The sequence below is a fragment of the Nestor notabilis genome, unplaced genomic scaffold (assembly GCF_000696875.1).
Source record: "Nestor notabilis isolate BGI_N333 unplaced genomic scaffold, ASM69687v1 scaffold15805, whole genome shotgun sequence".
NCBI classification, from domain to species: Eukaryota; Metazoa; Chordata; class Aves; order Psittaciformes; family Psittacidae; genus Nestor; species Nestor notabilis.
This window is the reverse complement of record NW_009930767.1, coordinates 1-58,232: the sequence shown is the minus strand read 5'-3', so window position 1 is coordinate 58,232 and position 58,232 is coordinate 1. Positions and strand designations below refer to the sequence as shown.

At 36.3% G+C, this 58,232-nt stretch overlaps 1 protein-coding gene across 1 annotated transcript; it reads left to right on the top strand.

Moving 5' to 3' along the window:
- Positions 1-18,350: 18,350 nt before the first annotated feature.
- On the top strand, positions 18,351-53,945 carry TDRD3 (tudor domain containing 3). The gene is made up of 12 exons (XM_010015575.1): positions 18,351-18,399; positions 22,314-22,398; positions 23,940-24,005; positions 31,693-31,853; positions 33,964-34,105; positions 38,770-38,841; positions 39,318-39,467; positions 40,164-40,304; positions 42,582-42,738; positions 43,085-43,210; positions 50,918-51,756; positions 53,696-53,945. The coding sequence occupies exons 4-12, from the start codon at positions 31,780-31,782 to the stop codon at positions 53,843-53,845; spliced, it is 1,851 nt and encodes a 616-aa protein (XP_010013877.1). The 5' UTR covers positions 18,351-18,399; positions 22,314-22,398; positions 23,940-24,005; positions 31,693-31,779; the 3' UTR covers positions 53,846-53,945.
- Positions 53,946-58,232: the final 4,287 nt, after the last annotated feature.

Genomic DNA, 58,232 nt, shown 5'->3' with positions numbered 1-58,232 from the left:
CCTTTTTAAGTTGGCCCTTATTGTGTGCCTTTGAGGCTCTGGAGGTTTGGATGAGTTACTGGTGTGTGCTTCATCTTTTGGTTCTGGAGGCCCAGGTCAGGGCATCTGTGATGGTTCATGAAATGCCCCTTTTCACCTGAGTCTTTTTAAAGAAGTATTTGTTTTCTGGATTATTTAACCATAGTAAGACAGATGTATAACACAGTCCAGTGATTTTTATTTTTTTTATTTTTTATACCATGGTAGACCATATTAATTGGTTTTGCTTTTTAATTATGTTTTTAATTATAGCAACAGATGTAATAAATCACTGTGTATAAAATAAATGTGCTTTTTCATGTGCTTTTTCCTTGGAGGACATGGAAGAAGATAACAGAGGAAGAAGTGTGGTTTTGTGTGTGTGATCTTTGCAGTATTTCTGAACATGAGGTGTAACAACTGTGTTGCTTCAAATGTTTAATTGTTGATTAAAAAGACTCTAAATTTGCTCATAGAAATATCCACTTTTTGTCTGTGAATGCATCCTACCTCAAATTCAATTTTCCCTTCAGTACTTTTGCGAGGTAGAGGAATGTTGTTAGCCTTTTTTTATGGATGGCAGCTGTGGCAGAGGCTTTACTTTCTCATTATAATCAGAGAGGGCAGTGTGCCCATGTGAGCTGAGTGCCAAGTCCTGTAGGCACGAGGGCTCTCATTACCTGACAGGCAGGTGTCTAGTGCTGGCTGAGCCCAAGGGCTGGCAGGTAGGACACACAACTCATATGAGAGTGTGGTCTGCATCTGAGCTGGAATCTGATGGTGTCTCAGTACTAGGTACCTTAATAGAGAGCTCTTTAAGTTAGCCACATGGAGATTTCAAGATCTGTGTTACTGCAGTACCTTAATTTTTGGTGTATTCTTGTAGTATTCTGATGCTACGGTTTCCTGGGGAATATAAAATTTTCAGTCTGAACTGAAATATTTTACATCAATTCTTCATTACCTGGTAAATGAATTTATTTTCAACATAGGCTTTTTAATTTGATAAATTTTTTTTTAATTTTAATTTGATTTTTGATTTTAATTTGATAAAAACCATGCAGCATGCCCTGTTAAAATTCTTGTGTGTTTGACTTAAAGTATGACAACTTGTGTGTTAGGTTTCCATGACAGGTTTTGGTAGCTGGCAGGCTACAGGGGTAGCTTCTGTGAGAAGATGACAGAAGCTTCTCCTGTGTCTGAATAGAGCCAATGCCAGATGTCTCCAAGAGGGACCCACTGCTGGCCAAGGCTGAGCCCATCAGCAATGGTCATAACACTTCTGGGATAACATAGTTAAGAACGGGGGAAAAACCCCCTACAAATGGTAACTCAACTGCAGCTTGAGAGATGAGTGAAAACATGTGATAGGAACAACTCTACAGACACCAAAGTCAGTGAAGGAGAAGATGCTTCAGGCACAGGAGCAGAGATTTCCCTGCAGCCTGTGGTGCAGACTATGGCGAGTATGGAGGTCCATGTGGAGCAGATATCCACCTGCAGCCAAGGGAGGACCCCACACCAGTGCAGAGGGATGCCTGAAAGAGGCTGTGACCCTATGGGAAGCCTGTGCTGGAGTAGGCTCCACGTGGGACCTGTGGCCCCATGGCGAGAGGAGCCCATGCTGGAGCAATTTTGCTGCAGACTTTTGACCCCAGAGGGGACCCACACTGGAGCAGTCTGTTCCTAAAGGGCTGCACCCCATGGAAGGGACCTACAGTGGAGCAGTCTGTTCCTGAAGGGCTGCACCCATGGAAGGGACCCACGCTGGACCAGTTTGAAGAACTGCAGTCTGTGGGCAAGACTCACACTTGAGAGTTCATGGAGAACTGTCTGGCATGGGGGGGACCTCATAGTGGAGCAGTTTTTTAAGAGTGAGGCATTCTCCCCCTGAGGAGGAAGGAGCAGTGAAGTGTGATGAACTGACCGCAACCTCCCTGCACTGCTGGGGTGGGGAGGAGGTAAAAACATTTGGGAGTAAAGGTAATCCCAGGAAGAAGGGAGGGGTGGGGGAAGGTGTTTTAAAATTTAGTTTTTATTTTCTGATTATCCCACTCTGATTTGATTGGTAGTAAATTAAACTGATTTCTCTGAGTCTGGTTTGCCCATGATGGTAACTGGTGAGTGATCTCTCCCTGTCCTTATCTCAACCCGTGAGCCTTTTGTTACATTTTCTCTCCCCTGTCCATCTGACGAGGGCAGTGCTAGAGCAGCTTTGGTGATACCCATGACAGCTTAGTGCCAAAGTTTTTTGTAGCTCTCGGAGTTGTGCTCACTCTGCTGTGAGTTGTTGTGAGTGATGTTACACTGTTAACGTAGTAGCAGATATGTAGGAATATTTAATTGGAAATTGAATACATACTTATGTTTGTGTATTGCAGTTCATTCTTACTGCTTAGATTTTGATAGTTTTTGTTTCTCTCCTGTAGTTATAGAAAAGAATATAGGACTAAACTAAATATGAAAGTTTCAGTCCTAATTAAGCAGGCATAATTTTAGAGGTAAACTTTCTGGATGTTTACACTGTCAAAGTTCATAGAGAAAAGGTATGCTGTGTTTGTGACTACCTTCGACACAAATCCTTAAACTCATAATTCCTGAGAAATTATAAGTTGTCTGAATTATATTGTGGCAAATACTTTGATGGTGTAGTTCTTATTTTAACCTCTATATAGGGAAACCTAAAACTCAGGATTTTGTACCTGCATTAGGGTCATGACAGGTGGAAGCAGGGTCACAACAATGAGGAAAAATCTTTTTTTGTTAATTCTGTAATAGTTTTCAACCAGTGCTCTGAATTCTCAGTTCTAATTATGTATAAATGAATTGGATTTCATATTGAATGCTGGATGTGAAGCTGAAAGTTACAGTTAGCAGTATCAAAATGTCAGAGAAGCATTAAAGGCTGAGAAACGTAGTTCAGAGCTTTTGAAAGCTGCTCTGCTCTTCCCCATACCGCAGAATATTTGCAAGGGAACTCAGGTGAAGATAAGTGTTGACTTAAAATTAAAATTTTTTGTTTTCTTGCTAAAATATATCTATGGTTTTGCAGTCTCTACATTTTGAGGCATCAGATTTGTTGTACACTGTACATCCCTCCCTAAAGAGGGGATTGATTCTTACTGTCACTGAAGACTCTTCATCCTGGCTGGCAGTAACAGTAAGGGCCTTTTGTTTAGTGTGTGGTGTCCCTGCTCATGGCACGGGGGTTGGAACTAGATGATCTTAAGGTCCTTTCCAACCCTAACTATTCTATGATCTGATCATTTCTCCTGGTTTTGGATCCATCTCAGTGTATGTTCTGAGTAGAAAGGAGCTATGTTTGTTTTTCTTCATCCTTTATGATTTTTAATGCTCTGAAACCTTATTTTCTTATCATCCGTATATATATATGTGTGTGTGTGTGTGAGTCTAAATTACTGTTTTTTTAACCTGTAGTAATGGTAATCATCATAGGTGTGTTTTCACATCAGGAGAGATAAATGTCTTCAACAACAGTTACAGTAACCTGTAAGTGGTTGGAGGGGATAATGGAATATAGGAATTAAAGGAAGAGGTAATGAATTTGGCAAAAGTGAAAAAACTTTTGGGCTCAGAATCCTTTCAGTTTTTAACGATGAGCAAAATGTAAGGTAAACACAGACCAATACAGTTTAGCAGCTAAGCTTGTATACTTCATATCTCTTGGGTGGGGGCAGAAGGGATTTAGCACCAAGTATACAAAGAAAGGAAAGGTAGCAGCAGGGGCACTTTTTCCTTGAAATTGTGCCTGAGACTTAGAGGCGTGTTACTGGATTTATGAAAAAGGTTTTTTTTGGTGAATGGGAGTTTTATTTATTGATTATTTGAATTGCTTCTGTGGTATAGGAGCTTATTTTTGTCTGGGAATTTTTTCTCTATATGTCAAGCCTCTCAAATGTGAATACTCCTCTGCTTAGTGTGTTCTGGCTTTAGGAATCTGGTAAATCTTCATGAATACTACATCTGTGTGTCAAATTGGGAAATTATGTTCTGAAATGTTTTACTATGGCATGATGTTATCTTGTACTGAGCAGAGGGAGGTAAGCATCAGTATACAGGTGCATATCCAGCAATGCAAAGCTGTTGCAGTATGCTGAAAATTAACTTGCTTTTAGTTTATTCCCTTCTAGTTTTAGTAGGATGAGAATAGGAATAGCCCTTTCCTCTTACTTAGCTTGGGCTAACAAGTGAGCGTTTTTCTTTGTGGGCTGTAAGAGGGCAAGTTAGAACCAGCACATTTCACATGTCTTGATTAAAAAGCTTGACAAATGTACCTTAAGAAGGTTGTCAAACCCCGGTACTTCCAGAAAAAAAACAGTCACCTCTTGGGAACTTGTAGGAACTGGGATTGGGGGAATGTGCTGATTTGCTGAACAAGTTTAAAAAGTGTTTACAAACTAATGTATTTTATAGCACAAATATAGCACTTCGTTAAATGAGGGAAGGGAGCAGATTTACCCTTTGTAGTTAAAGGTAGCTGTAGCTGCTTGAACTACCTGCAAGCTGGTCTTTTGATGGCAAAGCATACCATATCTCCATATAAAGGATTTGGACTGCCACTGAGAGGTTCCAGATAATCTGTGCCCTGAATTTCACTGCTATGGATAGGCATCATTTCTTTTCCCCCTTCCTCTTGCCCCCGGGAAAGGTATATTTGTTCTTTCCTATTGTACTAGTGCAGCCACCTGAATTCGTCATAGCAAAAACTTTGCTGTAAGATGCTGCCAGCAACCACTTGGCTGCCATCCTGCAACAAGAATAGCCTGCGTGCAAGTTCTGATGCCAAATCATGTGTAGTTAACCTTTGTAACCCATCTCAAATCAGTGTACGCTGTCTCTGGGGAACAAATCTGGCCTATTTATAGGAATAACTCTTGTCTGTATTAGATAGCTTGCATGCAAACTACGTAATTAATGCCTCCAGCAGTTGTTGCTGAGAAGCTTCTCTACTGTGAGGCAATGTCTGTGATAAACTGCCCTTGTACAAAGTAAATCTCTTTTCCACCTTAAGATTCCGCATGACTGAGTCATTGTATATGGAAGTACCAGTAAGATGTCTATCACTGAAATAGTGTTATGTGCAGGAACAAGTTACAGTTCATGTTCACTTTCATCTGACATATGACATGAGTGGTAACTAGCAACATTTAAATGAAAGATATTGTGACCTGTGATCCAAGATGTCATGTGAGGACTGTAAGTACCTCAAGACATACTATAATCTGACATCAAGTTACATTTCAGGTGCCATACTTGAATGCTAGCACTTAACGTAGTATAGTAGTCCAGCCACTAGCGATTAGCATAGAGGAAAGTTTAGATGACCAGATGTTCTCCAAAATTTGATCAGTGGGACAAATCTTTAGAGAGAAAAGGTAGTAAATGTTTAGTGGTTTTGTTTTTTTTTTTTTCATTATCTTCCTTCCCCTCTCCTCCAACTCGCTTTAATTATGTCAAAATAGGCTTTTCTTCCCTGAAGAAGAAAATTTGTTGTTTCCCCTTATAATAACTAAGTGTGCAAGGAACAGGTTAAGGTATTATTGAAAGAAGTACTCCTCCTTTCTCACTTTGTCTTTGATCTATTCATCTGGTTTGTCTCCATCCAGGATTAGGTTAAAATTGTTGGCCTATAGTTGGGTAACAAGATGACCTCCAAAATGCCTGCTTTTCTCTGTATGTAAAATTGAATGATTCACACTTCTGTAATGGAGCAGTAGTAGAAAAACACTGGTAGAAAGGATTCATGAGCTTTAGCCATTGTTACTGCTCCCTTAGATACTTTTTTTATCTGCAAAAATGAGAATCTTAAAACACTCAGGCTAACACTGTGCTCTGTAAACAGTTTAACAGTTTTCCAGTGTTTTTTTAAACAAACATAATAGGATGGCAAAGTACCACAAACAGATTTAAGAAACAAGGCATGACAAGTTTAGACAAGGAAAGAGCAGTACTGTCTTGTATCTTTAATGAAGCTTTTGGGGTTTTTAGGTACTTAAGAGAAAATGTAGTTTATATACAGCAGACACAGTGGCTTGTAAAATGGGGGATTACTTAAAGTATGAGACAATATCTAACTTGAAGAGTTGCAAGTGCTTTAGCAAGTCTTCAGAATTTAAAATGAACTTGGAAAAGGGTGTGGAATGGAAGGAAATAAAGGCAATGTATTTAAGTAGGTTAAACGCAGATTATTTTGTGGGTGTAGGTAAGACTAGTAACCTGCATATCATAGGGTTCACAAGAAGCAGTTCTGCAGGAAAATACTTTGAGCTTTTTCTCTGTTTTTTTATACACCGCTCAGAGTATGATGCAGTATCGTGCAGTTGATTGGGGTATAGAAAGCAACTGTTCAGTTATTAGTTAAGCATAGTAATTGAAAGATTTCTGATCCTTCACTTTGGTCAGCACTGAAAGGCATTAGCTGGAGGCAGTGTGAGGTCTGGGTGCAGCAGCGTATAAAGGTGGGTGGGTGGGGAGATGGGAAGAGAGAAAAAGAAGTCTAGGTAGAAAACTAGAACACAACGTGACCTTTTAGGGAAGGGCTAAAAGAGTTGGGGTAGTTTAGTTTAACAAGAGAAGCCTGGCAAAGTCAAATCCTTAAAGATTTAAAAACTATGCTCTCTTCTTCTCATAGCTGTCTATAATACTTTAAGGACTGTAATGGTCAAGGCGTGGTCAAGGAACGTACACTTGACTGCTACACCTGCTTCTGGACCTTCCTCTACGAAGTATGTTTGAGTAAATTTATTTTGCCTGTAGGATTATTGTGTGACCAATACTGAAAAGAAAAAGGGTGTTGTGTAGATAAATTACTATAGGATTTATAGGCTAGCTCGTAAATCCTATATATGTGAGTGTAATAATACTGCAGTAAGATGGAGAATGGTGTACTTTCAAAGAAGTGTATCTGTATCATGGTTCTTTTCTCTGAGAATACTGTGAACTGTCCATTTGAACGCTGTCTTGTCATATCTCTGTCATAAAGCCCTGGTACCTTACATGCCTTCTTGTATATAATTACATGAGATCAGCTTACTTTTTTTCTGCAGTCCTTCAGTTTGAGAGTAAAAACTGCTTAGATATTTGGGGAGAAGGAAGACAGGGAAGGACAAGAAATAGAAAAAAACCCTTTTGCTATTAAAAGTGCTATGCATGCTTATCTTATGGCTTCAGTTATTTTAGATAAATGAGGAAACACATCACCCCGGTGGGTTAATTAAAAATGTCGACAAATAATGGCTATACCTACAGTGTTGCTACTTGAAGACAAAATGAACAAAAAGGAGGCAGGAACATTTACAGAGAATCTTGCCTTTGTAGCTGTCATTGATAAGGTGGAATCTCAAAGCATATAGAAAGTTTTGCAGAAGGTTTTAGTTAGTGTTAATGATAAACTCAGTTACTTTCCCAGTATTAGCTTTGAGGTTCAGAAGACTGAAAGAAAAATGTTTATTTTGATGATTAGGAAGTATATCTAAGAACAAGTCATGGACTTCAGCCAGAACAAATACTACAGTGATTATTTTATGAGGTTAAAAATTGGTGATTAACTCATGTTTGTGTTGTTGTTGGAGCTGCTTTTTCTTTTTCTAAATTGTGGTATGGTTAATGCAATACACTTTTTGCTGCCATGCTTCACGTTTCAAGCTTTTAAATATTTCTTTTTTTTTGGCAGAGAACTAGTTGTCTGATGGTAGAGTTGGCTTTTCTATGCACTGGAATGCCAGAGGCATCACAGCCTCACTTTGTACCTTGCAATAATAATTTAGCATAAACACTATAATTGCTGTATTTACCTTCATTTTACAAGCTGGAAAAACATAGTTATAAATTACATGAATTTAGAAGGCAGTAACATCAGTTTGAGTGCAGGAGGAATAGAGAAACAGTACTAAATTGATTTAAAAATGAAATAACCAAGGTGGTTCTGGAACTACATACTGACAAATACATGCTTATAAAGATGCAACCCAGAATTTGACAGCAAGATAATGACTTAATTCATGCTGTTTTACACCCAAAGTGTTGTTTTGTTGTGGATTTTTTTTGTGGGTTTTTTTTTGTGTGTGTGTGTGTGTGTTTTTTACATTTTTATGTCATCAGGTTATTGCTGGTAATTCTTAATTACTCAATACCCTTATTGTCATTTTTCTCCACATCCTAATTTTAATCCTTCCTTTCCTTTGTGCCTCTCTTGAATAAGAGAATGGTTTCTGTGGCTGAAGAGCTTATATCTGGTCAAGTTCTTCAGTGCTGAAGTCCAATTAGAGCCATCAAAGATGGTGGTTTTAGGAGTGCTCTGTGTCATCAAACTGCAGACTTCTATCATTTAGTCAACTAAGTGGTGGTGTCTTGTCTTTGGGTGACTGGTGGTGTTGGCAGATTGGAATGAATTGCTGTGTTCCTGCCAGGTATTGAGCAAAGCAACCTTAAAAAAAAATCCAGCCAAATAAATTCTCTAAATACCAATTGCAAAACTGCATTCAGATTCTTAAGAGTGGTTATATAACACTTAGAACTTGTAGTTGTGACTGTTTGGGGGGGACAACAAATCAATAAGTAACACGAAGATTCAATTGCCTACATTTATCTATGTGATAGTTTCTTGCAGATCTGTTTCAGCATAGGGAGCGTTATTGATTCTCAACTCCTTCTCAAGTCATCAGTTGATGAAAATACATCCTGAGTTCCTGTACAGTAAATTACTGCTTCATTAGTTGTGTTGTATATTCTCAGAGCTCGTCGTGGTTAATTCTTGTCTGGCTTTTTATAGCTGAGCTCTGTAATCTGTTACGTAATCAGCTTGGTTACACAGAGGCCACATATGCATCAACTGTTTAGTGCATGTCTTACAAATTTTAGTAAATTATGGTATTAAATTATCAAAGAATTTTAACACTTGAAGGCATACTTTTTTGAACCTATGCTGATGCAGCAGTACAAACTGCAACAATTTATACTCTCAGAAAGGTGAAAAACCTACCACATACAGTACTAGATGTGTTCTGAACTGAGATTTGGTAACTTTGTCTCTCTTTACCAATATTAGCAACTTACCTGAAATTTCTTTTGTACTTAAGTGTGAAATGTATGTGTTAATTATTTACTAAAGGATTACAAAATCCATTTATAGAAGCTAAATAGCTTTTAATCCATGATATGAAAGAAAACAAACAGAACTTACCTGAAGGGCCAACAGCAACATAAGTGAAATTGTGTCGTAATTCCAGTTAAGAATTTAAAGCCCTGGAAGCAAAAGTAAATATATATTTATATGTATATAAACCCAATATGGAAATATAAGTAAAATGCATTAACTGAAGGCAGCATAACTTTAGGTTATTTAAAACTAAGTCTATATGTTTGCATTTTAAAATGTGATGTTCAGGTACAGTTGCAAATTGTATTGAGTTTTGAAATAATAGAAAGGTTGATTGGAAGACATATCTGAAAGTCATCTTAATTAAAGCTTTTGCTCCAAAAAGGACTCTAGATCAGGTCAGCTGTAGCTTTGCCTAGCTGTGTCATGCCGAAGTCCAAGGATAGAGGTTCTCCAGCCACTCTGGGGAACCTGTTTCTGTGCTTCACTGTGTGACCTGTGGTGGAAGTGTACATTAAAAATTAAACAACTCATAATTTTCAGCTTTTTTAACTAAAAGTTATGTACAGGAGCACTGTTGCTTAGTAAGTCTGATTTGATTTGCATTGTTCTATAAGGTTGTGTCTTACATTGTTTAGAAAATTGATCTTAGTATTCTTTGTGTATTTTGGACTGCTACTGGGCCACGTGTTAGTGTCCACAAAATAACCATGTGACTGCATACTTCTCATGAATGATAACTGAGCTGGAGCTCAGGACTGTGCATGTTGCCTTGCAGTTGTTTTCCTTGAACAGTAGTTTGTGTTTATTGATGTTGAAATTCACCTGATGTCTTATCCTGTGGTCACAGGGCACAGTGATTTTTGGTGTCATCTAGAACCATGGATAATCATCATCAGTTGACACCTTGCTATCCAGTCTTTTGTCTTAAGATTTCTGGTACGGAATGCAAACCAGTGGGATATATCCACTGTTAACTAAACCTCTAGTAGAGGAACCACTATATTCATATCCCTCCTTACTGTGTTTTAATATGTGAGAAAAAGGATTCTTCTTTTTGTGCCTTAACAGTTCAGTTTCTTTAAGAACCTTTGGTGAAGGATCTTACCAAAACTATTTCAACATCATTATTTCCACCCCCTACTCACTGCCTCCTTCCCTCTTTCACACACTTTCTTCATGTTTCAGAGAAGTATAATAGCTGTGGGTGGGACATCTTCTATCTGCCAGAAGTATCGTCTTCACCTGAAAGCTCACAGGGTTCTCACAAGCCTACAATTTCTAGTCTTTCTTATAGTTTACATGATTTTTTCATATGAGCCTATAGAACTCCTAGGATTTCATGTAATTGCTCCTTTTAAAAATACTGTGTGATGTTTTACTGTTTTCCATTCTTCTGGAAGAGGTGTTCATTTAAAGCACATCAGTTTTGTATTTTGGCTTTTGTAGAGCTCTTGGGTGAATACTTGCTGTTCCCAGTGGGTTTTGTTGTTATTGTTGTATTTATTCTAAGACTTTTTATGTTTTGATACCAGCTCAAGAACCTTGCTTAGATACTTACTTCAACAATAACTGTAGTTTGGAAACCTTCCAGATCTCTGTTGCAGAGATTTAGTATTTAGAATAAATGTTTAAAAAAAAGAAAAGGGGGGGGGGCAAAAAAAAAAAAAAAGGGGGGGGGGGGCAAAAGAAAAAAAAAAAGCTTGCGTATTACAGCTTTTTCTTATCAATCCTTTTTCATCTCAGTCATTTATTAGCTTTGTCATCTGTCAGGTTTCTTGCATATGCTTTGAAATGGCTTCATTATTAGCTTTTATCAAATTAATCCTCCAGAATACTTTTGCTCAGTCTTTCCTTTAACTTTTGTTTGTTTGTTTGTTTGTGTGGTCAGTATAATTAGCCTAATTTTTCCTTTGAAGCATGTCCATAAATTTTTGGCTTTTAAATATAAAATTCAGTACCCCTTTATCCTTTTAAGTCATCAGTAATAGTAGCCTTGTGACTTCCTAGGAACTTTATTTCAGAGTCATGAAACATGTTTTTTTTATCATGAAATAATAATTCCTCACAGCTTAAAAAGATTTTTTTTTATAGTATATTAAGTATTAATTTTTTCCTGAGCTTTTGGCTGTTTTCTTGAATTTAATAGCAACCCATTCTTCTCTCCCTGTAAGATTCTCTGTGTGTAACTATCTAAATGGTGAATGAGAGCTATATACAACTTTAATCTCCACAATAAAAAGATGGTATGTGGCCACTGAAGCAAAGTAGAGTTCTCTGCTTGACTCGGACACTCCTGGTCACACAAACATGGCGATGAAATAAGTGATTTCTGTGTCTGCATTTTGATGTATTGATGATTACCTTTGGGTTATGGAACTTGGTTGGTTACTTCCAGTAGAGAAAATTACCCTCTCTGTCTCCCTGTGTTCATGCAGGACTAAAAAATACACTCATGGGTGAAATAGGCAAAACTTCCTTACAGACTGATGTTAAGCGGCTGGTGATTGAGGTCTTTTATTTGGTGAAAATTCTGTTCTTTTTCATTCTTTTAATCCACTTCATTTTGTACTTCCTAACAAGTACTTCAGATTCTGACATCTTTCATACAAAAAATTTATACTTTGTTAGATAATTTTTGAATGTAAACCACCTTGTCAAAGTATTTATCAGTAGCTTTTGGAATTGTTTTAAAGTTGAAGATATGTAAGCCTTGCAGGTAGTTATCTTTGCATATGCTCACAGGGCTGCTAATGCAATTTAAAAGTATATCACAAACAATACCCTTAAAGTGCAGCTGTATAATTTATTAAAAAGTGCCACATGCACATCTGACAACTTAATTTGCAGCTTTTATCCTGTCCTTCAGTGATTTCTTACCTTGTTTACAGCTGCCAGTGAAGAGAGATGAGCATTACAGCATTCAGTGAAGGCCATCTAATTTGAGCTTTTTGAAAGCATAAGGAAGTAAATTCAACAGATGTGCAGCCCTTTCAGAGAGTACCCTGCTTGGTAGTTCGTTTTCTATTCAAGTGAGGCTTCTCCACGTGCATTTCTCCCTTTTGCAGTCTCTTGCTTGGAGAAGAACAGTGGGTGTCCTGAAACCAGCCTCTTGGAGACCTGTGTGATGAGACAGTCTCTAATTTATAGGATTTCTGACTCTGATTCAGGGTTTTACAAGTGATTATTTTCTGTTCTTCTGTTGAGAACTTAGATTAAAAACCAAGGTTTTATTCTGGTTTTTAGTATTACTTACATAGTTTAGATAAAGTATTTGGCGAGTGAATTACATTTGGGAAAGAGGAAGCATAGAGTCTGAGGTTTTTGATGTTTGCATTATTGGAGAAGGATAATGTGGCCATAAAGGTGCTACAAGTTTTATGTTTGGTTCAAGCACAAAGTTTATCTTATTTTTTCTGCTGTGAAATGCTTGTGAAAGATGTGCTGCCAGCCTCATGATACAGTTTTAAACTTTTTAGTGTTAAAAAATAAGTAAATAATTGCATTCCCAGCAGTAGGAATTTTTTAGAAGAAAATAGACTTGCAAAAAACCCTGTCACACTACATATCGCACTATGGGAGGTACTACTATAAACACCTCCCTAACAAAAGTGTTAAAATATCTTAAAATGCATGTTCTCTGTGTAAGAACTTGATGAAGAATATGTTGAAAACTTGCTTTTGATACTTAATTTTTGGAACAGAGTAATTTCAGGGAGGCTGGAGGGGAAAAAAAAAACCCAGCAATACATTGTGCCAGTAATGAAAAAAGAGTGGTGTGTGGGTCTAGGGAGGTGTGAGAGAGAATGATGGACTGTCAGGCTCACCTAATAATAGACTTATACTGCTGTTTGCATGTCAAACGTGTTAAAGAATAATTCTAAAACTATCACTGGTTACTCAAGCTTTTGTATAAAAGTAGTTCCTGTCTTTTGAAAATGGATAAGAAGCTGGGTTTAGTAAAGGTGACTGGAGAATCATGACACTAATACAGACTTTGAAGCACTTGTACTGCAGGGAGTGCTGGGGTGCCCTCTTACTCTGACCCCTAGCAGAAGCCTTCTCACCACAAATCCTGCCTCCGGACCCTCCTGACCTAGCTGTAAGGCAGCTCTCCTCTCCTGTATTACTGCAGAGAGGGGAAAACTACTGCTGATTGGGGACAGCAGTTACTTCCAGACCCTTCACCTCTCCAGTGTTGGTAGGAGGTGAAGGACCTGGCTCTGCAGCAAGGTGGGGTGGGCTGAGTGCAGAGCAGGAGGTTCTGGAAGGAGAAGCACAGTGGGTGTTTGTGTTGGGCCTTGCTGTCAGACGCTATAATAGTATTGCTACACAATGAAATAATATTTGTAGTGTTTGGTATTGCATATGCTTAGGACTGTAATGCTGCTAAGTTACTGGTCTTTATCCCATTCCTACGGAAAGTTTCAGGTAGAAGTAACCTATGAAGAAGCTAAGGTTTTGTTGAAAGCACTGCATTTATATTTTTCTTTTCTTCCCCTTGACTGTTTACTGTGCTTTCTTTAGGTTACGATTTCACTGACAAAATAGATTTTACTGCTAGATAATTAACTTCCTCACATTTAAAAAAGGAGGAGGGGCACTAGTGTCACACATTCTGCTTTTACTGTATAATGTACAACCCTACTGTTTGTTTTGTTCTAAAATACATTGGCTTTCTTAGCTGGTGTTTTTAATGAAAGTCAAGTGTCATAGGCATCTGGGAGAGGTTTAGGCCTTAGATTTGTCAGCTAAACATGTGAGAATGTGAGCTTGGAAATGCCCATTTTATGAATTCCATTCTGGAGTTTCAGCTTAATCTGGGTTGGAGATTGCATTTAAGGAAGGCATGTATCCCCAGCAGTGAAAATTCAGGTAGCTGGGATGTAAGTTTAACTGCCCAGGTAACTGAGGTGCTGTAGTGGCTGTGCACCAGTTTTAAGAGTGTCGGTAACATTTTAAAGATAGATTAAAGTACCTTCATGTGTGTTCACCTAAATGCTTAACTAGTTACAACCAAAATTCTGTAATTCTCAGTGTGCTTTCTGAATGGTGCAAGCAGGTTTCTGCTAGCATAATGTTCCAGTATTTAAAGGGTAGCTGCAAAGAAGATGGAGACTCCCTTTTTACAAGGAGACACGTGAAAAAGAAAGATGGGGAGCGGTAATGGGTACAAGAGACTCCTGATGAGATTCCAGTTGGACACTAAGAGGAGAATTTTTTTACAGTGAGAAGAATCAACCCTAAAGGGGGCCTACAAGAAAGCTGAGGAGGTATTTGTTACAAGGGCATGTAGTGACAAGACAAGGGGAATGGATTTAAGATGAAAGAGGGGAGATTTAGATTAGACATTAGGAAGAAGTTCTTTACTGTGAGGGTGGTGAGGTGCTGGCACAGTTGCCCAGAGAAGTTGTGGATGCCCCATCCCTGGCAGTGTTCAAGGCCAGGTTGGATGGGGCTTGGTGCAACCTGGTCTAGTGGAAGGTGCTCCTGCCCATAGCAGAGGGGTTGGTACTAGATGATCTTAAGGTCCTTTCCAACCCAAACAAAACCATTTAATGATTCATTGGAATAATCCTCCCAAGGAAGTGGTGGATTCCCCAGTGTTGGACACTTTTAAGATTCAGCTGGACAGGATACTGGGAATGATCTAGGTCATGCCTTGCCTAGAAAGGTTGGACCAGATGATCCTTGAGGTCCTTTCTAACCTGGTATTCTATGATAATTCCACTTAAAACATAGTGAGTTTTTAATAGTGATACAATACAGTGCATTCTCTTATTTTAACGTTTTGGGTTTCCATCTTTAGGAGTTGAAATACTGAAAAAGTTTAGATTAAGTTCCTGTGAGGCAATTGTGAAACTGGTTTGACTGTACTAGAAAGAATGGCTACGCGTGGTTCACTGTCAAAATCTGAGACTCTGTAAAGGCATCTTGTAGGTCAAATTTTATTTGATGCTGTCATTAAACACCTGGGTGATGGAGGATGAAGTACCCAGCTGAAACACAAGGCAAAGCTCCTTAGGAATGCAAAGCTGTGAGTGCTCAGAGTCTGAGTTCAAAGTGTTGTTAACAAGTTGGAAAAGTGATAGGAGAACAAGAATACACTTGGATAGCAATAATCATTGGTATAAGTACAAGATACAGAGGAATATACACCTAATGTACAAGATACAGAGCAAGACATGCAAGATGTAGGAATTACATCTTTAAATGTGATTGCAAAAAGAAAAGGCACTGTCTCCTCTCCATGGATGTGCAGAAAACAAGAGGCAAGAGAAGACAATGCAGTGAGGTTGGATGTTAAGAAAAAGATTACTTTTCTGGGTGTGAGAATATTAATAGTAAAATTGCCAAGAATGTCACTGAATCTGTATTTATGATTCCTTACAGACATTTGCATTGTGGATAAAGGAACAGTTGGCCCTAATTTTGGCAGGGCTCTTGGATCTATCTTAAATCTTCTCTATTCTTTTTCACCCTTCAGATCCATCCATATTTTATTTGTCAGGTAGTCTGCATAATAGTACATTATTCTTTAATCTTAGAATTCATTGAAGGGATGAACAATGTCAGTTGCCTTCCCAGTATTGTTATGCAGTTTATAGAGTATCAAGAAACTTTAAAAATCTGATTCTCATGTTTAGCATAATAATGTTTTAAAATGAGGGGGGTTTCTTGGTTGATTGGTTGTTGGGTTTTTTAACAGCTTTAATGATAACCCTTCAGTAACATTTATAACATTGCAGTGTAATTCCTTTATACAACTGAAATTCAGTGGAACATTTTGAAACCCTTGTAAGAGAACTCCCGAGGTTTTAAACTTACACAGGAGATAGAGTGGTTCTGCTATGGAACAATACTGACATCCAGTGGTGGTCTCCTACTAGTGCGTTCTTTGAAGTTGCACTTTGCTTTGTTGTTAAAATTGTTCTCTTCTTTTGTGGAGTTACCAAGTATGATAAATTTGAAAGCTCTCTGCGATTTCCTCCCCCCCTTCCATTTTGTTCGGCATGATTGTATGAATGTGCTTTCTTAGCGAAGTAATAGAAGGAACATTCCTATCTGTATATTGAAATACATTGAAAATAGCTATGTAAAATCTACTGTAAGATGTAGGCTGACACTGAATTACAAGAAGTCCTGTTAGAGCAGTTTGTGTTTTCTGCTAATATCACTGATTCTGTGAAGAGCTGTGAATCTGAAATGTGTAAATTTTACAGAGCATGCTTATTAATACTAATTTCTTTTATTCTTTCCTTAAAGCTTCTCCTTAATAAAATGTGAATTGTGGAGATGATAGGAGAAAATTACAGAGGACTGCTAGAAAAATGTAAGATGAGATAATAAAGGCTGGAAGATTGAACATTTGTGTTTGTGCGTGAACTGTTAATTACAAATAGAGGAAAATACACTTTTCAAGAAAGCGGCTTCTGACAAATAAACATTATTAGGAAAGCTGTTTACCTAGTGGATTTGATTCTGGAGTAAAACTCTTATTTTAAACCTATTAAAGTGTATGTGTGTGTACCTGTGCATGTTTGTCTGCAGATCAAGTATTTGATCCAGCAGTATAGAGCAGACAAGTAAAAATGTATGTACTCTTGATATCACCAGTTTTCATCAGTGTTTCAGACATAGATGGTAATGATGTAGCAGTACAGAAATCTGTCTGTACAGATTTAGGCCATGTCAGGTATAGTCTGTTCTTGATGAAGTAGAGCAGAAGATAAAATGAGGTAAGTAGAAGTGCAGCTGAGATTGGTACTACAGAGTTACAGCCCTTAGCAATGGGAAATACTGAAAAGGAGAATGTGTACACCTATAATGTGCAAAAGTGGGTTATTAAATTGATAACATACTTTATCTGAAGGAGCAGTGGGAAAACAGCTCTGCAAAACATCTCTGCCTGTCACTGATGGAATATGTGTATTACAAAGGAAGAATTACTGAAATCTGTTTTTCACAGAAGCTTATTGAGAACATTTTGACAGAGAAATTGCAGATTTGGATTTTTATGTGAATGGTTCACATAGAAAATGCTGATTCATTACTAATGGCTTTGTTTTAATGTTTCATTTGAAGGTAAGGTAAGAATCTGGGTACTTTGTAGATGTTCTTCTGGCAAAAGCTGTTGCTAAGAGGATTGTACCACTACAAGTCTCAGATGAGCAGATCTGGAGGTGGGGAGGAATAGGGGAGATATAGCCCTCAGGTTTCAGCAAACATAATGTGGAAGAACTGCAGTAGAGGCATTTGTTTTCCTCTCCCTACTGGTCTCTCTCAGGAGGATGCACTACAAATAACTATCTTAACCATTTGCAGCAGTTTTGTGCCCATTTGGTTGTTAACTGACTTTGTCTTTTTTTTTTTTTTTTGTGTTAATATTCTAACGCCACAAATTCCTTATGTGACTCATGCAGCATATCTTGCTGTAATTCCTTTAGAATCAATTGAGTTGTCTACATTACTTTGATTTATAACTTTTGAGATTGTTTTAAAACCTGTGCAAGAAACAAGTCTAGTGAATATTTTTTCCTTGGAAACCAAAGGTGCTTGCAATGCATGTTATTCTAGTTATCAGTCCTCCTATAAGGAATTTCAGTGTGGGTTTGTGTGTGGATTGGTGGTTTGCTTTTTTGTTGTTGTTGTTGTTTTTGGGGTTTTTTGTGGGTTTTTGTGGTTTTGTTTTTTTTATTTGTTTGAATTTGGAGGTTTTTTTGGGTTTTTGGTGTTGTTTTTGGGGTTTTTTTTGGTGGTGGTTTTAACTTTTTTTTGTTTTTGTTATATTTTTTAGGAAAATAAAAAATATCTTTTATGGATGCTTAAGATATTGGTGGGTAAAGCCAAAAATCAAGTGGCCCATTGGAACATAGTTGCCTCCTTTTAAGTCTTTCAGGTTCATATTCCAGGGTAGTAGTATCTTCATTGTATGTTAAGGAAGTAATTTCTCATCGATGTCAGTGGTCACCTACTGGCAAGCCTTTGACTTCTTAGCTTTGTGGAGCTTGGCTGCTTCTCACTCTATGCTTCTCACCCATTTATTTTACCATTTATTTATTGGCTACTTCACCTTAAGCAAAAGTGTGTAATTCTGAAATGTTTGTTTATGGGAAGCACAAAGGGAAATTTGAGAGTTGTGGCCTCTGCATTTCTGTGCCAGATTATTCCCCGTGCCCCTGGCTTTTAGAGAGGAGCACAGCTTGGGATCGAGGTCTGGAGAGCAAGAATTGATGAGGACACTGCTTGTACAGCACTGTGAGGTAGCTTTTGGGGATGGGGAGCTTGTGAGCTGCTTCCAGCAGTGTGCTCTGGTTCATGGGTGGTTTAGGATTGCTTCCTGCCTCTTGGCAGTAGGAAATGTATTGGATTAACATATCAGAATCACATTGTAGTTCACCTTTTATTATCTGAGCTTGTGATATTTTGCAAAATGGGCAGAAGAGGTAATTTAGATGTTGTGAGGTGCTTGAATGAATAGAATAGACACTCAGCTGCAGGACTGTTCTCTTTGACTCCAGAGGAGGTTTTTGCTGTCTTCTATTTTTATTTTTTTTTTTCAGAGTCAGATTTTTTCTTTCCTTCATCTAATACAGAGAACAAAAATACTGAGTGGCTTTATGCTGTAAAGTTCCCATCTTCAGCATACTATATACCATTATTAAAAGTGGATGGATAAGGGGCCTCTGTTACCTTCAGAGCCGGGAAAAAGAATTTCAGACTTAATCTGTGTGTTGTAGGGGAAAGGATTATGTCATCTGAAGAATTAATTTTGCCTGTTGCAACTCCCTTTATCATACTTGAGTGATATAGATTTTTTTTTTTTTGTCTATATAAGCACATCTATTTTAAAATACTGTTGTGTTTTAGTGGTTTTGTTTGGTTTGTGGTTTTGTTTGGGTTTTTTTTGTGGGGGGGGGGGGTTCCTCTTAAATAATATGTGAACCTGTAGCAAAAAATATACAAAACTAAAGCTTAGGTAGTTTTAATAAGAGACTATACAGACAGTGGAAGGAAAAAACAAAAGAACTTTCTGTAAGGTTGTAAAGAAAATCTAAACATGTATTTGGAGTACTTGTTGCTGTATGAAATAGTCTAAGACAGTTATTAGGGCAAAATGGAAAGAGGGACTGGATATACACTGCTTCCAAGCTTTTAAAGAAGGAGAAATCTGAGCTTTGGCTAATTCTGGAGTGCAGTGTTTCTTGGTTTTGATTTGTTCTATGACCAATTTCTGACCATTTCTGATGGAATCTGCACTTTTACATCCTGTTGCACAAAAGTAACACCTGAGCTATTGCTGGAAAGCTCTGCTAGTTTTGCTTTTTTTCCTCTGTTGAAGTTGTTTAGCATAATTTTGCTGACACAGTTGTTGATTTGATCTTTTTTCTTGAAAGTAATTTTGATCCTGCTCTTATGAATTTAAGTAATTTATGCTTTCATGTAATAAATATCTATAAAACCCAAACCAACCAACCCCAAGCTATAAAATATCCCTCCCACTTTGTTCACAGATTTTGCTTTTTTGAAGACTGTTTTAACAACCATGTTAATCAGTCTTCTGCTGAAAAGCTTTAGTGTTTGCTTAAATCAAAGTAATAGATGTCCCCAGTGGCATTTCATGATTGGTGCCTCTGTTACGTTGGCAGAGATCTCAGTCAGCAATGTTTCTGCTAAGTGCTGTTGCTTATATTAGCACAAGTAAAAAATGAATAGTCTTTTCCGGTGGATTTCTCTTTATCCTTCTGTCTCAAAAAAAATCCAAAGTAGTGAGACGAACTAAAATGAAAATTTATGTATAAATTTATACATATAAAGTTATAAACTGAAATCTTTTACTAAAGCAGAGTGGAATTTTGGCAGCTGTGACTGCATCTTCACTTCGCAGTGATAAAGTAAAACATGACTGGTCTACTGGAACATGTCCCTGCCTGTGGCAGAGGGGTTGGGGCGAGGTGATCTTTATTGTCCCTTCAAACCCAAACCATTCTATGGTTCTGTGACTTAGCAGCAAATTTTGTGATAGCAGAATTAATCTTATCTTATATAAGGAAAATTTAATTCTAGGGCTGATTGTTGTTTATTCAGTCTTTAAAAACATTCTTTTTTTCTTGCTGGAAAGTGGTAGTGCTTACATCTAAATCCTAGGCTGAGTAATTCTTCAGGAGAGCTGCAGTCCTGTTAGCTTCAGTAGAGTTGAAGAATGACTTCTTTTACATTAGGCGCAGAAGAGGAGGGATCTTCCCATGACTTGCCTGACAGTCTGAAACTCAGCTTATGGATTTTTGTAGTCTCCCTAACCCCTGCTGTTGAATTTATATTCCGTTTTATGCTGAAGATGGCAGAAGGTAAACCTGTAGAGTTTACAGTATTGCTCTTTCTACGAAGTCTTCTGGTGTAATTAAACCACAGTTGAAGCCATGAGAGCAGGATAGTACGTGTGGGATGTATCTGTTCTAGTTTCCTCTGGCACAGAGTGGGAACGCTGTCCTACTTTACCTTCTGACTCCAGCTAAGCAGATCTGCTAATTTACACTAGTTATCTGAACTACTACTTTGTAGTACTCGAGCTCAGAATCACTCATCTGGGAAATCCTGCATTCCCATGCAAGCCACCAAATCTCACCCTCTTACTCTTAAGCATCTGCCTTTTATATAAAAAATAGAATTATTTCTTCTTACGTTTTTATATGTGCTTTTTTTCCCCATTCAGTGTATCTGGGTTTTGGGTTGTTTTGGGTTTGGTTTTCTGGGGTTTTTTTTGGTGATGGTGGTCTGTTCCCTCAGGATTTGCTAGATGTCAGTGTTTGTCTTAAACAGATCTCATCAAGTGTCAGGTTAGAGCACAGCTGGGATCATTCATTAGTCTGGGAACACTGGCAGGGCTGGAGAGGGTGATGTTCGGCATTTAAAAGGCCTGTTGAATATTTTTCTTCAAATCGTTTGCCTTGTTTATATGTTGCATGGTGGATATTATTGTCTTTAACAAGAAGTTTTTCTTGAAGCACTCAGGAATATTTTGTTTTAATGTTCATTAATGTGTATTAAGCTTTCTTAAATCATTCTTCCTTGGGGAATGGTGATTTCTTGGTACGTAGTCATTTAAATGTTATTTGGGCAAGTACTGTGTTTCAGACTGAATATTTAGCAAATATCAATTATTTAATGATTGCTGTCATGTATTTAAATAAAATGAAGAGCTGTGCAGAGAAGGCAGATTGCCAGCTACATAAAAATTAAAACTGGGGCTTCAAATCGAAAATATTAGGCAAAATGAATAACAAAACCCACGCTTTCCGACCACTTAAGTGAAAATTATTATTATTTTTAAAAATTGTTTTGGAGGTTAGAATATGTCAACCCTTTTGAATTGATTAGCTGAATCCATTTAAAACTAACTTCTTATTCAGATGAACAGATTTATTGTATGCTCACAGAATTTTTGCAAGAAGAAACTGATCCCAGGCTACCACCATGAGGGTCACAAATGCCATTTCCAAATGTGATGGTGGAGGAGATTTTCTAATCTTATTTAAACTTTTTCACCATATTTAACTGTTGATGCTCTGTAATATGCTTCCATTTTTATCATGTTCTTTGTAGCCCAGGCAAGCAAGAATACATTGTATAGGATGTATTCCTTTTAAAGAGTACTTTATATAGCATGACAGTGTTATATGTTACGTGCCCCAGCCCTTTAAAGCTTAACCATACATCCTTGCTCTTTAGAAACAGATGTTGTGTTCTGTGTTCCATGTGGGATGGGTGTTTTTCAGTTTGGTTTGGTTTGTTTTTAACTCACAAGTGACATGAAAAAGTATGCTACATAATCAAGTAAAGGCCAAATGGTTGATCTTCAAACCAAGTTCTCTTAATTCCGGGGAGCGGGCATGAGGAGTATAGGTCAAAATAATTGGTATGAAGGGGGTTGTTACTTTGTAAGTAGAGCTTTGGATTGGTTTGGTTTTCTTTGTTTAGATATTATGGAAGAATAAATCTTAGTCTTATCTCAGTATAAGGAAACTGATTACATGAAGCCATTTCCCACGTATTTTTAAATCTATGCTTCACCAGCACAAAAGATACAAACTAAAACCAGTAACTTATACACAGGAAAAAAGTTTGCCTAATAGATACATCATGTGATATTCTAATAGTTTTTTCTTTTCTTTAACAGGTATCTTTCAGATGAAGGAATTGAAGCTTGCATAAGTTCCTCTGAAAAAGTTAACACAAATGACATTATCCTAGTTGCCCTTAATGTAAGTTATGATTGTGAAAACTTTTTTCCTGACAAATCATGCTAAAAATGTTACATTTAATGGCTGAAGTGTAGGTTTGTGTGGCTAATTAAGAGTACAGTTATCTGTGTGACTAACATATAGAACAGTACTTATCTCTCGCCTTGCATATATGGGTTGTGAATTTTACTTGGAAATAACACCTATTCCAAACTGCGAAACCTGGAGGAGGAAAAAATGAACATAATTTGCAGTAGGAAAATATTTTTATGCTTATGAAATGTAAATCTTAAGTCAAAGTACAAGCAGCAATAAAATCAAAAGTGTTGTGTACTAACGTCACTGGTAAACATTAGTAAGCCTTCTCCCTTTCAGTAACAGTGAAGGGCAGCTACTTAATCCATGTATTTGTTCTTTTTAAAAGTTTGTTCTATCACAAGGGAGAGTTTTGAGAATTTTAGATTTTCTTTGTTTCAAACCTCTCAGTCGTCCATACTCTGAAGTTTTGAAGCTTATGCACTGTATACAGATTTATGTGAACTTCATCCTTTCTACTAACTGTATGTAGTTCCAATGGGAAAAACAATGTATAGATTACTTAAGAGAAAAGTACTCTTTCTTAATAAAATTGTGAATGAGAATTGTTAAGGGACTATTTCGTCCATCTTTGAGGTTTAATAATTTTTGGTTTAAGAGGATATTCTGCAAAGAGTATCCTCTCTGCTCCTTTTGTTTATTCTCTCAGGTGGGCTCAGACTGAAAACTGAATGTGCTTTCTTACCACTATCTATGGCCATCTTGAAAGTGGGTTGAGCATTTATCCACTCTGTAGATACTTGTAGTAAATACACTAAAAAAGCATCCCTACAGTTAGTTTTCTATATGTAGGATACCGATGTTTCTTGCTGAAAAACAGAACAAACCACTTGTTTACAATATTTTACATACTAAAATATAGTGCTGCTCAGTTCTAGATTAGAATGCTGGAACAATAGTCCATTGGCATGTATTAATGGCAAGTTAGCGTACAAGTTCTTGTAGTAATTACATTTAGCCCTTCTATTGGAAGTGTTTATGATCATAATAAATAAGGAGGGTTTTCAGCTTCAGTACAGTAATCTGCACCAGCCTGTTCTATTTAAAGCTTACTGTAGGTATAATTGCAAAAGTAATCTCAACCTTTCGTGGAGGATTTGTGCATGTAAGAACAGACAAACTAAAATCGCTTTTCTCTGAAGTGCCAGATGGAGAGTGAAGAAAGAAGTTTACCTCTATTAAATCTCAGAGTTAGTAATTTTGTTTCATCTATTAAAAGTGTTTTAATCATCTTTGAAAATGTGCTTAGAACAAGAATGTAATTTAAAAAACAAAAGGATTTCTTCTGTGAAACTTTAGTTGTTAAATTTTTTTTCATCATATGCAGTTAGTGGGTTGGTTTTCTTAGTCTGCAAATAGTTGGCCTTATGGAAGAAACACCCTTCTTTTTCGTATTCAAAAATGATCATATTTTTCAAACAGGATGTTTTAGGTTAATATTCTCTTGTCTTCTGTATTAATTTCAGACAGATTTAAGAACGATTGGCAAGAAATTCCTCCCCAGTGACATCAATGGTGGGAAGGTGGAAAAGGTAGACAATATTTTTATTTCACTATTTCTGTGTGATGACAGCCTTTTGTGGTACATTAGTCTGATTTTTGTCATTATTTCACATACAAAAAAGCCTAATATTTGAGCATATTACAGGATAAATATATGAACATCTCAGTTTGCCCACTAGGCTTCATAAAGAGGACTCTTTTCTTTATTTATTTTATTTTTTTTTTTTTATTTTATTTCTCGACTTTGAAATGCTTAAATAAATGTGGACAATCCTAGCAACTTAATTTCTCACTGAAGAGCCATTTACCCTGTTTGGTCTTGGCATAGTTTCAGAAGTTAATTTTTTCCCCACCTTTATTCTTGTGAGAGCAACAAAGCAGATTTAGGGGTAAAGTAAAGCAGCTGTATGATTATGACACGTAGTGATACATGTTGATGCTGTATTACTTACTAATATGCATCATTATAGGTAGACACTCTATGTAATTTTCCTGTGACTGTGTATCCTACAGGCTATATGGATAAACCATGTTAGATAGTGTAACACTTCATATGCTGCAGAACAGTACTATACTTGAAACTTGGATGTGCTAAATTTTTAACGTATGTTGAGATAAAAATAAGGTTTGGCCTCTTCAGTACACCCTTCCTGCTTTCTTCCTTACATGCAGTTAAGAGAGTGGATAAATGAAGGAATTTTATTTTAAACTTAGTAGTTCTCAATTCAAATCATTATCCCTAACTTCCAAATATTGATTGGCTGTATCACTGATGTGAAAGTTCTGGGGAAGCAGACTTCATTACTGTTGAAATTCAAACAGTGATAAATCAAAATGGGTTGGGCTTGTTCTAAGAAAGCAAGATTGATGAGAGAAGCTGTTAAGAGCTGTTGGGATTTATTTCTTCTGCTGATGCTATTGTCTAAATGGAATTGTGACTGCTGTAAACACTGGCTTCTCCAGGAACATCAGCCTGAACATTATCGTCAGGTATGAAAAGAACACTTGAGAGACAGTGTATTGCAGGATCATAGTTTTCAGCCAGGCAGCAGTCTGTGCATGCAATATATTGCTGATTAACTTTCTGGGTGAAGTTTTATTAACTTTATTTCTTATTATGAGGACCTATGTTTTTTTGCAGATGTAACTTAAATAGAAAAGGTGGTATTTTATGAAACTGATGGTTTACCTCTTTAGGTTTCTGGATAACCTGCTGTTCAAGATTCTTCAGTGCTTAAATGATTTTTTTACCACCTAAAAGAATTTGATTTAGCTGTTTCTAGTATCTATGGTTTTAGTATTTTTCTTCCTCTTCAGTATCCTGTTTTTGAAATATGGAAAGCAAGTAAAAGAATTGCTTTTTATGACATCTGTTTTTGAACTGTTCATTTCTTAGTTGCTTAGTTGGAGTATTACTGAATTTTGCATTTCATATCATGTACTATTGACAAGGTCCGAATGTATTTGGTTAAATGTAATTCTCCAGAGTATTGAGGTTGTATGTGTGACCTTGTTTTGTTTTTTTCTGTTCGCAAGTGATTTTAGTTCAAAGTGATTTGAATAGTAACTGTGTTTTTTCAGTTTTGATACATTATAGTAGGATTTCTTTAGGGATAGATGTTCAGTTTTCAGTCATAACTTGAGAATACACCTAGTAACTTCTCCATTCCCTTTAGAGATAATGTTTCCTAAATTATTGTTATCATTGTGTAGATCAAGTGATAAATTAAAGGAAAAAGTGTCATTAATTCCTCAGAGCTTTGATGGACATTATATATGAGAATCTATTTACGTACTTTAAAATGTTTGCTTCTACTTTAGCTGCTTGAGTCATGTTTTTCATGTTTCTCAGCTCAAACTAGAGAAGGTGCAATTGGGCCATTTGTTTCCAAAAAGTACAAAACCTGTGCACAAAAACGAGGGATGTGTGCTTGAGAACTGTGGTGGTGGTTAGTGCTTTGAAATACCTGCGGGATAACAGCTACCTTTTCATGCCAAAAACCTTCTGCACCTGTTCACACACAAATACATCTGTATTTTGTGAAACAGAACATTTCAGAAAATTGAAAGGTGAGAAAAATGTAGTTCTAGTTTAATTTTCAAGGATCCCCATTAAACCTGTTGCTTTACCCTCAGTGTATGTTCTGCTTTGTGTTACTGTGCATCGTTTTGAGGATTCTCAGTTTTGTTACTGGCAGTACAAAACAGTACATATGTAGGGTCCTAAATAAAAACAAAGGAGCAGTTGCTGAATGGAGCTTGGTAAATTTCCACATGCGACTGTCTTACAGTCAGAGGTGGACTGCTGCAGGAATCCAGTCCAATCCAAACTTTCTTTCTGAAAGTTGTTTGATTCAAGCTATTTGTTTCTCAGATTGTCACATAGCTGAGAGAGATCAGTGTTTACAGAATTTTGCCGTTTTCAGCGATGAAAGAGTGAATATAGAGAGGAACAGGGTATTTTTTTTTTCTCTTGGGTAGTGACTGTTGACAGCACCAGCAGGGATTTGAGAAGATGGAGGGAACAGGCAGGACAGAAGAAAACTATGGCCCCTAATGGCCTTTGTTAAAGACAAATGTTTGTTTAACAAATGGTACTTGTTAAATCCTAGGGTCTTAGTTCTGTCAGCATTGTTGAGGAGCCAGGACTTTTTACATGTGAACTTATAGTAAAATTTAATTTGGTCTTAATTAGTTCAGTCAACTGTCTTTATTTGGATCATAGACCTTAGAAAATTATTCTAAAAAAACCAACCAACCAAAAAAATACCAACCAACCAAACACCCAAAAAACCAAAACCATACGCATGCTGACCGTTTGCTGGGAGATGATAATCTTTTGGGTTTTGAAAGGAAGTAATGATTACACAGAAAAGGTCTGTTTGGGAATGACCCCTATTTATAGGTTTTAGCCCAGACTGTTGGCTGTTAGTGTACTGAATCTTTGCTTAACTGTATTTACTTTTTTTTGAGTAACATAAAGCAAATCTGACTACTTAGTAAGTGCTTGTATTTTAGCTTTTATGTTACAGAAGTACGTGTTTACAAAGGAGAGGATTTGCTTTAATCAAGTTAAAATACAGTTGGGGCAGGAGAGACTTCTTAATATAATCTGTTACTAGAAAGTAGTTACTTGTGGTTCAGAAATGCTTCAGGAAACAGAAATTATATGCTGCTGTTGTTCCTCTCATCCAAGACTAGGATCAGTATTATTTCTGTGTATCTTGAGAACATATGATGTATTTCCATCTCACATGGAAAATAACTTTATTTTGTAGTATTAGTGTAATAGGCAACTATTTGCATAAAAGCTGGCATAGCGACCCAGTGTGAAACAACATGGGTATTTGACCATTATAGGTGGTTATCAGCTTCAGTCATTAATACACAAAAATGTTTTATTCACTCATTTATAACTGTTTTCTACTGATTTAAGAAAAAAAATAATACTACCAGCATTAACCACAAGATGGCCACATTTGCATAGGATTTGAAAAAGCTCCACTCTCCCATTTTAATTTAGATGACTATATAAGTATACATTAAGTATTAATAGAATAAAATTGAAAAGAATATGAAGTTATAAGGTATAATTTAGTAGTGTTGTTATGCTTAAGGCATAACATGTTTTCTTTTGAGTATTTATGTTCCATTACAATGGAAACATTCATTCCCAAAGAAGCATTCAGAAAGGATTTCATTTCTGAGCTCAGAGAGATGGTTTCTCAGTACTGTCAGATTGATGGTAAGCTGTTAAAATATAACTTAAAATATATATTATATAACTATATATTATGTGAAATATAATATATTAATATACTTTTATATATCATACAAATAACATGTATCATAAATATATTATTATAACTAAAATATAATTTTTCCAATTCCTGTTTAAGGTTACTCATATGCTTCCCACTTCCTGTTTCATTATTTTGATATAACTAACTTTGCTTTGTTGCTTTTAGTGTCTCTCTGTAGATTTTGATGTCCTACAGGTTTTTTTGGTGGTGGGTTTTGTTTTGGTTGTAAAAGAACAAAGTGTATGAAAAGTATATGTTAGATATTATTAACTAAATCTTTGTGAGAGGCTGACTGGTTTTTGGGTTCCGACCAGTTTGAGTGTGTCCAAGCAGTGCCTCTAGGAGGACAGTGCAGTAACAGTCTTGAAAATAGTAGAATATAGTCTATTTGCTATAATTGCAAAACTTGTTGAAAATCATTAGCCAGCTACTGGGCATTGTTTGAAATCTTATCTCTAACTTGGGGATTTTTTTTTTTCCTGAGTGTGATGTTATGTAAGTAGTTAAATTAGTTTCTTCATGTTGAAGTAGCTTATAAACTTCACTAGACATGGGTGAATGATGTTTTAATAACTTTAAGCTACGTCCAGAAACAAGCTACAGTAGTATTACCTAGGAATTAAGAACGAAGGCATTACCTAAATAATAATACGGGATTGTATGCAAGAAAACAGTCACAGGATCATGGAGTGGTTGAGGTTGGAAGGGACCTAATGAGGTCATCTGGTCCAACAGCCCTGCTCAAGGGCCACCTGAAGACAGGTGCCCAGGGTAACGGCCAGACAGCTGGGGCCTCCTGTGTTTCACTTGGTGCCCATTGTCGTTCCCCAGTTCTCTCACAGCAGAGATTCTCCAGTCTCCTAATCATCTCTGTGGCCTTTGTGTGTCTAGCCTTTGTGCCCACGCTGTGGTAAGCTTGGTTTTTTCCAGGAGAAAACGTTAGACTTGATGGGCCGTTGAATTACACTACAATGGCCCATCAGTCAGTGTTTTAAGAAGTCTTAAGGTCTCCATGATGGGCCGTTAGGGTTTCTGGATCTGTGTATTTAATTTATTACTTTTTCACTGTCATCTGTTTGGTATGCTGAATAGCCATTAACCTTTACAAAACACTGTAAGATGTACAAACCTTTACAAAGCCATTTATCTTTGCAAATCACATATCCCTTCCTTCCAGATATTATTACAGTGTTGTCAAATTGCAGTCCCTTTTTTTAAAGGCTACATGTTCTAGAAGTGTTGAAAGAAAGAACTTGCTTTAATCACAAAACAAACATTGTCCATTTTTTAGAAATAATTAAATTTATCTGGCTGATGTCTTGAAATGTTTTCTCTTTCTTCCTTTTCCTTGGTGATGGAAGTATTATCTGATATATTATTCAACATTACTCCTGGAAGTGTTCAAAGTATTAGTAAGGGAACGGAAGGCTGCATTTTTGTAATGTACTTGCAAGATTATAGTCAGGATATAACCAGCCTTGCTACTTGGGGTACTTGATAATTTACAAGAAGTTTTTGTTGGATAAGAAAACTTGTCTCACCTTTTTGTATATAACATTCATCACCTGAGTGCTGAAGAGGTTTCAGATTGGCTGACTCCTGGATTAAATGTGTAAATGTAGCTGTTGACCGTAACTGACTATTTTTGTTTATTTACTATAATATTTTTTTTCCTGTCTTCATTCTCACAATGACACTTTAAAATAGTCCACACAAGAAGTACTGGCATAGGTCTTCTGGATGTGCCTGGAATCTAGGGATGGTTGTCCTTGTTTTGTGGGAATACTGACTTTTTTTCCTTCTGTCCCTGTGTGCTCATTTTATGTGACGAGAAGGAAAATGAGCTGAGCTGGGCCTGGGAGATGTAGATACCTAAGGTCCTGATTAAGTCCATTAAAATAATTGTGGTGTTAGTGTGCGTATTTAAGAAAAGTACACACCTCCATTCTTGGTTTGCACTGCTTTTTGAAGTGACATGTAATTTTCTTTGTTAAAGAAGCAGACACTGTTGTCCAACAAGGGTGCAGCTCTGCTTTATTGTAGTATATACTTCACCCTGTAGACACAAACCCCTGAACCTATTAGCATGTATATTCGTAGTTAGCCTAGCCCTCATTTCTTTGTACTCCTGATTTTGTAAGGGATCTACCAAACAATTGCTTAAAACCAAAAGCAAGTACTTGGAACTAGAATTTACTCGATATTTGTGAAGGAAAATGCCATTGTAGGAAAGTTACTGTAGACACTACAGACGAATGACGAACCTAGTTGTCGTTAACTAGAAATGCTTCTCAGTTGCTTGGTGCTTCATCTTTGAGAAGCTTGTATAGTGTTAAATCTCTTAGCGTTAATTTATGACAAGGGTACGCTCTACTGAAGCAACCCATAAATGTGGCACTGTGGGTCATTCAGTACTATAAAAAGCATCATTCTTAAAAATCTGGAAGAGAATTACTCAGGTGTGTGGTTTTTGGGTTTGTTTGTTTTTGTTTGTTTTTTTTTTCCAGCTTTGTTGAAGTTAACTGGTAGAGGAGGGGAACTTGTTTTCATACTATATGTTAGATTATCTAGGTTTACTTCCCTTGAAATAAAGGGGGGGGGGAATTTCCATTCATATGAGAAACAGAGTTGATCTTTTAATTATTATTAATTATATTGAACAAAATAAGGTTCACTCAGCATTTGCTAAAAATAATGTTGTTCTTATTTATGCTCTCTTCTTCAAACAGTCAGTTTTGAAGGAAAAAGATAAGAAAACTTCCAAATAAACAAATCTTCAACTTTTGAGAAATCCTCCATCCAGAATACTGTATCTTCCATGGTTTGATTTGACGTCATAAAGAATCCAAGTGCCTTCCAATTTTAAATTTATTTGAAAGTGCCAAGAATAGGAAAATCCCATTGAAGTTTTAGTTTATGTAACTGGCTATTGTCTCAAAATCACAAAACTGTTTAAGTAGTGAACTCTGTAGGGTGCTGCTTTTGTTCCTTTTAGTGACTGTTTTCTTCCTCCTGTTAAAATTTCATGCTTTGTTAGCATTGCAAAATACTTCGGAATTTCTTCCTCACAACTTCCCTTTCTCTTCTGTTCTCATCCTAAATAAAGTCCTGTTTCTGCATCCTCTAATTTATCTCATTTCACCTCCTGGTTATCTGCTCTCATTTTGTGTTCTCCTGGGCTACCTATTCTGTTTCTCAAAGGGAAGAAGCAGATGAAATGTGCACTACTTCTTTATTGTGGTTTCTTAGCTACTAGAGATCAGTTTTACTTCTCAGGGGGATAAGAATGACTGTGTACTAAGCTGTATCTGAAATGTGATGCACCGGTTTGGTGGGGTTTGGGGTTTGTTTGGTTTTTTTGTAACATAAACTGTGGTGTGTATAGGAGGATGTGCTGTGATAACCCACAGATAGTGATGTCCCTTGAGATTTGTTACATTCTGATTGCACTGCTTTTTGAAGAAGTGGTGTTTCTAGTTAGTGTTTACAGAGCGTTTGTACTTGAAATGTACTTTGATACAACCAGATAGTCTTCAAAGATTTTTTTTTTTTCATTTCTTTAGAACACTTTGTCAATAAGACCCTGCAGTACAGCCTGTGAAATCTTACCTGGACTCCACGGGATGTTGGAAGTGTGGTTTTGTTTGCTTGTGTGCTCCCCCAACTCTTTCCATTCCCTTCTCTTCCATAGTCAGTATCACAGAGATGTATGAAGTGTCACAACTGTTTCTCTGAAAAAGCCATTTTTATGATGCTTTAGAACATACAGTACATGAGTGATAGAAATTGAACATGACTGCCTGATCAAGTTACACTTTCCTTTGCCTGGAGGCATCTGTTAGTGTGTCTAGATATTACAGTTAGTTTGCTTAATGGTGTTAACAGTTTTGTCTTTTCTGTTTTGCATACATAGCTGGAAGGGCCATGTGTTCTGCAAATACAGAAAATACGTAATGTTGCTTCACCAAAGGATAATGAAGAATCTCAGGCTGCTCCCAGAATGTTACGTTTACAGATGACCGATGGACACACAAGCTGCACAGCTATAGAATACAGTAGCATGTCAAAAATAAGGTGAACAGCTTTGAAAACTTTTGAACACTTTGAACACTTTGATGCTTGAAGGTCCTTAAAATAATGAAAGCGTCCTTAGTAATATATGGAAAAATTACTTCACATCACAGGCTTCCTTCTCAATTCCTTATATAAAGGCGAACCTTAAATTCAGCGGGCAAAGGTGTATATGAATGTATTTTACTGTTTATGCTGAAGAACATAAAGGAAGAAAGTGGATTTTTGCAGCTATCTGCTGAGTCCAAGTTGATGTGGCATCATGTGGGTGTGTGCAAACTTGAGCTAAATTCCCAATTTTTAGTAGTAGCAGATCTTTTGCCTGTCAGGAATGTCACAGGCCTGACACACCTAAGTTAATGAAACTAGTGCTGCTTTACCATGGGCAAGACATCAACTTGGATTGAATTAGTAAATATTTGTTCAGTTAAAAACAAAGGGTAAGAGAGCTAATTCCTGTTAAACTTGGGATTTTTTTGTTTTTGTTTGTTAACGACGATGCTGAAAATTATCTCCAGTGTCTAGTCTCTGGAGTCATGGTGTGCTTTGCTTTTCACTTCAGTTTACTTTGATTTTAAAAAAGTCTTTTTATCTGCAGCTGCAACAGTTAGATATAAATACATATGTCATTTCTGAGTGTCATCTTTTACTGTTAAACTGCTCCTTCTAAGCAGGAGCCAGCTTGCAATTTAGAGTGGTGCTGTCTTAAAAGGTAGAACACTTGATATTTTAATTTTAGCTTGACCAAGCAAAACTTACAAATATCATATTCCAGTGTGACTGTAAGAACAGACAAGGAAGGCAAACGGGCTCCTGTGTAAGTAGATTTCTAAATCACAAAATAGCTAGAATGCCAAGCAGAAGATATCATTTAAAAGCTTTTAGATAGAAGCTTAAAAATGTCAGAGAGCTCATCACTCTGTAGTAATGTTATGAGCTCTTCTTTTCAAAGTAACATGGTATGAAATTAATTTGTGTTACATTTGGTTGTTTCAGGTTTGAAGATGAACTCTTAACCTGGAATAATATCCTGTTTCAGTACATAGTACCGAATTCAGTACATAAAAATCACAGTTTTCCTTAAAATCAAGTTCTTAATTAGTAGGGTTTCCCCCTCCCACTTTTTGCATAATGTTAATTTCTTTTTCTGTATTCTTTTCTTGTGTGTTTTTTCTGATCTCCTTTTCTTTTATCAGAACAATACCAAAAGTTCATTAATATTGCTAAGGTTAATGCCAGTAGTGCTGAAATCAGCTGACTCCCCTGTGAATGTTCCTTACCATGTGGTATGGTCCTGTGATTGCAGCAATAACTTCAGAGTATTATAAGGAGGTTACTGTGTCTCAGTTGAAAGGTTATAACCGACTGTGTCCTGTTTCTCACAAGAGAAATAGGTTTCCAGATTGTGCTGCTTTGTCATGTATTTTAATTACGGGTTGGAGATGTGTGATTCTTTAATGCAGCTGCTGTTGTTTTTCAGAGTAGATTCACATGAAAAGAAGGTAAGCTACCTTCTCATGGGAGTTGACCACAGAAAGCATCCGTATGTTTTTAGATGATAGAGTAATAAGAGAAGCAGCACTACAAGATGAATGGTCTTTATATTTATTCTGGTACAGTCCTGGCTGTTAGTAATGTATGGGAAGCTTCTTTTTGAACAGCTCTTTGTTTCTTCTTAAGTTAAATGTCTAAAATTAGATGATTAACCATCTGGAGATCCTCTATTAACTATAAATACATCCTAGGATGAGAAGCTTAGACTACTGACTTTGAGATACTTTCTTTTAGTCTAAACAAATCGCATTCTTAGTTTGATATTGTTAAATAGGATTCTAACCAAACAGGCAATTTGCTAACATTCATCTCTGTTAGAATCTAATTTGCAGTATGACATTTTCATGTAAAGGATGGGAAGTGTTCCAATAAAACTATTGAAAAATATTATGCATGTTGAAGGAATTATTGCAAAGGTTTTTGATGCTAATTTTGTATTATGAAGTATGACAATGTTAGAAGTACAGTAGGATTAGAGTTTTATACGGTTTTGGTAGCAGAATATCAATAGATATATTTGTGAAATAGATGAAATATTTGGCTCTGTTTCTATTTTTAGCCTGAACACTCCACCTGGAACAAAAATTAAGCTTTCAGGAATTGTTGAAGTGAGAAATGGATTCTTGCTGTTGGATGACAGTAACACAGCAGTTCTTGGAGGTGAAGTGGAGCATCTCATAGAAAAGTGGGAATTACAAAGGGTGAGGTAACACCACTGGAAATGCCTGTGTTGCAGCATGTGTATTAAGTTTAATGATACCAAGCCTAATGTGTTGACTGTGAACTTTGATATGATAAGATTTTAGCACTGTACTGTCCTAATATTTTTAAGAATGCAGCCAAATATATGTGAATAGGTCTTATGTGTAATGTTGCAAATGAAGAAATTATAAGTGATCTTTGTATGGGAACTGATTCCTTTCATATTCTGCAGGGATTGAAAACATTAATCAAATGTACTAAATTTATTTTAGTGCAGTCATGGGTTGTTGCTTTCTTAAACAGTATGCTTGGTATCAGAATACTATAAAATTATGCCTTTTTCAGTTGCCATCTACAAACTATATATTTTGAGGCAAAAAAAAAAAATATTTTAAGTGTTTGGGAAGCACTGAAGTTAGTAATCTTAATTATGAATTCTGCATTGCAGATATCATCAGTTCTTTGGGTAAATTTCTGATTAAAAACACAAAATTGGAGGTTTTAATATCTTTCAATAGGCCATAAATACTTGTAAGACCCTTTGTGGAGTTTTCTCTCAGTTACTTCTCTTTGGCAATAATCAAATAGTTTCCATTGTCTCCCACATCCCTTTACTCTGTTTTACCCTGGTTCCTGTCCTAATAGAACAGAAGTTGCTGCAGGAAGACTTTTTCATATGTTTTCTCCCAAATGAGTGGAAATTCCTAGGGCAGGAAGGTTGTTACCTACCTTCAGTCCCAAATACTTGTCAGATAAACTATCACTACTACTACCATGCACCTCTCTATGCAGTTTTACATCCCTGTCTGTAACGGAGCTCCTGCTTAGGAATACAGTGGCCATTTCTGTGTAAAGTACTGCTTTTATTGATGCTGATACTAATTTTGGCACAGTTGTTTGGTTGTATTTTATAGATCTGAGCAAACTGAGCCAAAATATATTTGAACATTTGAGTTACAGTGTCCATTCTAGTAGATTGTTTGGCATCTCTTTTGTGCTTTTATATTTGAGAATAGTTTGTTTAAAAAAAACAACAACAAAAAACCAAAACCAAACAAGCAAAACCCCAAACAAACAAAAATACAACCCCAAAACAAACATTCCTGGTTTTAAATGATGTTGCCTATTTAATTAAAAAGAAGGTTCTGGGGCTGACAGCAGAAACATTATTGTTTTTTTTCATATTTAGTATAAAGTCTTGTGTGTTCTCTCTCCAGTTAAAAGGCACTAAGTTTTAAGATTGATGGGATGGAAGAGAGACACATAGAACTAATGCATTCTCAAGAATGCCATCTAGTTCGTAAGAGAAGGGTCAGTAGAATTTGTTAGCTTTCTTGGTGATATTTTTGACAGTCTGTTTTCGTGTTTCTTCTATCCGAGCTTTGACAAATAAATGTGGCTTTATAAATATTAATTTGGTTTTGAGGTTAGTGTCAAGAAATAACTCAGACATGTTCTGTTTACAAGAAGGAAACCATTTAATAACCATTGGTGTGCTGCTGACTGCAACAACTTTCAACACTTTCTAGCAAGTTATGTTGGCTTTATGCAGTATGGTTAAAAGAGAGGTAACAAAGTTTTCACTAATTTACTCTGGTAAGGTAAAATACAGAAAGTTAACTATTTCCTATTGCTGGCCCCTCAATTCTTTGGTTCCATGTTGCAGTTTGCCGGAGTACTGTTTTCTTTTTCTCAGTGACCAGCTCACAGAGCATGATCATGTTCCCGGCATGAATGTGGTCATGTCAGAAAAGCTGTGGGTGACAAGAGATCAGTTTGGACAGGTGATGCATAGCCACTGGAAATTGTACTTTCAGTTCTATATCTGGACTGACAGCTAGACAGATAGGGCTCAAACAGGTATATAGAAGCCAGATGCTACTTTGATAGCAGCTTCCTCATGGACTTGATGTTTCTGTCCTGTTCAGAAAGCTTTGCGGAAGAGAATGGTTGACAAATAAGATTATTGTCAACTCTCAAAGATATTTGAGTGAGGAAATGTTTTGGTCATAACTGGTGTTTCAATCAGTTTCTGTGAGATACTGCTGGTACCCTTGTTATGAAGGAAGAGTACTTCGTATTGCTGTTGATCAAAATATCAGACAATATGTGATGCGAAAGCTGAAGCAAATGTTGCTGAGATGATTGATGAGACTGTTTTAGTGTAGGCCCTTACATGTTTAAAACAGAATCTGTCAAACTGCACATTAACTAAAAGTAAAGTTCTCTGTATGCTTAATGATTTTTCTGTTTTGTGAAGGTGAGTCTAAATATTGAGGGTACCTGATGGGGAAAGGGAATAGTTTTATGTATACTTCATATTAGAAAGAAATACGAAGGTATAATAGTATGTAATATTTAGGAGTTCAGTTTCAGATTGTAAACCTTTGTTTCTTAAGAGATCTCCATGGTAATATTTTTCTACTGTCACAATGCAAACACAGCAGAAAGGGTAAGAGAAGCATACTAAATGTATTTACAGCAAAGTTCATTGTAAATGGTAGTTACTGCTGTGCTATAAGTAAATTTAATTGCAAGTTTAAAAATAGTGTTCTTGTTGCCAGTTTGCTTTTATTTTGTAGAAAGTGAAATTTAATGTCCAGAGCAGTTGTTCTCACTTCTCAGCAGATTGTAGTACCTGAGAAGACAGTGCCAAGGCTGTTACTTACCATGAGGCAGAGGTCTTCCATTCTGGATGAGAATTTCATGCAATAAATTGTTAATGATTCAAAATCCATGTAGCTAAATGCTAGTAAATATGCAGTTTTGAAGTGCTTTTTTGCTATTTGCCAAAATACATATTCAAGCAGTAGCTTTTCTTGTATGCGTTCCCTTGATTCTGATTTGGGAAAGAAAAAACAAAAGATGACCTTAAACTTAGCCATGTTCTTCCTGATTAGGGCACATGAGGAATTAGCTATGATCAAATGCTCAAGTTCTTAGGCTGTGGTATAAATATTTTTATTATAATTTGATTCAGTGCTGGAGTTCATTCCAGAATTGCCTCCATTTCTCTAGAGCCAGAAAAAGGTGTAGGGTTTATTAGACCTAGAGTGTCTGTATACCCTTGGGAAGCAAAGCAGGTTGGACAAGAAATTACTGCTGCTTCACTAACTAGATACTGGAAGGTATGATGAACATGCTACAGTGATCTGCCCTTGATTAGGTCGTAATTTCAAGTGAACTGATTGAAACTAAAGCTGAAAATTTTTGTGATTGCTATGCTTCTAAGTGCTTTGTTTTTAATAATTTATTGAATTACTTTATTAGTGGTTTTTGCTCCAAGGCATGAGGAAAAGGAATTTTAGTTTTTTAAATCACCCTTGAAAGGAATTAATAACCATAAATTATTTAGAAAATGGTCTCTGGTTCCTGAATAAAAGTGGTTAACTTGCAAAGAGTGGACCAAAAGTTTCTGATTTGATAGTCAAATGAATCTCTTACTAATTTTAAGAAATTCTCTGATAATCTTAATGGCTTGAAGCATATTAACATTTATACTATGTCTCACATGATGGAATTAAATCAGTTTTACCTCAGTAATAAATATGTAAGTAAATGTCATATATAGCCTTAAGTAATTAAAACTTTCTCTGGCAGTGAGGAGTAGTCAATGATGTATGTAATCATGCATGACTTTTCGGTAGGAAAAAAGGGACAATAAGAAATGAAGATGATAAAACAGATTCATTATAGGAAATGTAATTTCGAAACATTTTAACAGCATTAAGGACCTGCTCTTCTTTTTTCTACTTCTGAAACCAAATACTGCTGTGTAATACGAAATAATGAACACATAACCGAATGTCAGTTTTTTCAGTGAACTTCATTCTCTTGCAGGTTGCTGCTGTTGTCCCAATTTGTAAAGAAAAAGTGTATAAACTATGAGCAGATATTTTAATGTAGTCTTTTACAAATTCATCTTTTTACTGTTGCTGGTGACTGGTAACTCGTATTATTTGAGGATGCTTTGTTTTCAGATCTAGGTCACTGATTGACTGATTGTGGCTGAGAGTTTAGGGCACTTCTGTTCTGTAGATACTATGTATCAGTAATCAGTAGTTTCACTGTTACCGTCTTTGCAATCCAAAGGTCTGCTGATCAATTTAGTATATGTACCACGTTTTTCATGAGGCCATATGGGAAATTTCCTATTGGCACAGTATTTTGCTTCCAGCAGCGGCAAAAAGAGGTGTCTTTTAGGGAGAGCCTACACACAGCCTTCACATCTAGAATTGCTGTATTCTGTTTTATCCTTTCAATATTTGTTTCTGCATGGGTTCATGACTTTCACAGAATGGCAGGTTAGAAGGGACCTCTGGAAGTCATCTGACCCAGCATCCCCACCTAAGCAAGGCCACCTAGAGCTGGTTGCCCAGGACAATGTCCAGGCAGCTTCTGAATATCTTCAAGGATTGAGACCCCACGACCTCCCTGGGCAACCTGTGCCAGTGCTTGATTTTGCAAATTTTCATAATTTTCTTCATCTTCCTGCCCCTCATCCAACCTTTTCCTTAAGTGCCTCAGGATTTTAAGAATTATCATTAGTTTTAATACCTAAAATGTTCGTCTTGGAAGTTTTATATACATTCTGAACTAGAGACATTTACCATATAATCTGTTTTCTGTTTACAATTTATCAATTGCCAATTTTCTTTTACAGAGTTTAGCAAAACACAATAGGAGTAACATTGGAACGGAAGGTGGTCCTCCTCCTTTTGTACCTTTTGGGCAGGTATAGTATGCTTCTTCATAAACTGTATCGTGATATCTAGGGGGCCTGGTTCCAGTTAGATAAAGGCTATCAAAACACGATCATTTGAATCTAAAAATGTCCCTTTGCTATGGCAATTTATATTTAATGTTTTTCCTCTCAATTTCAAGCTAAAATTATTATTTAATATGTGGAGCCTTTGATTCTTCTGGTCGGACCTTCTAGGTGCTGACATAGTCCTTTCTTAAACGCCAAAGGTATTTACAAGAATCATAATAGCTGCATCATGAACTAAGCTTAAAAATGTAAAACTCGTTGGCGTTTTTAGTGGACCCGAGGAGTGTGTTTTTGGTAAAGGCATATAGATGTAAGTCATACAGGTGTACAGTTTTGCGATCATATTCTTTATGTAAAGTTGTGCTACTCTAATAATACTTTATTTTTTTCAAATGAGACTAGGCAGAAGAGTTAATTAAAACTTTCTTTTGTGTTTTCAGAAATGTGCCTCTCATGCTCAAGTGGACAGCAGAGACCTTGATCGCAGAAAGACCCTGCAAATGACAAATACTGTGAAAACTGTTGTGGACAATGATGAATTTGAAAAGCAGAGAACAGCTGCTATTGCAGAAGTAGCAAAGAGCAAGGAGGTTAGAATGCACGTGTATGGCATTTTGCTTAGTACGATTTATGATAATTCCATGAGGATAATTCCACTTATCTTTTGTGTTATTTTAAGTATTTCTTTCTTAAATGGCAAATGCTTTCTAATGCTTGCCTGCTTATAATTCTACTGACATATCTTTAAAAAGATATATCAAAAATTTGTCCTTTTGGATTAATGGGTATATTCTTACTAAAGCGAATAATTAAACATATCATTATGTTATTGTAGATCTGATTTTGATTTGAGCCACTATTTAAAAATACGTTTTTTACAATTTAACTAATAAGATTTAAGTAATAAATGCACGTAATCACAAATCCCAAACCCCCATAATTTGCTTCCTTCAGTCTGAAAGAACAGCTAGGAAGTTTAGTTCTAACATGTCAGAGTTTTTATGTCCTCCCTCAGTTTTCCTTATAGTTTATTTTTCAGATTTGCTTGGTAAGTCATAAAAACCTAGAATTATGTCCTCTTTTTACAGCCTCATTTGGGCAAAGGGGAAAAAATGCCTGCGTAATAAATGCATGTGTGTAAATTAATGCTTTATTTGTTGATGCAAAGCATAACCATGAAAAACATTGCTGCATCAAATTTACTGTGCTTTTTCTACTAGCTAAATATTAAGCCTTATTTTCTTAAGTTCTGTTTACTGAAATGTTCTGTTTGTGCTTATCTGAAGACCAAGACATTTGGAGGAGGTGGTGGTAATAGCAGAAGTAATCTCAGTGTGAGTGCTGGAGGGAATCGAAATAGGGAACTGTTCCAGAAAGAGAGGATAACAAAACCTGAGGGAAAGAATGAAGGCGTCTACCGAGAACTGGTAAGGTAGAAGACTTAAAAGGAAATTTAAACGTGTAATATTAAAAACCATATTAACAAAGATAAAGCCAAAAGACCCTGAGGAATAGTGGCTTTCCTTTCAGTTTGTTTTGAATTCTGTTTAGAATACTTAAAGTGCTTTTGTACATTACTGAGATAGTTATGAGTATCAGTGTTGTTTATTTTTACAAAACCCACTTTATCCTATCCAGTAAAATTTAAAACTAAGTCCTTACAAAAGAAAAGTAGTGATATATGTGGTATAGGACATTACAGTGTAGTTTTATTTTCTTGTTTAAATAAGCTTGATAGTTTTTGCATGTTAACATTAATTCAATTTGGGCAGGATGACTTTCATCCTTCATTTTCAACACATCAAATAATATTTTAATGTAACTTTTATTCTGAATTAATATTTAAGAGTCTGTTTTAAACCATTTCTTTAACGTTGGCAAAACTAAGTGTACTCAGACATTTAAAATAACAAAATAGAAATACTTTTGTTGTGACATGGGAATGTTGCTTATGTTATCACAAGTAATGTTTTCTTTTGAGTAAGGCAGGTTACTATTGGACGGTGTGAACTGTGCCCCTTAATGCAGAACATCACCTTCCCATGTATTTCATCAGTTTTTACTTACTAAGAGGTGTTCTTTAGGATGGCTGCATTGAATTAAGTAGGTGTAAGATATGCAGTCATTGATGTTTCAGTTTTGATTGCTTCAGCAATCTAAAAGTTTATGATGGAGGAAGTATTTGCTGTGAAGAACAACTCGGGAGAGGAATTTCCAAGTATGCAAACCCAATGATTCTAATTTGAGCGATGAAAGCAGACTGAAAGAGGCATTGTAACAGTGTAGTAACTCAGTAAATCAGTATTAAAATATTGATTATAAATATAATTTCTAGTTGAATATTTTCCACCTACTTTTACCAAAGCTTTAACAATGAGAATAGGAACAGTAACTGCCTGTTACTGTTTTGTTTGTGTAGTATGTATTATCATCTCACAGCAAGGAGAGCCTCCAGCACTCGTCCTCAACACTTTGCTCAGAAATGTCAATAGAGAATTGTAGAGGCACAGGCTGAAAGGACCTCAAGAGGTCATTTAGTCATCCCTCTGCCCAGTGTAGCAGCAGTGGCAGACCTTGTCATTCTTGACACGTATGCCTTTACCTAAATAGACTTAACCCCCCTCAAACTAGATAGATACTTCCCCCATTCCCGCCAAAAGAACCCCAAAACCTAGACTTGTTTAAAGTATATAGTTTTCTGGTTTTTCTATGAACTGCAAGATGTTTGTCTTTACTACACTGTAAAATGGCAGTTCTTCTAACTTACAAAACTTAGTATAATGTCATTTACCATATGTAGGCACTGTTCAGAAGAAGGAAATACAAACCCACTAAGCATATATAGAAAACCTTCTTAAGTTATAAGTAAAGATTTTAAGATCTTAAAGCATGGATAATGAATGTTTGTGGGCTCCAGTGAAGAATGTATTTGGTTACAGCTGCTGTAGTAGATGATTACCTGGCATCATTTGTTTGGGTATCAGATGAGGAAGGACAGAGGGCCTAGTCCCATTTCATGTTTAGTGCATGTAGGACTGTCTGCACTAGAAGAGGCAGTTCTCACTTGAATGTTTTAAAGCACAGTGTACATTTAAGGTTATTTTCTGTAATTAATGCTCTGTGATTTCTGCTTTACGTTTTTGTCATGCTCTATGATGTTTAGAATAAGAAAGCCTGTATTTCTGTGAAGTAGATTGTTTGTATTTCTTTGCTTGCTTCTACAGAACCGTTAGCAATTATATTTTCTCCATGTTTAAAGAAATGTATAACCAGGTTTTGTATTGTCTGTAAAATTTGTGAAAGGCTTCAAGTGGGAACAAATGGCTAGTTTTTAAACTAGTATTACTTCAAGAGATTCCTTTTAGTTTTCATCTCAGAAAGTATATTACAACCTGTCATCCTATTCTAGTGTGCAGTGAAGGACGAGGTAGGCTAGGGGAATTTGTGCTTGAAATCTGAATAATATGAGAACTGAAAACTGTTGAATTAATAATCATCATCATAATAATGTTAAAAAACCCTCTACTAGCCATTTGTTTGGACCTAAGATGCGAAGATCTTACATGAAACTGAAATAGTTACCATCAGCAAAACGTGAAGTAGTGTTTCAGTTAAAAATTAATGAAAATTAAAGTAAAATCTGATGGTTTTATAGAGTCTTTGTTGTATCTTATGATTAGTTCTGTGTGTACTGTTTATTTCAGGTTGACGAAAAGGCTCTAAAACACATAACAGAGATGGGTTTCAGCAAAGAAGCAGCAAGACAGGCACTTATGGATAACAGTAATAGCCTAGAGGCAGCATTAAATTTTCTTCTGAACAACAATAAACAGAAACTCATTCAGGGACCACCACCTAGAGGTAAAACATGCAAAGAGAGCTTTAAAACGGCGTTTACAAGCAAAGGAATTGTGTATGGTGGATTACTAATGTAGTTATAGAAGGGTGTATCTGCATGGTTTTTTCCTGCAAGTTAGAATGCATCACAAATGTAAAGCAAATAGTTAGAGAAAGCCTCCGTGTATTGTATTCTTATCAAAATTTTTGAAGTCACAGATTTGAATATCCTTAAATGGAAAATGTCTGTATCTATTTTGTCGATACATTTTTTTCTTTAATAGAAAATAAAAACATTTTCTAAATGAAAAATTGTGTACACTTCTTGTGAATTTATTTCCCACTCACAAGTAACTTGTGATGTTTACAGGTAAAGGGAAGGGCCGAGGCCGAATTAGATCTGAAGATGAGGAAGAGCTAGGAAATGCCAGACCGTCTGCACCAAGCACACTGTTTGATTTTTTGGAATCCAAAATGGGTACTCTCACAGTAGAGGGTAAGTTATTTAAATTAATATATCTAGAACCAGTTAGAATGTGTTAGCGGAATTCTTCTTTAACTCTGTCATCTAAAAGATGGTTCCTAGAACTTCCTCCACTGTCAGCTGTGTAAAATCGAGGAGTGCTAGAGAGTGATTCCTCTCCTTGAAGAAAGCTCAAATAAATCAAACTGTGGTGGTTTGTTCATCTGTCTTGTATATGAAAGAGCTTAAGGTGTTTGTTTCAGGCTTAGATGTCTAAAAGTCAGTAATTTTGAAATGAGGTGACATAAATCCCAGTTTCTTAATCTAATTTGATAAAGGCTTTCACACCTTCTGAACAACATGAAAGTCCATTAAATAAAAGGTAATAACCTCAGTCCTCTTTCCTCAGTTTGTAAGCAACACATTTGGCATGCTGCCCAATAAAGAGTTTAGTAATTGTGATAAGGGGGGACAACAAAACCAAACCACAACTTTTTGGCTGCTGTAAAATACTGCACAGCTCTTTTCACCTGGTTTTCCTGTTTAAGGACTGAGGCAAAGGTAGGATTTTAGAAAAAGGGAAGCCAAATAGTCCCTTGGATTTAATGCAGAAGACCTGGAATTTTTTTCTAATGTCCTTTTAGTTACTTTTCTTTCTTAAAAAGCCATACGCGAATGTAGTCTATGTATATCAGGTTGTCTGCTTTAGGTCTAAATCAGGCAGTACTTCAGAAACTTTAACAGGCTCATTAAAAGTAAAAAGAGGAAACTCCATACACCCTGAGGTCTCTAAAGGCTGCTGTAATATTAAAGTAAAACTTGTGGTAAACTGAGTAATAGATGGAGATCATTCTTTTCCTTTTGGGTTTGGAAACTGAAACACCTTGTGGGTGTTTCAGTGGGTGAAATGAAAATACCTGCTTCCATTATTTAACATGAAGGTTTTGTGATAGAATTGTAATTTTTTTCTCCCTACAAAATGACACATTTCATAAAGGGTGAAAAAAAGATCATAGTATTTCATATGAAGTGCTTGATATTTTTGAGCTTTCTACAGAGTGAATGCATTTAAGGAATGTTCCAAAACAGTCATCATCGACTGTTAATAATGAATTCTTGCTTTGTGTATTTTCACTGGATTTGGGATTTAAGAAGAAAAAAGGTAATATGGAAAAAGTGGAAAATAGGGTTGTAGTAAATGAAAGTGAACAAGTTGCCCTGTTGGGAAAGGTATGAATGGCTGTAATGTCAGTAGGCACCTGTATCCGAAATACAGGTAGAACATCCCCATCACTCTGATTAGTCTAGCGAGAGATTTTTTGTTAAATGTATGATTTCTGTTTGTGCTTTATATGTTTAAAAAACGTGTAAATATCTGTCCTTGTTTGCTGTAGCGGTGAATTTAAGGTTAGTTGTGTTTGAGAGCCATTACCGAATTAGAAATGAAAACATGAAGCCATGTACCCTCTGTCAGTGCATTAAACCCCAGTTTTCTGTGAGAATTATTAGGACTATCCACTCTCCATTGAATACATGGCATATTTCTTTACTTATTTATTATCTTTTTTGTCTTTTGAGTTTCAGAGCTGCACATTTACAGTTGCTACTTGCATAAGCACTTTGCATTAGCCTGCAGCAACTAAAGGTCAACATATTCAGGTGGAAGGAAACATAGCAGTCTAGAGATTCAGTTCTTGGATCTGTACTGAGAATGTTTTTGTCCAAAAAAGAGGAAAGAGCAGCGAAGAAAAAGGACACAAGCTTTGTCAGAAAACTTGCCTCAACAGATAGGCTCAGGAGTTAATGAACGTGCTAGTAAACCCCAGGTTCTTTTGCTGTTGCTAGTAGAATTAGATGCACTGTGAGCTGTTTTAGAGTTCACTAAACGTTTTTATGGTGTGATAAGGTTTATGTTTTCATGAACAGGAAGGCATTTGCTTATAAGTCTGATAGCTTATAGGTCTTTTGGTAGCAAATACTATGTCATTGCTGTACCTAGGTTGAGTTTCATTGCAACAATGTTTTGGGTTTTTTTTGCCTGCAAAATAAGTTATAGCTAAATATTGTTTTATATTTGAGTTGGGTCTAGGTCTTACTAAACCAGTTTTTAGAAAGTGAACAAAAAAGTTACAAGAGTTCCTTTTCTTATGCATGTTATTTATCATTTGTTTACAGTGTGTAGGCACAAGTTTATAGCTTGCTTTATGAAATGCAGCTAGTTGTGGATCAAATGTTTGTATCTTGAGTCTTCACTGTATTTGTCAGAAATTCAAAATACATTAATTTAAATTATATTAATTTTAAATATATTTAGTAACAGACATTCTGCATTAGCCGATACAATTTTGTAAACTGTTTAGGTAATAAATACAATCTCATTTTCAAAAGCATATGTAGGAATTATGCTTGAGAGATCTTTTGGCAACTCATTTTGCTTACAAAAGGTGAGTTAAGATTTTCACAGTGAGCAGAAATGAAAACGGTGGTAGTATGCTTCTCTCACGTTACAAACATTGATTTTTCTTTGGTAAAGATTTGTGGTTGTACTGGCAGATTAGAGAAGGCTTTTATGTGTGACTGAAAGACATTTAAAGGAAAAATAATAGAAATAGTCCCTGTGGGATATATGCTTTTCATATTGTCAGTAGTTTATAGTAAGTAAGTAAAAGAAATTTATCAAGAACTGTGAAATCAGTGACTTGCTTCTTTTAAAATGATATTACTGGTTGATAATGTTTGCTTAGGGGGACTTTTATGATCCTTTGGGTTTAGTACGTGTATGCAGCCAACATACTGTAGTGTAATAAAGCATTGTGTTACGTGAGTAAAAAAAATAATTATATTAGCATACTGTGTTTGAAAGATAAATATGCTTTGGTTTTTTGTATTTTTCCCCTCTTAAATAAAAATAGAAAGACCCAAAATGTCATAAGAATCAAAACGTAATTCTATGATAACTTTGTAAAGGCTTTGTACTCCTTCAGTTGCCAACAGTTCTGGCATATTTCCTAATGTGACACACAGGGTTCTTGGGTTTTTTAACAGTATGTTAGGGGTTTTAGTGTTATCTGAATGATCAATATGCAATCTGGTCTACTACTCCTGTGTCGTGCTTCTCTGGAAAAAGCACTTGTTAGCGTTTTTGAAGATTCCACAAAGTGTTCCGATTATTTTTTGAAAACTTTGAAGTATTTCTGCCTTTTTTCCTTCTGAAGAAATAATAATGCATGCTCTTTTACTGTCTGCTGTTTGGAAGTCAATTGGCTTTAAAGTGGTTGCTCAGTTTCATTTTGTTAGTTTGTTTTCTTACTGAATGTGTCCAGCCTGTAGCATCGTGCCTCTTTTTCTATGCCAGGTTTTATTTTTAACTTGCGGAGTCTACTTCAAATGGATTGCTCAAGAAGTACATAGGTGTTTGCTGAATTGCAGGCTTCTTGTCTCTTTAGAAGTGCTTTTTTTCTTTGCCAAGTTTGAGGGAAAAAAAACCTGTGCAGTCTGATGAATTCAAACACATCTTTAAATAATTTACTGAAAGTGCTATTTTTCTGCCATTTTTCTGCCTCTGTGGTTGAAAATAATCTCATGTAAATTCTTAATTATTAGTTGCCTGAAGTTCCATGCAAACTGAGATGACACGAGTGTTAACAGTGCTTGCAGAGTGCTGATGTATCTGCAGTGATTATACTTAAAACTGTGAACACTCCAAGTTGTGAAGTCTGCATCCAAGTGTTTGCAGAAAACAAGATGTATATTACTAGCTGCTTTTTTGTTTCATTTGATCCTCCTGTCAGTTGTTAGCAGTAGAGACATGTAGTTCTCTCTTAGTATTAGAAAAGCAGTGGTCAGAGAAAGGCAAGTCAGGGAAACTGCTAGAAATAGCTCAAATATGTAATGTTACATAGCCAAGTATAAGGTCCCTTCATCGATTTTTCTGCACTGTAACTGTACTAAGAAAGGCCAGGGCAGGCAGGTTTTTCTGCATTTATATGTAGCATAGTACAGCCTCCACTCAATATAAACCGAGATTGATTGTTCTGCAGTATTTCTGCCCCCTACCTAGCCCATACCTCTAGAATCACAGTTCGTTTTTAGCTATTCAGAGAGCTGACCTTTGTGTAGGGATAGTAGTTTTGAATAAATGCGCATACCCCTGCTATATTACGTTGATGGATATGATTACCTGGAATGGCCATATTTATCATTATCGCGAGCATTAGGCTACTGTACACTTCAGACAGATGTAATTTCTTCTAAAGGGCTGAGAGCCTATGGAGATGCGAAAATAAAAGGCAGTTTTGATGAACTGAGATAAATATTTTTTTAAATTCTGTGTCATGCCACATTTTCTTCAAGATTTACTGACGTGATCTGAGGAGAAAGTGTCTGGAGAGAAGAATGTTTTCATCTCAAGCACACAGAGGATTGATTTGCTTTTCTCTCCATGGCTTTCTCATCTAGTGTTTCTAATTGCACCTGAAGCCTTGGTACTGTTGAGAATTTCTAAATTCACTCCTGGATTTGCAGTAACCAGGGCAGCTGGTTCTGTTTGTGAACAGGAACCCAGAACAGTTGTTTAACTTGTTAACTCTGATTTGGTACCTTTTCATAGTTAGATTTAGACCAAGTAGAAAAACGTCTATGAACTGAAATACCTTTGTGTTTTGTTTAGCAGGTACTTCTGGTTTTTTTAGAGACAAAACAGCATGGTAAACTTTTGGTTGTTTTTTTTTTGTTGTTGTTGTTTTTTTTAAATGTTTGTTTATTTTATTTATTTATTTATTTGTTTTCGTTTTAGGTAGTATGAATTAGTTATCCAAAAGCAAGTTGTTTCATCTCCTTTGTTCGCACTTAATGAAGTGATAAGTAATTCTAGCTGTCAAAAGCATTAAATACCTATCCCCCACTATCTGCTAGTTCTTTAATTGTAAAACATTGCCTATACTAAACATACTTCATTTAGATGAAATGCAAAGAACTACTTTTATACTTATTTCTAACTGTGAGTGGTTGGTGACACCTATGAAAATATTTTTGTGTTGAAATTAAGTATTTTCAAGTTTTGGTTGGCAAGAAAAACCTGCTGACAGTGAGAGATAACAGACATAGTAAGCAAAATTGCTGTCAACTATCTGCCTTTGCTTGCACTTGGATTATTTCTGCTACTGAACACAAAGGATTTTTCCATTAATCATCTTCTTATTTTTCTTTTGTTATGAGGAACAGTTCATCCATTCTTGCCAGCTTAAATAAGTAAACTCAAGGATTATCAGGGAGAACAAAACAGTACCAAGAGCTCTGACTATAGAATTAAGAAATAATGGACGAACTGCTGAGAACCAGGCATGTTTCAGACACCTCCTCTCTCTTCAGTTCTTTGGGACTGAGAACAGGCTGGTGTTTCCATCTGCTCAGGATCCAAAGCCACAAAAGCTTTTGTCAGGCATCTACACCTTTGAAAGATTCAAGTAAAGATCAAATTATTAATCATACTTATTTATTTGTTGTTAAGTGGGGGGTAGGCTGTGAGACACAAAACGATGGTTTTGGTTAGAGCATTGACCCAGAGCTTTCCTAGCTGCTCATCAAAGACTTTTCCCAGACTGCTTTCTCTCTTTTCTCAGCAAACTCGTTTGTCAGTTTTCTTCTTCAAATATGCAGCCTATAACTACAGACCATACTCCTGTGGTGCTTTGAATGATGTTGTATAATATCAGTATCACATGGTCTCTTGGCCTCTGCATGCTCTGTATCTGAGCATCTTGCTTAATTTAGTAGCAGCTACCCTTACATTCTCCATTGCCAGTGTTGTCCGCAGGAGATAAGTGACAACCAGAGGTACTGACTGTGTAAGGAGGGTTTGCAAACAATTGCCTTTGGCAGAGGTTTTCATACTGTCTCATTAAGTCTTCATGCAGATGTCCTTCAGAAGAATAGGACTTCATTGGAAAGTGAGCGTTTATTGCAAGCAGAAGGATACACCCCCAAACTCTCAGGGACCTACCCCAGCTATCACCAAAGAGACAGGACATTTCTGTGCTTTCAGATTTCAATTTTTGTCCTCCAACTTAAGTTAATGCTTGAGGTAAACCAGTCATATCACCAGTGTGATGTGTGGGCTTTTTTTTTTTTTCCTGGTTGTTTTTACACGGTAACATCACAGAATCATAGAGCAATTTGGGTTGGGAAGGACCTTATAGATCGGTGGTGAGGCACTGGAACAGGACGCCCCAAGAAGTTGTGGCTGCCCCATCCCTTGTGGAAGTGTTCAAGGCCAGGTTGGATGAGGCTTTGAGAAACCTGGTCTAGTGGAAGGTGTCCCTGTCCATGCCAGGGGGTTTGGAACTAGATGAACTTTAAGGGCCTTTCCAACCCAAACCATTCTAGGATATAAACATGAATCCCTCTGATGGGTTTATGCTTTCCTTTTGAATCAAGTTCAAAGTCCGCTAGCAGATCTCATACCCAGCCACCCACATGAACGTACTCACATGGTCTCTCATGGCCCCTAGGCTGTTTACCTCCGGTACCCACCTCAGACACCTTTTGTTCAGCTTGCTGGCTAACCTGAAAATTTGCAGGAAAGGGTTACATGAGCAGAGTTACTGAGGTCTCTCCAGTATCTGAGCCCAAACCTGTGGTCTCTCAGGTAGTTGGTCTTCAGACCCATGGTCTTCCAATATTCAACTGCCAGGTCTTTCTTGGTCTCCTTTAGCAGCTATCCTGTCTCAGGTGTACCAGCAGGTTTAAAACATGTCCCCTCACATGCACAATAGAGAACTTAATCACAGAGAAGATGTTTAGAAACAGAATTTAATAAGGAGAGGAGACAGGGTACAGTGATCACATGCAGGTGTTGGCCTGGCAAGTGTGTTGACCAGGGGCTTGCTTACTTGCAACTGTTCTGTTTAATCCTTCTTTATTTTCTCATACTTATTCCTCCTGGATTCATCTTGCTCTTTTCCCTCCTTTGACTCTTCACCTAAACATCCCATTAAAAATTCCATGTTTGCCTAAAAAAAATCCCAATTCTATAAAAAGTTTCGGAGACATCCAGAATTCCCCTCCTCCCAGCATCCCTTATCAAGTTTGCTTTTTTCTCATGAGATCCGTGATAATCATGTTTTACTTCTCATCAGTTAGAGTCCTGGTTGAATATCTTGAAGGTAATGCTTGAGCAGTTCATGTTACGGCTCATTCATCGGGGTCTCCTGAGTTCTGGTCTTACTATTCCCATTATCTACGGTTTGTCAGCTGTGTTTATTTTATCAGTTTTATTTCTTGCCTTTGTCTTTTATGCTGAATAGCTTTTAACAAGCTATTTTTACAGAAAGTTTCAGTTCAGGTATTCCTTTTTTCTCCTCATTTTCCTCCCTCTTTCTTTCTCCAAGTTGGAATTACGTTTTTCTGTCTTAAAGGGCTTTTAATCAAGTGAGCTATTGATGTCTATAGGAAGAAATAAGTAACCTCCTGGAAATGTACACCCAGCTTTTCTCACACTGGTAGGTGGTTTGGTTCTCAGTACAGCCCAGAGTAGTGTATGTTTTCCAATATCTAGGAAATACAGCTCAAATGTCTCTGCTAAATTTTCCATGTACCATTCCATTTCTGTATCACAAAGATAAATACTGCATACTTTTTCTAAATAATACTATTGCTTTATCAGTTAGGGTCTGAAATGCTGTTTCTAAAATATGTTTGTGTGAAGTATGTTAATAAGTGAAATAACTTTTTTCTTTGTAGAACCAAAATTGCCATTTCAGCCACCACATCAAGTACAGCACAAAGTTATGAATACGGAACAGAACGGCATCAAAGAGAATCATTCAAGACACGTTTCTCGCAATGACATGAGACAACCAAGGAATGAGAAACCCCCTCGTTTTCAAAGGGATATTCAAAATTCAAGGCAGGCTTTGGAAGGTGGTGGGTTACCAAGAAACAGAGGTCCTGAAAGACACAGCTCTTTAGAACATTGGACAGATGAAAAAAATAAAAGTGACAGACATTATCCTAGAAATGATAGGCCAAAGGATTTGGGTTATCCCATAGCCACTCACCAGAGTGACATTACTTTCAAAAAAAGGGATAACAATATGCAAAACAGAGTAGGAAAAGGGGTGTCTTTCACGGAATTCAAGGAGAACTCTGCTGCTCAAGATAATACAGACAACAATAACCAGAAACGTGGGAAAAGGGAAAACCAAATACACAATTCAGAAAATTTTTGTGATAGGAAGGCACGAACAATAAGTAATGAAGCCTTTATGGTAAGAAGTGAGCAACATTTTGGTGTGAATAATGATTACCAAAATCCTGGCAGAACTGATAATTTTAATGCTGTACCAAATGGAGATACTGAGCATCATCAGAAAGGTAGACGAGTAGGACCTATCAAGTCATCGGGACCCACTACAATCCCATCTTTTGATGATAAAATGTTGTATTACAACACCGGTCCCAAAAGGAGATCTGGGCCCATCAAACCAGAGAAAATACTGGAACCATCGATTCATGTGGAGTATGGGAAAAGTTGGAGACCAGGGGATGAGTGTTTGGCTCTTTATTGGGAAGACAACAAGGTATGCCTTTGCAAAATGAGAAGTACCTCAATATGTGCCTTTTAATGTTTTCTTACATACATACATACATGTGGATTTTTATGATGCTAGCACAGAGACATACATCACAGGTGTGTAGTGTGCTTGCTCCTTTGCTAATTTCTTGTTCTGTTTTTGAATTGTATTTAGGAGATTTGTTGCTTGTATTCATCGCGTGCATAAATTAAGTCATCTTGGAGGTGATTGTTTCTCTCATTCAGGTTGCAGTTTAGGATGACTGAGCTCCTAACGGAAGCATTTGACTTAAGCAATGAAAATCTGGGGGGATGAGTATGGATCTACGTGCTCATATTCTTTCCCAAGTAACAACAGAAGGTTTCTGTGCCATCTAGAATAGTCTGTAATGGTAAATGTGTAATGCCTTTTTCTAGAATAAGTCAGTGTGCAACCTATACTAGTGCAAGGCAAGACCAGTCTGCAGCAATGGGGTTGTTAAAAAAAAAAAAAAAAAAAGATAAAAATCCCTCTTTTATTTCAATCATTACAAAAAGGAAACAGCAAAAGGCTTATTTTTTTTTATTATCCTGAGTGGACTATTAGCTGGAGGATTTGTGGAACAAGTGAGTTATGCTGCAAGGTAGTTTTGTTTTCATGATTTTTGAAAGTTTAAATACTTCCTCTTTAGCTGTTTTTCCTGTTAATAAGATTTCTTTTGAAGCAAGACCCTTTTCTTTCATCTTTTCCTTTGCTAAAAAAGTTTGATGTTGTTTTGATTTGTTATTATCTGTTCAGGAGTTCTCTGTCACTCTTCTTGAGTAGTTTCTTCAGTTTTTGATCCTTTCTGATAATCTGAGGACTATCTTAAGTATTCTTCTTTGAACAGGTTTTATTCACACCATTTTCTGTCTTTATTTATTTAATGTTTGGCATGTGTGTCTTTTTTACAGGAAGTAGACAATGTTAGCTCAGCAGCATAACTTTATTTTTGTCTTTTGTTTGTGTGACTAAAACATGATAAGGCATGCAGAATTTTTGACAGTGGCAACATATAGTGCATTGGCTCTCTAAAATAGGAATATGTAGCTTGGGTGGATGGATTAGTGTGAAATATAATGGCAAATTGTGGAATTGTTTCCTATTTTCAGAAGCACATTTGCATTACTATGAGATGAGTTTTTGAAATTCTGGGAAACATGAATGTATAAGTAGATATGAGGTAATGCCAGACTGCTACCTGAAAAGTATTCATCACATTAGAAAAGGGGGTTTTTTGAGCGTTACTGGTTTTTTGGTAGTTACATTAAATGCTGCTGCTCATATCTAGGACAACTTTTGAAATGTGATGATAAAGTATAGTACTGAGCTTAACCATATTAGGAGGCAGTGATTTCTTTGTGTTCAGTAGCATAAAAGTGATTGAATATCTTCAAGAAAGCTGATGTATGTTTGTATAAATGTCAAAAAAACAAATTTTGTGTTAGAAAAAGGACTCTGAAGGGGCAGTTTTATCATACTTTTATCATATTTCATTGTGTTAAAATAAGCATATATTAGTCTGTACAGTCTATATGGCTGATAGACACTTGGTGATAAGTGTATTTTTAAGAAAAAGTCTGACAGTAACACTTACCTGCATACAGTAGCATTTGTTAGTGATGAATTTGTTGTGCTTTCAGAGGAATTAAAACAAGTCTTTTAACTGTTCAGTCTACTTTGATAAACTGCGTATTTTCTCAATAAATATTCTAAATACATTCTACAATGTCCTTGCAGTCTACCATATGGAAGTTTAATAACTAGTACTAGCTTAATAACTAGTACTAATATTACTCAAAATATCATACTAAGACTAAATATATATATGTATACACACACATGTATATATATGAGAAGGTAGTTCTTAAGCTGTTTGTGGTATTTCAGGTAGTATTTTATGACCTTTGAAAATTTCTCTTTTAAGTTCTACCGGGCAGAAATTGAAGCTCTCCATTCTTCTGGGACAACTGCAGTTGTTAAATTCTGTGATTATGGAAATTATGAAGAGGTGCTTCTCAGCAACATCAGGCCTGTTCATGCAGACACATGGGTATGTGATAACAAATTCTATTAAATATAAACTGTGCAGTCTCTACAAAATTTGTAACCCTGCAGAAACTAATGCCTACTCATGCAAAGAATGCCAACTGCATGTGTAGAAAATAGTTAAGCAAATGCACGGCCAAAATGTCCACTTCTAGTTGTCTACATAAAATGTTCTATCATGGGATATTCTTCTTGTATAACATAGCAAGTGTATTGTTTGAATAATTTACGTGTCAGCCAAACAGTTCTATGCATATTTTGTCTCTAAAAGGTGTTACTTACTCTATTCAACACATTTTCTGTTTTATTTCATGTATGTTGTGTATTGTTCTGTAAGGGTAAGAAAACAGTATTTTAAAAACTGTTTTGTGAAAGTTTTTGCTACATATGTTATGTATGGCTAAGAATAGACATCTGTTTCACTTGCTTTGGTATCATGATTTTATTCTTATTTCAATTACTTCTTCTTTGCCAAATGCCATGGCGGAGGTGTGTGCCTCAATCTATTTTATGAGGTTCAGAATGTATGGAAGTTGGAAATTTCAGAAACAGCATCTTTATGTTTTCTTTCCAAGGTTTTACTGTTTTATTGCTAAAAGGTCCTTGCAGCTGTAGGATTTTTGCAGGAAAAAGTTGATTAGGACCTTGCTCTTCACTTCTTTTTATTTGAATGCTAACCCTCATCCTCATTATGCGTTTGCAGTTCTTAATTGCTCACTGGAGTCATGCTCTGGTACTTGGGTTTGCCTTTTAAGCTGAGCACTGCTGGTCACTTTATTTGTCTCAGTATTTGTATTAGTACATAAATCTAGATAGCACACAACAAATTTAAAATTAAGTTGTTATGCTGCTTAATACCTAATCCTTTGTCATAAAATTTGAAGAACTGTGTGATATTTTCTCTTCACAAGAGAACAAAACAGATTTTAACCTAACTGCAATAACTACTTTTCTTCACTGATCGATGTTATCAGCAACTATGACCTCGTTTTATTAGAAGTGTTACATTAAGTTTTATTTCAGACCTTCCAGGTAACTTCCAGATAGTCTTTCTTAGCTATCTGTACTCAAGACTTGTTACTAATGTAGATATATTCTGCATGTGGTTTCTGATGTCCAAATACTGCCATTTTTTCAGACTCCTTTTTGAAAGAGTTATTGATGTTAAGGAAAGATTTAGTGAATTGACTTAAAGGCATGAATTTAATCTGTGTTAAAATTGATGATTTTTTTACTGTTTTCTCCAACACACTTTTTGGTACCTGTGTGGAATTTCCAACCCCCCGCCAACAAATATAAACTGGTGAAAATACACCCCTGGGAGGAAGAAAAAAGAAAAACAAAGTAGCTCACCTAGTCACTTGAGGGAAAAAAAAAAGACCACATACCACAGTGACCTTATTTTGATTACATGACCTATTGTTTTAAGCACCTGAGCTTCTGGTCTACTTTTGGCAAACTTTATAATTCTCAAAAATAGTAAATTGATAACTCCTTGATAACTGATTTTATACTGTCCATCATCCAGTTCACCTGAGTCAGTCCTTGCAAGTTTTCAGTCCTTCTGACAATTAGCATGCTCCTATCTATCTTTCTGATGGCTACAAGTATAGAAGATAAAGCTGCCTTTTACTTAAGGTAGATCAAAAATCTAGTGGGGAGGGCTTTTTTCAATAATCACGTACAATACCCATATAAATATATGTAATAATACTAAAATTGTTATTTGGTTGGGTTGTGTTTTTTTTCCTTAGTGCTTGCAAACTGTGTTTTAGGTATGCAATTGATAAATATTTTTAATAATAAAATTGCATGTGGTTTCCACTGGTTTAGAGTTCATCTAAGTATCTTGCATGCAACGCTACAATACTGTATCTCTATTTCGCTCAATGTAGCTGAGGCCACTTAATGAAAATATTATAATCCCAGTGGAAAAAAAAAATCACTGAAAAATCACTGTAGAAATAAAAAGTGCTTGGTTTTTCTTGTAAAATATGTAAGATTACACTAACAGCTGAAAAGCATGGAACATTAAGGGCCTCCCTGACTCCCTGAGTAGTTTGTGCTGTGGGAAAAGAAATGAATAAAATTAAGATAATACTTTAAACTCTTAAGTCTTAATTCTATTCTGTAACTTACAGAATTTTTTTCCTTAATAAATTATGAAAATATGTATCTTAAGTGCTTATCTTCTGACATTTTGCCCTGAAGACACAACGTTCTTTCCCCTTTTCCATTCTGCATTTCCTTAGTCATGTGATAGGCCTTGTTCTGCCATGTACACTATTTCTCTTCTTTGTTTTCTGTTATTATGTGAAGGAAATAGTGTAGCTTTTCCACCTATACGTATTATGACCCTATTCTGCTTGCTTTCAAAACAAGCTAGATCTTTAATTTAAAAATACTAATACAAAGCTTTTATTTCAGCTTAGTTTCCCCCTCCTATATCTTGCACTGTTTTTTCTGCCTAAAGAGGTAAGAAGGAAAAAATTATTATTAAGGTATAAGTGTTATACATAATCCTAGTGTTTCTATAATTTGTTATGTGGAGACTGAATATCCACTCTGCAGCTTTCCTCAACTCATCCCTCCTTTAAGGAATGAGCTGAGAAAAGAACATAGTGGAGGGTTTTGGATTACAGTTAATTCACACCAGCAGGCATTTGAAAGCTCAAATTCGGTCAAGTTTTGTCTTGTACTTCACAATGCTCTAAGAGCTTCTACAGGTGTTGAATTACCTTAAACTATAATTCAGGACTGTCTTACATGCCTGTCCCTGATTTCAGGTAAATGAAGAAGTAAACTCCTGTGAGTTTTCTGAATGCGTTTGAACTTCTCTCCAGCCATGTAAAAAGCAATAGTGAAAACCACTAAATGTAAAGGATTACAGCTGCCTCTTTAAGCTGGAGAAGACTTCTGCCTATCTGCCTGTTTCATGGAGGTTTTGAACCCATTCCAGCATCTTGATTTATCACAGGCAAATACTTACTTGAAGGACTGGGTGCCGTTTCCTTACGGTTCTTTGACCTGGATCGCCTTAGCATCATACTGTGATTCTTTTATGTAGCATTATCAAGCAAGAAGTCTTTCAGATTGAATAATTAAGTGGGTGCAGTAGATCAGTGTGTCTTTGTTGGATCTTTTATGTAGCTTCTGTCTTTGACTATACTGAAAACAAGGATCTTAAGAGAACTGTATGGTCTACTTGAACAGTTCTAAGATTGATGTAGAAAACAAGTCCCTAAATAGCTGCATCAGACAAGAATTTGATGTCTTCAGTTCTGTTGCTTCTGTACTGTTAGGAAAATTTCTAGAGTAATTTTACAGTTCATAATTACTGACTGATTAAATGAATTAAATGAAGGCTAAGTATTTTGGACTAACCTTCTTCCTGAGTGGTGGTGCATATTTATTAATTAATTTTAATCTCAAAAGTTACTATTGTGGATCAAGTTTCCGCAAAGGGCTATCTTTCTGCCTTATTAAAGGCATTGTAGATTTTGGGCCTCGTTTTTCATCTCACCAATATGTGGTGATTTCAGTTGCCTCTGTCATGCCAGGCTGAAAAATTACTTTTCATAGTCTGTCCTAACTTTTTTAATTTTCTTACTAAAGACAACTCTTTACTTACTGAAATGTTAACTGAAATTCCATCATATCTTTTGCAGAGCACTGTCATATGTGCCTTTATACAGAATTAATATTCAGGTTCTGTAAGGATAATTCTTTATATGATTTATTTATTTTCCCAGCCTTTTTGTTAGAGGCAGTATTTAGAGAGAAGCATCATGGAAAGCATTTATCCTGATAAACTACTACTAGGTATTTTTCTTTAGTGACTTGTCCTCTAAAAAACTACATCGTTTTTCAGACTTTAGCTTGATGTATCCATGTTGGAATATAGACAGATGATGACACTTAAATATTCCTATGAAAGTTACTGGCCCTTAGCTGAAATGTAATAACTGACACTTAAAGGTGGTTAAGGAACTGCATTTTACTTTTAAGTAAAAGCAGGCAAATCTCAGTTGAGACAAGGCAATTTATACTAAGTGGGCATAAAACAATGGCTTTCAATTTTCTGTCTGTATCATTAAGCATCACAGAATATGTTTCAGTCTTCCACTTGAGCATTTCCTCAGACTATGAAATACCATTGCAAATGATCACCAGCTGTACCAATCAGATTAAGGACACATTCTTCTTGGAGCTTGTAGTTACTGAAACAAGTTGTGACAGTTAAAGCAGGCTACTTGGAGCATTGCACTGTTCTCCTTCTTCCCACCCTCTTGTTACTAAATGTAATTGCATACAATGGTAATCCATTATTTGGAGACTGCATATGGGCTCCTTAGGTTGTTTATTTTGAGAGAGACTGTATTCTAGGTGCAGCCTCACCAGTGCCGAGTACAGGG

Excerpts from the sequence above, each read along its gene's own strand:
- TDRD3 (XM_010015575.1), top strand. The coding sequence starts at position 31,780 with ATGTTACGTTTACAGATGACCGATGGACACACAAGCTGCACAGCTATA. Across the intron at positions 31,854-33,963 it reads AGTAGCATGTCAAAAATAAG|CCTGAACACTCCACCTGGAA; the intron begins GTGAACAGCTTT and ends TTCTATTTTTAG. Across the intron at positions 42,739-43,084 it reads TCAGGGACCACCACCTAGAG|GTAAAGGGAAGGGCCGAGGC; the intron begins GTAAAACATGCA and ends TGATGTTTACAG.